The following is a 72,089-nucleotide window of genomic DNA, read 5'->3' as shown; positions in this document are numbered from 1 at the left end:
GTTTGAGGTGACATACCTGCGCAACTGCTCCACAGCACAAAACACAATCGGCAATGGCCAGCGGTGCACTGAGTCACGGGCACCTGGAGTGCTAAGCAGGCCGATGATGGCATCCATGACAGGCCTGAGCAACTCCGTAAGTCTGTCAGGACCACCACTTCGACTCTGGCAGATGGTGTTTGGAAGTGGTCCTCGTCATGGTGGCGTGTGCCTCCTGCAGTGATGCGTCGTCCGGGCCGATCTGGACTTGCTTTGGTGTGTAAGCCCTGGTGGGATGCATTTGGGACCGGAGGCTGCGTACAGCACAAGTAATGGCATTGATGACCCCAAGGCCTACGCCTCCGGGCCCAGCCAGTGTCTCCGGACAGGACCAGCACAGTTAGTGGCCCCAGATGCACTGCAGCCGGCACAGGCACCAAGCCACGGGACGGTGACTTGCGGTGCAGTCAGATGGGCCATGCGACTTGAGTAGGTCTCCATCAATGTCCGAGGTGTATGTTTCGGTTGACAGTGGAAGGTGTCCTGCAGGGCAAGATGCCGAAAGGTTTGATTTTATCCGGAGGCAGCAAATGGAGGAGTGCAATGCGACAGCCTTGTTGCCACCACCAATTTGGTATCCGCTACATGAGGATGAAAACTGCTCCCTAGTCCATAGTCTCAGAAGCCACCACAGTTCGACCAGAGAGTGCCCATGAATGTCGGGGAACAGACTTTGTGGCACCGGGGCTGAGTGGGGATGCAGTCTGCGATGATGCCGGTACACTGATATGAACTCTGCCATTGCTGAATCATGACTCTGACCTACTGGACCGCAGTGTAGGCCTGAGGCAGTGGTCAGCAGTGGCCCACAGCCACGTGTCATTGGCTCGCGATGCACAGCGCAAGTGAGACCAGGGCAGTTGTCGGTAGTGTACGAACACCTCCGTAGCGATCATCCTTTTCTCTCCGCCAAAATGCAAGACGTCAACCTCTTACGCCTCTCCTTGCGTGCAATGATATGTAATCTGCCTTTGCATACTCGATGTTCAGTTCCGAATCTGTGACCTACTCGAGCGCAGCCTAGGCAGAGAGCAGTGTAGGCCGGAGGCAGCGGTCAGCACGGGCCATTCACTGAGTGTTGCCGGCATAGGTTGGTGGCCCCACCGGCCTGTGTAGTTCAGGTTCAGTGGCACCACGTGTTCGGTCACCTCCGGCTTTCTTCCGGACTGAGCCACATCTTCCTCTTTCTTCTCTCCGTGTGACCACTGGTGTGGACTCTGCCATTCGTGAATCGCGACTAGGTGGTGGATGTGAGACCTACTGGTCCGCAGGGTAGTCCTGGTCCCTCATCCACGTGTCGCCAGCTGGCGTTGAACAGGGTTTGTGGCAGCACGTATCGACAGGGTTTGTGCCACCATGTGTCGCAAGATGTGCCTATTGAACTATGCCTCACGGATCGAAGGGGGTCTGGTTCTGTAGCCGCTGGTCTGGATTTGGGGTCGCTGCCATTCAGGAGCCAGGACACAGTTTCACATATGGGACCCACTGGGCCGCAGAGGACGCCGGTAGAATTATGTCAACGAGGAAGGAGTAATGTGGGCCAGCGTTGGGTGGACAGCAGTGGTCTGAAAGGCTTGCCGGGTCACGGGCCTCGGGTTGGAGCTTACACAGGCACGTGGTGGGCCCTCCTTGACACATGCCAGTGCTTGGATGCTGATCAGTGTGGCCTGGCCGCGTAGGGTTGGGCCTGACGGGTTTGTGGTCTAGCGGGCCGGGGTATGGCAGGTGCACAGGATGTCGGGCAACTCCGCTAATGAGGACACCATCGGCCTTGTGGCGAGGTGGGAGGCGCCGCCCTGGCAGTGACGTTGGGCTTTCCAGAAGAGGACCACGCCCAGGGCTACGTGCTTTTTATTCACACCCCTACGCTGGCCTGGCGTACGCTGGGCCATCCTACTCTGCTCGCGCTTATGGTGGGCGTAACTGGCAACATTTCTACGAGGACCCCCACGGGCTGGGGTGACATGGTTGCGTCCACTGTCCACTACACTCCATACACCAGAGGTGTATGTCACCGTGGATATGGCTGTGTTCTGCATACTGCGGTCTGTCCAGCACTTCGCCGACACTCTTGGCATTGTGTACTTTCCCAATCATGGTTCTACTGCGTCCTTCACACATGCCTGGTTGCCTCCTCTCCCCACATTCATCTATTGTGTGGCTGAGGTGCCATGCTGTTGGTTGGTCATCTTCACGGCTTGCCCAGGTTACCATTGTAAGTTATTTTATCTTGTCTGTTGGGTGGGCATGTTGGTGTGCATGTTGGTTGTGAACTTGTGACGTGTGCATTGCCAGAGTTGTGGATTGCATGGTTGTGGAGTTGAGGGGGGTAGGGTGTTAATTGGGAACTTGCCAAGGGGCTGTGCATTTCCCTTGGTGCCATCCTGGGAACGCTAGTTGCTGATGGACTGTCGGAGGGTCAAGGGATCATGCATACTGGCTGTGTATTTGGAGGCGACATTGGTGTAGGTCCCGTGGTGTTCTGATGCCTGCACATTGATGTGTGACATGTGCTTCCTGTTGCGCTGATTGTGTGCTGTGTCACCAGGGGGCACAGGTGGGACATGTGTGCAGTGAATTGCCCCCACACGTGCGTGCTTCCGGCTATTGCGTATGGTCCTTGCTTGGTCTCCAGCGGTTCCTGTGCATTATGTTGGCCGTATGGGGCCTGGGGTGCCAGGGTGATGGTCCTGTCCAGGACAGGTGTGGGGGACTTGGATGGGGCGGGCTGTGAGACTCCGCCGACTCTGGCAGGTGTTGGTTGGGGTGTGCCAGGGGCCAACAGGTGCAGCATGCAACAGCTTGGTGTGGGGTGGGATGTTGGTTGTCCGCTATGTTGGTGCCTTTGGCCTGTTGGGCGGTGATAGCCAGGATACGTAGGATGGTTGTCCCTTTCAGCCTGTAGTGGACAGTGACATTGTCCGTTGTTGTACCTGTGAGGCAGGTGCGTTTCCTGGGGGGCCGCTGTCTTTGTCTGTGCTGTCTCTGGGGTGGTCCGGGGGGAAGGGGGGGGGGGGGTGTTGTGGCCCTCTTGAGTGTCCGGGCTACATGTTCAGTTGCTCCTAGCATCTGTTGCCCTTCCGGTGACACCCTGGGCTGGGCTCCCTATTGTGGTGCAGGCTACCGTCGGACTTTAAACCAGGGCAGGTATACATTTCCTGCTGCTAACGCGCCTTATCGCGGGTTTTGTGTTCTTATCGCTGAATCTCTCTGGTCGTTAAGGTGTGATGTCACGAGTTTGTGCACGGGAACGTCTACTTTGCATCTCGTTAGCGATCGTTGCGGGGGTCCTCTGTGGCGATGTTTTTTGCGGCTGCTATCGCGAGAAACTGGTGCTGCGGTCTGTTTGCACCTGCTTGTGATTGGTGGGATACATTTATCACGGCTTTGGCTGCGATAAAGTGCCGTTAATTGGGCGGTAGCTCCTTGTGAATATGCCCCAATTTTTACTCCTTTTTATAAACCAAGGCACGTGCTGTTTGTTAAAACCCTTGCACATACTACTCGCATGCCTGCACATAGATGGAAATGCTACGGCGGAATGCTCTTGCTCATTGTAAGCACATACACATGTAAATAGGTACACGTCCTCTAAAACTACTATAAACATCCTGTATTCCTGTTTAACTGCCCTTGCACATTCCAGACAGATACTGTGCAAGAAACATCACATGGTGTTTACAAACATTCTTGTAAGTGCATGCACCTGCTGCATCATCCTAATTCGTGTACATAATCGTGTAGCATGAACTGTGAGACTAGTGCAGCCGATTGTTCCACAAAATAGCTTTTTAGTGTATTGCTGAAGCGGCCTGATGGAGTAGGTGAGGCGGGCTTTGGGAGTGGAGCCTGTGAACTGAAAAAGGTGAGGTCGCCTCAGAGGCGGGTGCATGGGAGGTCCTGTGCACCAGTGCCTCCCTGAGCCCAGATCACAAGAGGGCGGCTCAGCTGGTTGAAACACTAAGGCAGGAGTAGAGAGACCGGGGGACTAGAATTTCACGCCCTTGCAGTAACTAATTGGGCTTCCTGTGCTCCCGCACTGACACTATGGTCCAATATGCCGATGTCACTGAGGGGGGGGGGGGGGGGGGGGGGGGGTTGTCATCTGGCCAGGGCCAGATTGGCCATAGCGGGCACTGGGCGATTCCCCGGTAGGCCGCTAGGGTGGGGGCTGTTTTTAGGCCCCTGGGAGGCCGTTTTTGTTACCGGGGATCGGCAATCGCGGCCCCCGGTAACAAAATCGGCCGAAACCGGCCCTCGCAAACTGCTCGGCTGCTCTCCCCCCTCACCCCAGAGGGAGGCTGATCAGTTTGCCAGGGCCGGTTTCTGTTTCCAGTCCGGCCCTGCATCTGGCCTACAGCATATTAGGTTTTTAGCGGCAGCGCGATCAGCTAGCTGCTTTCAGGTCGGTTCCTGGACTCGAGTCTCATTTTCTGTTGTATATGAACCATGTAAAAAAAGATATGGCACTCCATTCCAGACACCGATGACCTGCAGGCAGCTGATTGATCTGAAAAGCTAATATGTGGACTGGATTAACACTCTGCTGCATTATCTCACAGTGACACTGTCCCTTACTTGTGAGGTGACGAGACGGAGCAGCCCTGCGGCCTGCAGATTACTGTGAATTCAAATGAAACCAGAACTTGCAGATAAACTGGGCTCAGATGGATGACGAGACAGAGCAGCCCTGCCTGCAGATTTTAACTGTGTTGGAATTACCTATGTGATCGCGGCGCTCTGTGACCACAAACTACTGCACTACTGCATTTCCCCCCCCCCACCTCTTCTCCCCCCCCCCTCCCCAGCAGTCTCACCCAGAGCTGAGCAGACGAAGATCTTAACAGTTAACTGTTTATTAACTGAGCCAGAGCTGCTGGCAAGTCTGCGGGGAGCAGCAGACCCGGCGCACAGAGGCGCCGACGGCGCACTTTTGAGTGGCATTAAAAATGTGTGACAATGCATTTCGGTGCGGTGATGCTGAACACCACACTGAAATGTGTTTGAGTCACACCTGATGCGTGATACTTGGCAGGTCTGAGTTCGGCGCGTTCAAGGACTGTGTAGATCCATCTAGCTGTGGACGCTGTAAGACGCCCCAGCTCTGCTAGAGCATCCTGGGATTAATATTCAAATGTGAGAAGATTTAGGCCAAATGATTGAATAGTGTCTGCAGCAGGAGCAATACAGATATTAAATACATATAATTATAATGTAGAACCCTCTGGAACACCACAGGCATCATCGCTAGGTGGAGAATTCACAGTGCAAATAATAAGAGAAAAGCTTTCAACTCATCCCAGTTATTAGGTCGTGCAGCATCACTGGGTTTATGGTAAATGATGCACTAGTAAATGAAGTAACGCATTTACAGCATTCTCTTCTGGTGGTAGATTAATATTGCATCTCCAGCTGCCACAAGCTGTGTTAAATATAATTCAATAGAAGTTGAAACCACAGAGTGACGGGGGGGAAAAATATTGATGCCATCTTAAATGCAGGTCGATTGCCCTTACAATTAGCGCAGATAAAAATATAGTCTATTCTAGATAATGTACCAGGAGGCGGAGAGAGAACTTTATTCTTTAGCATTAGGGTTGCATAAATTACAAGAATTGGTTGGATTCTTGAACTGACATTAGCTTTAAAAGCATTAGGTTGTTCAGGATAAAGTTGCAGATTTTCTATTGCTACAAGAATCAAAGATTTACTTAAAATTGCCTGCTACAGTTACGGCCAGCTAGCTTTTACTATGGTTAATATGGTTACACTGATGGGACCATAATAATTAAGACCTCCGCAGAGGTCCCGGTCACGATCGAGGAAGACTAGGTCTGGGGACTGCTCCAGGAGCCCAAAGTCCTCTTTGTCCCACTTGAGGTCTTTGGGACACTCGGAAGTGGCACAAGAAGAAGTCCAAACAGACTTCACCTTCACCTCGATTATCGTTCGTCAATGAAGGATGTAAGTAGCAGCAACGCTGTAGGCACAGTTCTGTGGAGCCGGAGCCAGGGTCAACTTTGCACCTCCCTCCCTTTCTGGGGGCCGGAGCAACCCCTGCTCAAATCAAAGAGTTTGACGAGGCCATGTGGCACATATGTGAGCGGGCTGACCTCTCTGGTGAGCCCTCGAGCCCAACGGGGTCGCAGTTGGCCCGTCTGATTCGACGCCGTTGGCTCCAGCCATGGCGCTGGTGGATCTGGGCCGATGCCCGTCGTGCCACCGCGACCACTTCTGGCGTCTGACCCAAAGTCATTGCCCGTCTGTGGCCCCAGCCCCATCCTTATCCCCGACGAAACTAAGCCGGAACGGTGTCGCTCGTCGCTGATTGAACCCAGGGGTTCTATGCTGTCGCCTGAACACTTTGAGGAGGTAATAGGCGGTAATAGGCTAGGGAGAGGAATGGGAGCAGTCTATGGACCCTTTGGAACACCAGGATGACTCTGCAGAGTCGTTGGACTTGTATGGGGAACTTGAGAAAGCCAGTGTACTGGACACTTCCCCAGATACTGGCATTCTCTCTCTGCCAAATGTGGGTACAGAGGAGGGGGAATCTTATGCCATGGTGGTCAAGAGGGCAGCCAAGCTCCTCAGACTGGAGTTGTTTACCGTGGAGGTCAGGACTAATCTCCTGACCAAAGTGCTTTAGCCTGGGGCTTCCGCCTTAGAACCCCTTTTACCCTTTAATGAAGCAATGATGTCCTTCTAGGCACATGGTCTAATCCTAGCAAAGGGGCTCCTGTGAATAGGACAGTTGCACACCGCCATCGCCCAGCTCCGGGCGACCCCAAGTTCCTCAGCCAACACCGCCAAAGTTTGGTGGTGCAGGCCTCTACATCCCAAGGCGCATTCCCTTCCGCCCCTCCGGATAGGGAATATAAGAGGTTGGGTTCATTTGGTAAGATACTCTTCTTCCAGCCTGGCATTGCGGTCGGTGAATACTGCATGCTTATTGGGTCATTTTTCCCACTCCCTTTGGGAGACGGTTGCAGAGGTGCTGCCACAAGTCCTGGAGGAGGCCCAAACTGTGCTCTCTCGGGCAGTTAAGGATGGGAATGATGCAGCAAAATTCACCATACGGTGTGGCCTTGATACGGCTAATATGCTGGGCAGGTTGATTTCTACAACAGTAGCCTTGAGGCCCCAAGCCTAGCGTAGGACAACCGGCTTCTGGGGTAATTTGATGGACCTGCCCTTTCATGGGACCTGCCTTTTTGGGGGCAAAAGCAGATTCAGCCCTAGTGAGGTTCAAGGACTTTTTGGCTACGGCCAAATCCTTGGGCCTCTCTTCTACTCATCCCTGCCAGTCTACCTTTTGCCCCTTTAGTGGCAACGGAAGGGGGTTTTCAGCCACGTCAGCCCTATCCCAGCCACCATCTTGTGCAGGCTTCACGCCATGCAGGGACGTGGACGCAGTTCATTCCGACCTAGGAATGGAAGTAAGAAGTTGTCGACCACCCTTCTCTCAGTACCCGCAGCCTCCAAGCACTCCTAGTCTAACTCTGCAAGACCACACCATTCTAGTTGGCGGGAGAATCCATTATCTCCCTAACTGGAGGTCCATAACATTGGACAAGTGGGTCTTGCAGATCATTCAGGAGGGTTAGTCTCTGCCTTTCCTTTCCTTCTCCCATTCTGCCAAATTAGGAACGTCTGACGGATGTTCATTTAAAATTGCTCCAGGAGGAAGTTACAGCTCTCGTGGCCAAGGGAGCTATGGAAAGGGTCCCAGTTTCAGAAGTAGGTAATGGCTGTTATTCCTGCTACTTTCTGATTTCCGAAGAAGAACATAGGGTTGCGGCCTATTTAAGATCTTTGGACTGTCAATCTCTTCCTCAAGAAGGAGAAGTTCAAGATGCTCACTCTAGCTCAGGTCTTTTCTGCCCTAGATCAAGAAGACTGGATGGTAGCGTTGGACCTGCAGGATGAGTATTTTCACACCCCCCATCCTGCCCTGGCCACAGGTGTTACCAGCAGTTCAAGGTAGCTGAGAGCACTTTTAGTTTTCCGTGGTCCCTTTCGGCCTTACCAGTGCTCCTCGGATGTTCACCCAGTTGATGGCGGTGGTCTGCGCAGTTTAGGGGTGTCAGTCTTCCCCTACCTTGATGACTGGCTGTTGAAGGTGTCCTCTCCCCAGGCTGTCATCTCCCACCTTCAGACTATGGCAAAACTCCTACAGCCACTGGGTTTCTCTGTAAACATGCCAAAGTCACACCTGACTCCGTCTCAGATGCTCTCTTTCATCGAAGCTGTTCTGGACACAGTGCAGTTTCAGGACTATCCTCCCGAGCAGTGAGTCCAGGATATTCTTATGATTCTGATGTCTGAGCCTCTATCCTGAATTATGGTGAGTCTGACTCTGAAGCTGTTGGGCCTCATGCATTCTGTTGATAAAGCATGCCAGGTGGCATATGCGGGCTCTGCAGTGTGACTTGAAGTTCCAGTGGGCACAACATCAGGAAAATCTCGCCGATGTGGTTCAGATCTCAGAAGGAACTGCAAAAGATCTGCAGCGGTGGTTGACAAACCACGATTGGGTAAATGGTAGACCCCTCTCCCTTCCCCAACCAGATCTCAGTCATGATAGATGCGTCATTTCTCGGATGGGACGGCCATCTGGGAGAGGTGTACATCAGGGGACACTGGTCTGCGGCGGAGTTGAGGCTCCACATAAATTTGTTGGAGCTCCAAGCGATTCAATTTGCATTGCAAGCATTCTTTCCCTCTGTCAAGGGGAAAGTTAGTGAAGGTGTTCACGTACAATACAACTGTCATGTGGTACTGCAACAAGAAGGGCGTGGTGGGGGTCATGAACCCTTTGCTGAGAGGCCCTGTATCTCTGACATGGCTGGAACAGCAGGGCATAACCCGAGTGGGTCAACAACTGGCAGGTTCTCTGAACAACAAAGTGGACGAACTCAGCCATTGATGCCTAGCGGATCATGTATGGTGTCTCCAGTTGGAGGTGGCGTAAGGTCTCTTTTAGCAGGAGGGAGAACCTTGGTTAGATTTGTTGTCCTCCAAAGAGAATGTGCAGTGTCAGCAGTACTGCGCGCTGGAGTTTCCAAGGCAGCAATTGCTAGGCGACGCTTTTCGTCCCAAGTGGAGCTCAGGCCTGCTGTACGTCTTTCCACCCATATCACTTTTGCCCAGGGTTCTGAAGAAGATCAGGAGCGACAGGGCCCAAGTTATTCTTGTGGCTCCGGACTGAGCGAGGGGAGTCTGGTATCCAGAGCTTCTGAAGATGCGCATCGATCCTCTGATCAGGCTGCCTCTTTGGATCTTCTGTCGCAGCAGCAGGGGAGGGTTCGCCACCCGAACCTGTTAACTCTGCACCTCCATGCTTAGAGATTGAGTGGCGGCAATTGATGGCTTTTGACCCTTTTGAAGTACGTAATGTTATTTTGGCGGCCAGGCGGCCCTCCACTAAAATGGTATATGCCTTCCGTTGGCAGAAAGTTTTATTATACTGTACACAAAGATCTTTTGACCCTCTTTCTGCGTCTCTTTCCTAGTTCTCTTATTCATTCTAACCCTTGCCCAGCAGTGCTCTGCTTTGGGAACTCTCAAGGGTTACCTTTCTGCTCTGTCTGCTTGTTTTGCGGCTGCTGGACAAGCCCTCTCTCTTTAAGTCTCCAATTGTACATAGGTTTTTAAAAGGGCTGGCTCAGATGTTTCCACCTTCACTCTTTCTTATTCCACAGTGGACCTTAATTTTGTCCTCCCGTTTCTAATGTGTCCTCCCTGTGAGCCTTTACATAGCTGTCCCCTCTGGATGCTGACCATCAATACAGCCTCTTTAGTGGGGATTACATCTGCCCAGAGGGTGAGTGAGTTGCAGGCGTTATCTTGCATGCTTCCCTACCTGATGTATATTGTAGACAAAGTGGAGCTTCACACCCAGGCATCTTTCTTTTTATCAGAGGTTGTGACCCCATTCCACCCGGGTCAATCCATCACGCTGCCCATCTTCTTCTAATCCCCCTAAAGAAGAGGAGCATCTCCACCAACTGGACCCAAAAAGTGCATTTTCATTCTACCTTGACCGTACAAAAGAGTTCCGGGTGGATGACCAATTCTTTGTGGAGTATGTGGGAACTAAGAAGGGAAGGGCAGTGCGGTAAAGGACCATCTCTCACAGTGTCGTTCTCTGCATTAAGATATGCTATGCCTTGGCTAAGAAGCAGCCCCCTGAGAGATTAAGGTCCCATTCCAACTGGGGAAGGCTGCAACTACTGCCTTGGCTGCGGGTGGGTGTTCCAGTCTTGAACTTCTGTCAGGCAGCAATGTGGGAATCTTTGCACACGTTTGCCAAGTACTACTGCCTGGACAGTCTGGGCAATAGAGACGGGCATTTGCCAGTTCGGTCCTTCAGGACATCCTAGTTTGATGTGTTGGTCCACACACACCGCCAGGATGGTATGGCTTGGGTATCTAATTCAAAGGTAAGGAATCTGCAGCTAGAAGTCACTATCAGATGAACAAGTTACTTACCTTCGGTAATGCAGTATCTGGTAGGGACTACATCTAGCTGCATATTCCTTACAGCTCCACCCATGCCTTCCTGCTTTGCGGACTAAAGTTGTAGGGCTAGGATTACTCTCCTTTTCAGGGCACTAGTTTTGCACAGGACTACATCAGTTACTTCATAGCTCTGCGCTTCTGGTGTGAGAAAAACTAAACGTACTGATGTACGAGGAGCCTGGGTGGTGCCTATATATGTACAGCAACGTCATTACCAGCGCTAACTATGTTGTCTGAGCCACATAGAGCAGAATGGAGCCACCTGACGGCACGCGCAAGGGGTATTGCTCAGTAAAGGTTTCGGGATACAGCCAGATGCCTCGGAAATTCAAAGGTAAGGAATCTGCAGCTTAGAGTCTCTACCAGATAATGCGTTACTGAAGGTAGGTAACTTGTTCGTCGGGAACATTGTGTTAGGGAAATTTTTGACTCCTGTCCTGAGAACCGAACCATGCGGTGAACTCTACCTCTCAAGGTTGGCGGAGCTCCCATGTCTCAAAAATCATTGCAGAACAGGCTCCGCTGAAAGCCAGCAACGGCTGATCTCTTGACACCTCTTTGTTGTACAGAAGGCCGACTCCTTATTCAGGCAGAAGTGAATGTGTCTGTATTGCTTTGCAGAAGAAGCAAAACTAGAGGCAGATTGACACAGCCACATTGGCGGTATCGGGAAAGGCCTTGAAATAGTGCTTGGCGGGAGGGGCTGTGTACATTTGGACAGCCTTAAAATATTCACATTTCAAAGCATTTGCCAACTAGACTGATACTTGCTAGATTCTGTCAGAAAGAAAATTCCATTGGCTCCTAAAATTACTGTGGAACAGCACTTTTGAGTCATGTAGCAGGCGTATTACATACATAGGTAAAATAGTTAATCAGATGACTGCAGAAAGAATTGTAAAGCTCTAGTTTTACGTAACTGATTTGGTCATTTGGTATTTTTGAGGAAAGGCAGCTAGAAATTAAGTAGGCTCATAATAAAATGGAAAGTCCTGAGCATATTCCCCCAACATAATATGAAACCTTATCCCAGGTCAATTACTGTTCATTTATGTCTGCATGAACGACTACTACCATCCAGGGTCCGAATGTGGATTCATTCATGACACTCTGGGCCAGGTTGCAAACAAAGACCTTTTTCTGAGGAGTGACTAGTGCTAAAAACTATTACATTCCAGAAAGCCCTTTGCTGGATTTGCTGATGTAGCCTCCATATTTGCTCATACCCCTCCTTCCATGGCTATCATAAGGTCAAGTACATAATGGTGTTGCATTATCATCATTCTCATGGCACACATTTCTTCCTTTATGGCATTTAAATCCATCTTTCACAGTGATGATAGCTTTCAGCAACTCCCATTGAGGTATCTGTAGCCATCGAGCAGTTTCCTTTGACTGAAAAAGGGCCAAATACTTCAAAGAACAACTGCATCATTAAACAACTGGTACTCTTGGGGAACATCATTCCAAGTGGTAGTGTGATGGTACTCTGCAGTTCTCCTTCTTCAGCGATGATGTAGCAAAGTCGATAGGTGTGATCATACAGGAAAATTCGATACCTGAATGCCGTTAATCATGGGCAAAAACTGGTCCAGTAACACTAAATCCTGACATACGAACGCAATCTGGGGCTGAAGGATTTACTAGAGAACTATTACACTCAGTGGGCAGGCATTACTCCTAAAAACCCTAAATCTAAGACCATTTGTATCCATTCTGCAGTAGTAGGACAACTTATTTTCTTCATGTGTGTTATCTCCACCTTAATGCTGTGTCTATCTGAAACGGTCTCCTGAAGAGTCATTTTGTAGAATCAACTTGACGTGTGTGTTCCATTTAGGCCTTAATCCTACACAAGTATCGATGCAAAAGACGTAGAGCTGTGCTTGGGAGAACTTCTTTAGTTGAATGTAGCCCATCTGATCCTGTAACATGAGGAATTAGAGAGCAAACGAAACATGATTCATTGGTACTTTCTGAACTTATGTTGATACCACATATTATCTGATAATATGGTATGAACACTATGTAACACCTTACCATGAGTAGAAAGTTTTCTTCATAGGTGTGAGGTTAAAGCTAGAAGATATGTTGCTATGAAAGAGCACCAATAGAAAAGATAAAATTAAGAGACAAATTAAATGGAACACAAAAATGCACAACTTTCGTTCTGTTATTCCCCAAAATTGTCCAAAGGCTGAGGTGGAAGGGGTATTTTTACGATTACCCTGTCCCCATCCCCCCCCCCCCTGTTTGATACTTGACATGATGCTGGATTCAGATGAAGATCAGTGAGGTGGATCCAAGCTTTCCTGCCATCTACTTCGAGGGTAGTGGGAGTTACCATTGCCACTGTAAACGGTCCTTCAAATCTGGAGTGTCTCCAATTTCCGACAAATGTGCAGACAAAAACAGTGTCGCCTATGTGCCCAACTGGGAGGTTGATCTCCATGGTGGTGTACTTCTCCTTACCTTTGGTTTAAAGTTTAGAAATTAACTTTACAACCTTGATTAATTGAAAGAGGTAGGCAGAATTTAATCCTTTAACATTTCTGCTGTGCTTTCTCCCTGAACATTGCTTCCAGTGGCAGGTATTTGTACATTCATGGGTGTCCCTGTCACCATCTGATGGGTTATCAGGTGATGATCGAAACTTGGCGTATTCCTAAGGGAAAAGAGTGCCAATGGTAGGCAATAAAACCACTTCTTATGCAACATGGTGCATGGCTTGCTGAGTTTACAATTCATCAAGCCATTTAGGTGCTCAACGATGCCATTGCTTTGGAGATGGTGAACCGAGAATAGTTTGTTTTATTCCTAACATTGTCGTAAGATGTGTGAAGATTGCATTAATAAAATAAGTGCAGTTGTCAGATTTGATCCCTTCTGGAACTCCCCAGCTTGGAATCGCCTCGAATCAGAAAGGTAGCGGCTCACTTAGCATCACAATGAATGCACGGTCCTGCTTCAATTCTTCGGGAAAAAGGACCAACTCTAACAATAAGATGCCAATAGTTGTTGCACCTATCTTCTATGTATATGAAGTCCATATGGAGAGCTTTAAAAGGACTTTGTGTGCCTGGAATGGTAGAACTTATCACTTTCAATGTGGCATTGGGAGAGAATTGTTAGCAGACAGTGCAGTTATGAAGATACATACTAAGCATATCATCCAAATTGAGAACAAACCAGTCTTCTTGTATTTGCATAGACAAGTAATCTCTTGAAATGTGGGTTGGTAAATGCAACTCAAGAGCTATCATAAGTAAAGCCCGAGGAGTCACTGGTTTACCTGTAGATATTTATTTATCTATATATTAAGTCATCCCTTGGCTGAGAGCATCCTGTAGACTCCCATAACTAATTCTCATGTGGTGGAGCAGCCTCCTGCAACTTTTGAAGATCTAAACACACTGCCTCAACATATTGAGGCATGTACATTATCTATGGTAGAGTTAGATTTAGATGGCGAGGCACACGCAGCCACCAAAAAGGCCCATGTTGTGAAACTGATGACACAGACGGGGGTGTGCACCTAGCCACATCTTTATTTGCCCTATCTGCGAGTGCATTACCCCAAGACACAAAATCCTGCTCATTTGTATGTGCTGCACATTTCACAACTGCCTCTGGTAGTGCAAGGTCCTCTATTAATGCCTTAAGGAGATTCTTATGCATAACAAGGCTTCCTTCTGACTTAAGGAAACCTCTCCTGCTCCATCTCATAATACTGGAATGTACAGTGGTAGTCACATAAGCTGAATCTGAATGAATTGTAATGTTTTTCCCAGCTCCTTGCTTGAGAGAGCTGCTACCAAGTCTATCAATTCTGCTGCTTGTGCAGAATAGCGTGCTGGTAGGGCTAACTGCTCTGTGGAGTTTATCTGAAGTGGCATGCTGTTGTGCTTGAACTACTGCTGCAGCTGTATGTCTTACTCCTGTATCCTGGTCAATATTAGTAGAACCATCAACAAAATAGGCAATGCTACCTGGTATAGGGTCTTCTGTTGCTTGATGAGATTCATTAGGAAGATAAGCTATGCAAAAAATATCACAGGATTTACCGTATGACACTTCGCAAACTTCAAAGAGAGTAGTGACAGTATTACCTCATATCCTGACACACTCCGTGTAGTCAGAGTAGTCTTTGCGTTCTGAAGGATAGCAAACACTGTATGCTTTGCATAGAGCGTCAGATGTGCCCCCATGACAATTGGGGTACACTTCTGCCCTGCAAAGGCTGCAGTGGCGAGAACTTGCTCACAAGAGTAATCTCTTAACAGGGTAAATCGGGGTGTTACAAGGCGATACTCCAGAGTAAATTACTCCTTGCTCCAGCAACATCTGTATAGTAGGGGTGATGCCCTTCTCTGCATCTTTAGAAAGAGGATACTGCCTCACTCTAGGTAGAATAGCACTTTCGTTCAGTGTAATTCTTAATGACATAGTTGTGCGACTAAGGCATACATCATGGGACCCTTAGTACACAAGGTGTCTGGTACTTGGGGAAAGATCTGCATCTTTAACAGAATCAATAGCTCTACCTGGTGTTACCGTCCTTACAACCAATATTGTCCTCAACAGTATGTCATCCTGAAAGACTTCAACTGTGTTCTTAGAATCATCATCAAACAGTTGATCATATAATATCTCTAACATTCTACCTGGCTCAATGAATATAACACATGCCCATAAAACATGGTTACGATCCCTGGCAATCGGAGCGCAATAGTTTGGTGTTAATGCTAAGACCTCTTTTTGCCATATTAATTCTGTGTCAGGCATTTAAGAATCTTGCCCTTGTTGCTGTAAAAGGAATTCTTTGGGTAACTGGACCTCGCTTCACAGTAACTGGTTTATCTGCAATGATTGTATACACTGCTGTGGTAAATGCTTCCAGATCAGCAAGTAGTACTCTGATTTGATCTCCAGTAGAGGAATCTACTATTACAGCTGTGATCCTGGAAGGTGAAATTCCAAGGGTAGAACAAATCATAGTACCTTCAGCCTCAAAATAAATAAACATTTTTAACTTGGCCAAAACATCTCTCCCCAACAGACTAGCTGGGCCAACTGGAGAAAGCAGAAAACAGCCTTCATTGTCCCCCTCTCCTATTTCCATCTCCACTGGTTTAGTAAATAGAACCCTCATTACTTCCCCAGAGAATCCTTGTATGTCTATTGATCTATTGGAGATGGGAAGACTTCCCTCCGTAATACGAGATCGGGTTCCTCCTGTGATCTTTTGCCAGCTGGGTACCTCTTGATCCTTCCTGTTCGGACAGCTATCCTAGTGCTGGAACGCTCCAGCTGAAGTAATTTTATGCACTTTAGAAATGTTTTAACATAACATATGAGAATGCATACTCCTGGTTATTGATAGCTATCATCACAGTGGGTTTCTCATCTGGCCTGTGCGTCACTGGCAATACTTTGCACAAGGAAATATAGCTCACTTAATCTTCCTGAGAGCCCTAAGGCACCTTGAGACCCTTAGGGGGGGATTAATTTGCACCTTACAAATACCGGGTTATACTTGATCCAACCTTTTAGAGGCCTATCCTGCCTCTTCCTCCTCACCCTCCTCTGCTACGTTCTTGTACCCTTACACTAGCCTGCTGTTGCGGGTACTGTCGTTGGGTAGTCCCTAGTACTGATCCCATAGACTTTGCAGTCATCTGAGTGGTGTCTGCTACTACAGCTCCATCTTCTGTTCCTTTCTTTGGCAACTTTTGCTGTACTAACTTAGCTGCTGCTTTCTCTGTCTTCCTGCTTGTTTCTCTTTCTCCTACTTCTTACAAAAATGGAGTATATGGGCCTGTATCTCTGTCCAGGGCTTGGCTTCCAGTGCCAATATATTATCAAGGTTGTCCTATATACCAGAGGTAACCCTTTCTTCACTGCATTGTAAAATAAAAGGGTATTTCCTCCTGTTACTTCCCAACCGTGACCTATTTCTTGGGTCCACTTTCTTTCATCCTACTAAGAACCTGAGTTAGGGCCTCATTTAGCTGCATTGATCGAGCCAGGAGGGCCCCAATATCTGGTCTGTCTGTATACATTTGCGTCAGCTGATCCCAAACTACTGTCATAACCAAGTTAAACGGAGAACCATCATATCCAGTCTCAGTGAGAGTAACACTACTCACTCCAGCTCTCTGAAAAACAGTGTCCGTTTCATCTTCAAAAAGAGATAAGCAAATTCTTTGTCTCCTACTGCCAAGGCGATACCTGCAGTTTGCTTCTTAAAAGCTCTGATCCATTTCCCCTGCTTCCTCTGTAAGCGGCAGTAACAATTTCTTGAGATTCTCCTTGTCCGTTTGTGGCCAAGAAGCATAATGGGGTGCCCCAGGTACCTTGTGTCTCAGGGGCACCTGATGCATGGGACTGGCAGAATTTTAGGCATTGTGCTGTCTGGCATATTTTTTGCCACATGTGCAAACATGTCCGCATGTAGGGATAATGTCAGCCTTGATCACCCTCCCCATTGATGCAGTGTGAAGCTGGGCAAAAACTATTTTCATTAAACTTGGATCATTTTCATCATATCTCGATCTATTTCCTCTCTGGGCCCTTGACAAACACTAAACTGCCATTGGTCCTCCAGTGGATCTTTTATGTGAGCTGGATATTTAGAGAACATGTGGCAAAACCTTATGAGGACCTGGAATAAGAAGAGGCCGAATTTATACTGACTACAAACATCTTTTGTAGACCCCAAATGATAAAACTTGCGACAAGGAAATTCACATCAAGAATGACCCAAATACGATAAAGTTTGCTCATGTAAAACACTTATCTAAGCCTCAATTTGAATGGTCAAGAAACACAAATCACATTTAAGTTTCTTTCATAGCTATCCCTTAGTACAATCAGTCACATAATGCCATACAGATTCAATAAAATAGACATATGCTGATTTCCTAGGGAGGGAGAGAGGGAGAGCGAGAACGTCAAATTCAGCATTTAGGTTATACAAAGCAAATATGCAGAGTTGAAATGTAAGAAGTCACAGGAATGAGTCCATAACTCTCCAGCTGAAGAGTTATACCTGCGCACTTCACCAGCCGGCAAAGTACAGATTGAGTTAGTTCAGAAAATTCAGTTCATATGGGTTTGGCATAGGAAAAATAAATCGGAGTTCAGTCCGACAGGTTGCCAGGCAGGGAAATTGAAAAAGATAACCAGCCCGACTCCTCCTCCAAGGGGGCAATTATACTTTCAAAAGTTCTCAGTTTACACCCACAAAGTATCCTTTCCCATCATTCGATATGGTTTCCATTGGTTGTCCACAGTGGGCTGCTCATGGTGTGATCAATACATCCCTAAGAAATCCAGAACCATGAAGTATTCCTTTTGCCAAATCATCAATTTCAAAAACTTAATTATTTTAATCTTCTCCTCGGAAGTAAGAAAATTCACTTGTGCACTGTCTGTCCGTTCCCAGACTCTCTCTTGGTTTGCAATTGTATTGATACATTTCTGTCAAAAGCGCTGCTGAATCAGAAAAGAACCTATTGTTCTCATGCGTAAAAAGAAACTTCATGAAAAGTTCCCATAGAGTCTGAAATGACTACTTCACCTAGATTCTGATTTTCGAAAGGAGGAAAAGAATGCATTTGAGACCTACATGAAACTTGCTGAATCATTATCACATTAAGGTTAATAAACACACATTAATATGAATAATTCAATTTTCTTAATTCACTCATTAGTCTTTTCTTAAGTTACATGACAATACTATGTTCCTCTAAAAAATATCTTGCATGTTTTTATTTTTCAAAACAGATTAATATGCGTGTCACTTTTGTTCTTCACGGTTGTATCACATATTGTTATGATAAAACTGCGAATCTTCAAATTATCAAGCCTCTTTAAACCTAAACATTAAAATCGTTTCAAGTGTTTCTTTTTAAGTTCAAGAAAAGGTTTATTGAAAAGATTATTATGATCATAAAAACAATACTTCATATATGCAGTTATTTACATGAAGGTGTAATAAAGAACAATAACGATATATAATATCCATTAAAATAGTAAAAGGATAATGTGGAAGATTATCGTAGGCGCAGAACGTGGACACTTTTAAAGACCCTGATTTTAACGTGGTTGGAGCCGAAGGAAATTGCCGGCGGAACAAACCCTTGAAGGCTGCTCTTGACTACTCGCTGGGACTGCGAGGCCCAGGGTGCCTTGCCTCGCCATCATAGGACGCACCTGGTGCCTCTTCCCGGCCCCTCCTCCCATCAAGCTTTCTCTTCAAAAACGCTTCGCGGCCCCCGCTTCGCGGGAGCCGCTCGTAGGCGCAGAACGTGGACACTTTTAAAGACCCTGATTTTAACGTGGTTGGAGCCGAAGGAAATTGCCGGCGGAACAAACCCTTGAAGGCTGCTCTTGACTACTCGCTGGGACTGCGAGGCCCAGGGTGCCTTGCCTCGCCATCATAGGACGCACCTGGTGCCTCTTCCCGGCCCCTCCTCCCATCAAGCTTTCTCTTCAAAAACGCCTCGCGGCCCCCGCTTCGCGGGAGCAGCTCGTAGGCGCAGAACGTGGACACTTTTAAAGACCTTGATTTTAACGTGGTTGGAGCCGAAGGAAATTGCCGGCGGAACAAACCCTTGAAGGCTGCTCTTGACTACTCGCTGGGACTGCGAGGCCCAGGGTGCCTTGCCTCGCCATCATAGGACGCACCTGGTGCCTCTTCCCGGCCCCTCCTCCCATCAAGCTTTCTCTTCAAAAACGCCTCGCGGCCCCCGCTTCGCGGGAGCCGCTCGTAGGCGCAGAACGTGGACACTTTTAAAGACCCTGATTTTAACGTGGTTGGAGCCGAAGGAAATTGCCGGCGGAAAAAACCCTTGAAGGCTGCTCTTGACTACTCGCTGGGACTGCGAGGCCCAGGGTGCCTTGCCTCGCCATCATAGGACGCACCTGGTGCCTCTTCCCGGCCCCTCCTCCCATCAAGCTTTCTCTTCAAAAACGCCTCGCGGCCCCCGCTTCGCGGGTGCCGCTCGTAGGCGCAGAACGTGGACACTTTTAAAGACCTTGATTTTAACGTGGTTGGAGCCGAAGGAAATTGCCGGCGGAACAAACCCTTGAAGGCTGCTCTTGACTACTCGCTGGGACTGCGAGGCCCAGGGTGCCTTGCCTCGCCATCATAGGACGCACCTGGTGCCTCTTCCCGGCCCCTCCTCCTCCCGCTATTTGACTTCCGCCCCTCCTCGCGTGAGCGGGACGCGAGCGGGGCGCAGACTGGGGCGAAGCCTGGGCAAAGGGTGGGCCGTCTGAGGCCGTCCGAGGACGATCGTGGACGGGACGGGCCACCCCCCTAACCTTCCTTCAATGGTGAGAGCATCTATCACACACTGAGCTAAACTGTTTGAAACGTTCGCCTGTTGTGGACACTGACTTACTGTGGTATCTTTGTTGTTGTAGCTCTACCGCATTATAACATCATGTCACAAAGTGCTGATAAGTCGCGTACTCTAACCGTAAACACCTCTAAAGGCCCAGTATCTGGAACTATTGACCAATTTTTCAAGCGTGTGACTACTGTCTTGGAGAAGGAGATAGCGGACACGGAAAAACGACTATCTTTAGACCTCTTAACAGGCAAGCGTTCCTCACTGGGCACAATTGGTAAAATCCTATCTCCAGAGGTGGTGAATGTGGGTACCGGAATTTCTAGATCCTATTCAACGCCTGGAATAACAAAAAGCACGTCTCATGTTAATTCCCTTGGCGAGGTCCCCCTGCCCGATGATAATATTACCACACTTACCTTATCGGGGCTCTCAGATTCACCCAATTTAGCTATCTCCTCCCCCCCCAGTGGCAAATAGACAACCAACAAGAAAGAGACGAGGCATACTTACTAGACCACTCTTGACGAAAAAGAAAAAAGCTAAATCGCTCACACAAAAACAGAATCACGTAGGTTCCGTAGCAACAAACACTCCTCTTCCATGCACAAACACTCCAGGATTGTTATCCAGCCCGGATATCTTGAGCGACCTACTTGTTAAACTAGAGACAATGGTCAAATCCCTTCTACTTCCTCTTCTTGAAAGGTCCAGATTAATAACCCTCCACCTAGAGGACTTAAGTAAACAAGTGGGAATGAATAATCTAGTTATATCTGAATTCACCAATACCCAGATTAAAAATAACATGAAGGAACACGTTCCTCCTCCCATGGTAGCGCGACCTCTTACGGATGATCACTTGACAAATTCGCGCACCATCTCGGGGGTAAACTCTGCGGATATACCATCTAATAATACCGCAGATCAAGGTAGGACACAGCACGTAACAAATAGTAGAGACACGGAAGGGGTCAATAAGGTGGGCAATAGACAGAAATTTGCCACTCATCGGGACACCGAAGAACAAAAAAGTAAAAATAGAACTCATTCTTCGGTAACACCTATCACGAAGAAAAAGGATATAACAGATCAAGAGAAGCGTGATTGGTTAACCCAGCCACAATTTATCCCAGTAAGCAGAAGGGTGGACCTACCCCCCGAATCAGCCCCATATACAGTTATCATGACGGGGGTCCCAGAATTAACATCAGGTGCAAGGGAGGACTTCCATGCGTTAAAAAACAAAACCATGCATTGGTTGAACCAAAATAGACCCCTCCCTGCACACATAAATGGGGAAATTCTTATGGTGAGACGTACATGTTGGGTAGGTACTAGACCGAAAGATAAGAAGGGGGACGTGATAATTATAAATTTTAGAGATCACAGAGCGGTCAGATGTATAGGTGATTGGTTCGAGGCTAGAGGGGAGGTCGCAATTGCTACACACCTGGTTGACTACTTCTACCCTAGAGAACTGATCGCTTACTCCACTCCAGATGTTAAACAAGATCTTCTTATGAATTGGGGCAAAATGGATCGTCGTTTCTCTCTCCAAGCTGTACATAACCAAGCTTTTTATCCGCAGTTGAATAGTAGACCTATGAGTAATAACTACCAACCATTTCAAGCTCTAAACCAGGCTCCAAGGAATAATAATTCTCAGACATATCAGAGATTTAATATTCCTACCTCTAATCCTTATGCCGCTCTGTGCGGTTTGGAAGATGTAGATTGACTTAACATCAAAGAGACCCAAACTAGAAAATTCATTGCATCTCACCATTCGTCTTCCAACAATTCGGACCATGTATCTGAACCCGTGGAAACTAGTTCTAAAGAAACTAGGACCCCCCCTTCTGTACCAATCCCCCTACAGCATAGGGATTCTGATTCATTTCCAACGAGGTCACATCAATTATCACCCAAACAGGCGGGGGTTACAGATCTAAGAGTGGTAGAAATTTCGCCTGTAGAGAAAGTACTTAATATTTGTAAAAGCTCAGACCCAAGAAACGCTTGCATCAATGTACAGTTTATGTCATGGAACATTGCGGGTTTACGAGACAAAGTATTGGATGGGACTCTCATGAAGTTTGTCGAAGATCACTATGTAATCTGTCTCCAAGAGACATGGTCTACCAACGAACAACATCTGTTGGGATATAAAACTTATTTTTCATCGGCTATTGCAGGCTTACATGGCAGGGCGAAGGGGGGTTTGACGATATTTATAAAAAATACCATACCTGGGTTAAAAGTCACTCCCCTGAGATTACACACTAACCATCAGATCCTAAAACTTTCGTTTGAGGGGAAGGGGGTTATTTTTCTAGTAAATTCCTATGACAACCTTCCAGAATCAGAGAGACCAGAACTACTTGAGGCCATCCGTAACAAACTTTCTACATTGATTAGTAGAATACAAGGGACAGATGTCCCTAGTATTGTGTGGGGCGGTGATTTTAATCATCACCCCTGTAACGTGTCAAACTGTTGCTCTTGTGGTGATGGGGAAGAATCTGATAATTACGAGACTCATTTCAGTCATACAAAGTTAGGAGAATTACTTAACGAAATGATGTCGGAACTAGGTCTAATGATCCTAAATAATTCTAATACTTTATCAGGACAATTGCAGGCTACATATCTGGGGAGAGGGTGGGAGACAACAATTGATTATATTTTGATCACAGCTACGCTGGGCAGTAGAGCACAGAATTTTAGATTAATAATTAATGCATTAAGTGACCATGCAGCGTTGGTTTTTAACCTAATCCTTGATGTGGGGAAATTTAAACCATACTCGCTGATGTCTGCTCTTGCCCAAAACAATATTTGCTTGGCAAAACAAAATGGTTATGCCATAAGTTGGGGCAAGATTGAACCAGAAACAATAACTAAGAAGGTGGTCCAAGCGGTTTACCCGGCGATTATGAAATGTCTAGACAGCAATACCAACCAAAAAGAACTGTTGATTAATTTTAGCTTAATCCTGAAGAAAGTAAATAATTTTTTAACTTGTACTAATAAAGGGAAAAAAGGTGATAAAAGAGGGTGGTTTAGTCACGAATGCACCGCAGCTCATAAACTTTTGAAAAAAGCACTGTCAAAATCTGTAAGAGACCAAGACGAAATTCGCCGGCTAAGGAGCTCTTACCGTCTAGCTTGCAGATTAAGGAAGCGGAAAATAAAAGAATCCCTATGGGATCAACTGCACGAGAGCTCTCAGTCTAAAAATGGAGAGCTGTTCTGGAGGATAGTGAAGACTCCCTTCCTGTCCGACTCTAGTGATCAGCCTTCAATCGAAGTAGCGATTGATGGCCCGACATGGGTAAACCATTTTGCTAAAGTGTTCAGTAAAACTCAAACAGCCGATTTAGATGAGAAGAAGGAGGATAGTCCTCAAGACATCCTATTTCCGATCCCCCTAAGCTTTGAATTACACGAAATAATTAAGGCAGTGAAAGCCAGTAAAGGAGGAAAAGCCCCCGGTCCAGATGGTGTCCCAGTTGACTTTTTTAAATTTAAACTTGACCTATGGGCACCAATTCTAAAAAGGGTGTTTGATGCTACAATGAGGCATGGGCTATTTGAAACTTGGACTCAATCAATTATGATTCCGATTTTTAAGAAGGGAAATAGAGATGAGGTCTCCTGTTATCGGCCAATATCATTACTGGATTCCCTCGGTAAAGTGCTGGGTAGAGTGGTCTTACAGCGACTTCAAGACTGGGCAGAAGACCACAATATACTATCAAATATTCAGTTTGGCTTCCGAGAAGGATTCGGAACTATAGAACAGGCACTGAACTTAAGCCTATTGATGGGGAAATACGTAACAGCAAAAGAAGGCAGATTGTATATGGTATATGTCGATCTTTCCGCGGCCTTCGATTGCGTCTCCCACTCAAAGCTCTGGTCTGTCCTAACTGACATGGAAATAGATCCAGCCCTTGTAACCCTCCTTCGGGCATTATATTCTAATCCCTCGTCGAGGGTCCGTTTTGGTACACAGGGCGAAGTATCTGAGTCCTTTCGGGTGGAACGCGGTGTGAGGCAGGGGTGTGTCCTGGCCCCCTTCCTCTTCTCTCTGTATACCAACGGTCTGGAGGTTGCAATGTTGAGGGGGGCCCAGGACCTCCCTCGAGTAAAAGACCGCCTAATTCCAGCGCTTCTCTACGCGGATGACGCAGTAATTTTAGCGCGCACCCCGCGAGAGTTGCAGAAATCCCTTGATAGGTATGCTCAGTTTATGGATACTCTGGACCTAAAAATAAACATCAAAAAAACGTATGTAATGGTGGCGGGAAAGGACAGGAAAAGGGGAAAGTCCATATTCCTAAACAAAGAGATGTTGGAATCCACTAACCAATACTCATACCTTGGAGTATTGATTGATGAAAAACTTAATTGGAAAGCGGCCATTAATGCTAGAAAACATTATCTTTTGCGTGCAATAATGGCACTTATAAAATTTTCCCAGAAATTAGGGAAAAGACCACCCGTAGAACTTCTTCGCATTTATGCAGCAAAATGCCACTCTATCGCACTCTATGGGGCAGGTTTGTGGGGCCATAAAAGCACGAGCGTACTCCAAATCGCAGAGAATGTTTTCATGAGATTTCTCCTGATGACCCCCAAACGTGTGTCTACGTTTTCTTGTCATGCCGAACTTGGTATGGCCCACATCGAAGACTTGGCTAAAGTCCAACCTCTTCTATTGTGGCGCCGTATTTGGATGTCATCAAAAAATCTACTCACAAAGGAGATTATAGCAGATTGCATGACGCTGGAGCACGCAGGAAAAATAGAATGGCTACTGTACATAAAAAAGTTTTTTAATGACCTAGATTTGATTAAATATTATGTTAATCCCGAATTAATGTCCGAGATTTCGAAGAAAGATCTAAAAATAAGAGCCCTTTCTCATCTGGAAGAATTACGGATCATAAAAGAGTCAAGTAAACCATCGGTCCAACATTCTTTGATGGTTGAGACTTCTCTCACCATTGAACCATACCTGACCTATGTTGAGTCCCAATTTGAGCGCCTCTTGCTGACGCGTTTCAGATTGAATGTCTTCCATAGGCTTTTAGCCTTCCCAAAACGTAATTCCTGGGAACGAACTTTAGTGATGTGCCCTTGCGATGATATTTCAACACAAACAACTATGCACACTGTTTTGTTTTGTAAATTTTATGTTGTCCATCGCAATTTATGGTTGACCCCGTTGTTAAGAACGCTTGGTTTTAGAAGATGTCGTCCTGCTATGCTGCACCTACAATTTCTGAATACTACACTGATCACAAAAAGTGTAGCTATGTTTTTAAAGTGCATTTATAATCATAGATCTAATTTGGGTTGAAAGTATTTATGTTAACCTAAACAATTTCACATTTTGTGTATACTGAGGATGATATGTTTTTTGTAAAAGCTTTTATGGTTATAACTGTTTTTATATAACCGAATAAAGATTATTATATATATATGAATACAAGCAGAGGTTCACAGAAATCGTAAATAACAGTACATGTCAAATACACAATTAAATTAAAAAAAAAAATATATATAATAGAAATTGATAAATTAAACATAATTATAAATAAACAATAGGAGGTCAAGGAGGCTTGGTCACTTCTTGTTGTGAGGGAGCAGGTAAAGGAGTTTTCTTCACGGTATCGTCTAGAAATTGTGTGAGTGGGCCCCAAAGGTGAGAACGTTTGGTAGCAAGAGAGATAGGATGAACGAGTGCTGTATCGAGGCGATGATTGTGACATACAGCATACCACCAAGCTAAATAGGACAATTTAGAGGAATTTTTCCAGTTTTTTTTATATTTGCTGAAAAGCTACAGCTATTAACAAATCAATAAGTGGTAACTCGGATTGACTTGTTTTCCAGTCCGCTGTTAAACTACCTAGGAAAATGTTTGTAGGGGAGAGTTGAATCGTGGTGTGAAATATAGTGTTGATTTGGTGCCAGACCTGTTTCCAGAATATAAAAACATGTGAAAAGCATATGATGGAGATCAGCGTGAACCTGGGAACATGTCCAGCAAGTGTTGAGATTTGTGTTGTGTATTTTATCTAGGTATGTGGGGGTAAGAAACAATCTGTTGTAAATAAAGAAGAGTGTTTGTGTTGTGCTGGCCGCTCTGGATGATTTCCTAAGTTTCGTCCAAATTCTGTTCCAAAAAGAGATCGGCCAATTTGTTCCCAGAACGGATTCCCACAAGAGCTCCACTTTGGTTTTGTCTCGCCTCTCAGGAGGTACCATTAAACGGGAATAAATGGTGGAGGCTTTGGGGTTTATGTGCAAAGTTATGCCATGGGAAAAGGGGGTGGGAGGGTGAGGAAGGTGAAGATTTGAGTTTAGCATAAGTATCAAGTATTACTTTCTGCAAGGTCAAAAATTTAGGTTTAAAGGAAGAAGGCAAATGATAAAGAGTTTGTAATTGCGTAAATTGAATGGGTGCGCCCTGATCTAAAAATTGATGAACCCAGAGTAGACCTTTATTTCTCCAAGCCTTCCAAAATATAGGTTTCCTATTGAGAAGGATTTGTTTATTGTGCCAAATTGTGGAATTGAGAAAAGTGTCTAAATTATGTATTACTAAGTGGGGTGCAGTGGATAGTAGTTTACAGGATTGCTTAATTATGGGAGTAGAGAGCTTTTGTGGTTTGCGAGTAAAGGAGAGATATTCCTGAAATGAGAAGGGAGCTAAAAACGAGGTCTCAAGATCCACCCAGAAAGGTTTATCTTCAGATTGGTTAGTGATCCAATTTGATAGTTGTCGTAACTGAAAGGCTTTGTGATAATTGGAGAAATGGGGGAAATTGACACCGCCTTCAGATTTTGGTCTTGTTAATTTCTGTAACGCCATTCTTGGTATTTTAGCATTCCATAAAAAAGAAGTCAAAATAGAATTAATCTTTTGAAAGAATTTAGATGGAATGGAAAGTGGAATGTTAGAAAGGATATACAAAACTATCGGAGTCAACATCATTTTGATTGTGTCCAGACGACCCCACTAAGAGATTAAGGGGATGCCATCTTGCGACTAAAGTTTTAAGTTTGGCAGAACATTTGTCTATGTTTAAAGAGATAGATGTCTTTTTATAGAGGAAGAGAACCAGATACTAAGATATTTTATATGTTTAGGGCTCCAAGTAAAGTTGGAGATCTTAAAATCATCCTTAAAGGTGTATTTGGTTAAGGGTAATATCTCGCATTTTCCTCTATTCAATTTATAGCCAGATACCAGTCCATAGGCCTCCACCTCTCCCATGAAAGCTGTAAGTGAAGATTGTGGTTTGGAGAGAAACTAAAATATCGTCAGCATATGCTGCCAGCTTAATTTGTTGAGGATCCGAGACAAAACCTGTGATTGAGTTATTCTGGCGTATTCTTGAGAGAAAGGGTTCTAAGGCCAAATTGAAAAGAAAAGGGGCATCCTTGGCGTACTCCTCGTTTAAGATTAAAGTAGGGGGAGATTAGTCCATTGGTAGATATGGCGGCCTTGGGCTAAAGTAGGGCGATTTAAAGAAATAATTTTCGGTCCAAACCCAAACCATTTGAGAGCGTGGAAGATAAAAGGCCAGTAAACCCTATCAAAGGCCTTTTCTGCATCTAACGCAATTGCCGCCAAGGAGTCCGGATAATGTGACGATTTAGATAAAATGTCAAAGAATAAGCGTGTATTGTCAGTGATGTTGCGACCCTTGACAAACCGGACTGTTCTTTTCCAAGCAGCATGGGAAGATGTGGTTCTAATCTTAGGGCTAGAGCTTTCGAGATAATGTTATAATCTACGTTAACTAAGGATATAGGTCTATAATTCTTACAGTAACGTAAATCCTTATCAGCCTTTGGTATCAGACAGATCAAGGCTTCGGAAAAAGAGCCAGTGGAATTACGGGACGCGATAAAGGAAGAAAGAAGAGTGTGTAAGTGTGGTAGTAATAGATTAACGAAATGTAAATAAAATTCCACTGTGAAGCCGTCTGCGCCTGGGGCCTTGTCTTTTTAAAGAGTTTTTAAAGCATTTAACAATTCTGTTTGTGTAAGTTCAGCTTCCAAAGAGGCTAAATCTAATTGGGGATTAATATGTTTTTGAATTGTGGAGAAAAATTGGGATATGTCTGTATCTGAGGGTGTGTTTTCTGGTGTGTAAAGGGATTGATAGAAATGTACAAATTCTTGGAGTATTTTGGTGTCTTTGAATTTCGGTGCTTGGCCATCCTATATAATGGAATCAATATGAAGTTTCTGTTTAATCTTTAGATAATTGGCTAGAAGTTTGCCTGATTTATTTTGGCCACCATAATACTTTGCTGAGGATTTCAGTAAGTATAGGGAGGCCTGTTCAGTAGTGGATTTGTTAAAAGCGATTTTTGCAGTGATGAGATCTTTAAGGGAGTCCTTCGATTTGGAGGTGTGGAAGGAGTGCTCAAATTTTTAAATCTTAGCAAGAAGTGTGTTATGTAATATGCGGGAAACTTTACGTTTATTTGACACAAATCTAATGATGAAATCCCGAGCGGTGGCCTTAAAGGCATCCCACACTGTATGAAAGGAGACATCATTTGTTAAATTAATGTGAAAAAACTCTTGAGCGAAGGAGGTAAAAGATTAATTGAAATTAGGGTCAAGGAGTAAGGAATTATTGAAACGCCATTTTTTTGGCAATGTGGATTGATTTAAAATGTCGAATTGAAACAGGTGCATGATCTGAAATGAGTATAGGGCCTATGTCAGCAGAACGTAAGGATTGGGAAATGTTGCATGAAATACAAATATGGTCTATTCGAGATTGTGTTTGATGTGGAGAGGAAAAAAAGGAGTATTCTCTTGTGGATGGGTTGCACAGGCGCCATGAGTCTAATAAGTTTCTTTGTTGAATAGTTTGTGTGAAAACTTTGTGTGGCGTGTTTGGGATAAAGGGGGATTTCGAATTTCTATCAATAAACGGGTCCATCACTTGGTTGCAGTCTCCTGCAAGAATAAAGTTTTCTGATGGGTATTTGAGCAATAATTGAGATATACGAGACCAAAACGTGGCATCACCGCTAGTAGGGGCATAAATGTTAAGCAAAGACAGAGGGGTCTTCCCCAGCAGGAGGTTAGTGAGAATCCACCTACCCTCTGTCGGATTCTTGAGATACAAGCTTGGCATTAAGTGCTTTGTGGCAAAGAGTTCTAACCCCATTCCTTTTGCCATCTCCTGGTGAGAAAAAGATTTCACCAACCCAATTTCTTTTGAGTTTTAGTGATTCGCCTTCGGTGAGATGCGATTCTTGCAGTAACGCAATATTAACATCTAATTTGGAGAGGTGAGATAAGACTCTCTGTCGCTTAATGGGGGAGTACAAGCCTCTGACGTTCCATGTGACCATTTTCAAAAACATTTGTGAGATGAAAGTAATAAAAACATAAGTGAACCAATAAAATCTTGTAAATTGTGAACAATAGTACATGTGAATAATTCAACAATAAGAACTATAATAAACATTGAAGTAAACCTTATATTAGGTACGAAGATATTAAAAGTTAAAACCAATTGAGAGAAGCTGAAAAGGTGGGAAAGATGAAGAAAAGGAAGAAGCAAGATTGGAAAAAGAGGCAAATGATAGAAACATGTATGATAAGAAGAAAGAAGAGGGGAAAAAAGGAGAAAGGGTGAGAGCTGTAAAGAAGAATATAAGAAAAAGGATCATATCCATAAAGAAGTCAAAACAATGGAAGGATGGGGGGGGAGACCACTTGGAACAATGACGTACCCAGACTCCATCAGGTAAGGCGGGGAAGACTTTGGGATGTAAACAACATTCAAAACTAAAAGGTCAAGCACATGAGGTTAGGTCCTATGTAAAAAGAAACAACAAATGGTTAATATAAACAGGATGGAATATGTCACAACACATCATGACATCAGACATTATGAGGTCATAATGTGAAATGGAAAAAAATAATGAGCAAGCAGACCATTATACCATGACAAAATCCATTCTAGAATTCTGTAAGTAAAACGTACTGAAAAGCTAAACCTTATTCCAATATAGAACAGAAGAAGAGCTATTTATAGATTAATGAGATCAAACAATCCATTATACCATGGCAAAAGGTATACTAAACTTCTATAGTTAAAACAGCACACTGAGGATTCAATCCCTATTCAAATATATTCCAGAAGAAAAACTATTTAAAGCGAGTGCTGGAAATGTCCATCTTTTCTGGGCATTGTGCATTGAGGAAACTCTTCAGCTTTGTTGGGTCCTCATAAGTCGTGGTGTTATTGTTGAGAGTGACTTTAAACAAGCAAGGATGAAGCAATCCGAAACGAGCTCCAATTGAACGCAACGCTGGACGCATATTGAGGAATTCTTTGCGCCTATCTGCTGTGGATTTGGATAGTCTTGCGAGAAGAACAGTTGATGACCTGAAAATGAAATGCGCTTCAGGAGCCTAACTGCGGAAAGCACTTTGAGGAGGTCCGTATATTCAAGGAAATACAATACAACTCCTCTTGGTCTTTTCGTGCTTGAGGATGTTGAATGCAGTGGGCCCAGTCTATGAGCACGTTGTATATTGAGAGTAGTGCCCTCCGATAGATTTAGTACGGTCGGTAGAAATTTTTTAAAGAAGGAGATGGGATCTGATCCCCCCGTGCCTTCCGATAATCCATAAATGCGGAGGTTGTTGCGTCTGTTTCTATTTTCAAGGCTTTCAACCTGTTTTTGCAAGGATGTAATCTGGGAATGAAAGATGTCTACTTTGTTGTAACATGCACTGAGAGTTTCAACATTATGTTGTACCTTGGTGACTCTTTCTTCCAATTTTTCCCATCCATCGGTTAAGATTTGTATTTTAGAATTTGTCTCTTCAACAAATGGCCGCAGAGCTCGAATTTCCTCCAGAAGGAGATCCATGGAGACGACGAAGAAGGCTTCGGTGGAGAGGGTGGATTTTGTTTAAAACGTTTAGTTTTTATTTTAGTAAGAGAGGAGGAGCCATTAGTCGTATTCGAAGAAGCAGCTGTTTGGGGCGTCGATGTTTGGGAGTCCTCCATTTTAATGAAGTTCACACGTGGCTTTGAATGGACAATAAATCTACGATGAAGATATTTGCAATGAAGATACCTTTTTTTAACCTACCCATGCAATGGGGAGAGTTACAACCTATACAGAAAAGGTTATGCAAAACTGCAAGGTACAACTTACGTGCGCAATTCCACCTAATAATAGTGGGCAAGGCACACTGTAACAGAATTTGCGTGCATTTGGCGCATGACAGAATATCAAAATATTCATTTATCAATAAGCATGAAGTGAAATATAAAAGTGATATCTGTATGCTTAAATGGAATAGAATATATGTATGAAATGTAAGTCACCACAATGCATTACAAGAGTGTGGCTATGCCCAAGCAAACCATACCACATGCTTGGCTTAATACCATATCCAATAAAGCCACTTTAAATAAAGAATCTCGTGGTACAATCATATAACATTGTAGGTTCTGAGAGGAACACAGCTAAGAAATGCAGATATTTGCACATACACATATTAGCAATACAGGAACAAGGTTGCTGAAATGCCCATCCAAAGCCTGTTAATACAAGCGCAAGGGAGTAATGTCCAAATTCACTTTTATACATGACTTCTAGTGTGAAACATCCATAATCAGTGAACCGGGTCAGTAAAGGAATAAAACAATGCTCCTTTCTGAAGAAATTCAGAGTGCGATGGAAATAATCTCCTCATTGTGATTATGTTTCACAGAAGGGTTATTGCAAGGCAAAGTGAGGCAATAAATCACTGCAGAGTTTAACTTTAGAGTTCTTCTCATGTTAGTTTAATTTGTTAACCTCCATAAATCTATGCTGCCACTGAAAATGTAAACTGAAAGGAAACCGGGGCCAGCTGTGCGTGCACTGGTAGTTAAGCAGCTGTCACAGATACCTCAGCTGTGAGCAGAAAGGTTAATAAAAGGTCAAAGCTTGCCAGAAAGAAGACGAAAATATTCCATTTAGAGGCTCTTACATTCCGACCATAAATTATGCAGTTTTGCAGACCTTCAAGACTCGGTGAAGCCAGAAAATCCCTCAAAGCCCTGTCACCTCAAGCAAGTCACAGGAATGCCGCCATCTTCCTCGGGCTCAAGCCACGCCCCCCTTAAGTGTTTCTTTACGGAAGCATTAGTTTCATTTATCACATTTAGAAATCATCGGCACATTTTCCTAGTTAATCATGTTTGAATTCTTAAACGCGTGTTTTCATTGAATGTGCAAATAAAGTTATTTGTTTTTTCACCTTTTCATAACCTCTTTGCATGCTTTTACGAGGCAGTAGAAAATCTGATGTTTTTTCATTTCCAACCATTTTGCACTTTTTTTAATCAAGATTATTCTCATAAATCTCATATAATGGTGAGAATTGATCGAGGCAATCGTTATTAAACATTTACGCTCCATCACCATAAAGAATGCAATCCTCCGCATTTGCCATATCACGTGAATCAAAAGACGCTTCTTGTGGCCATGAACTCATCTGTGGAGCTAACCCTTTAGTCTAGTCTGCCAAATTATCCACATACGGTACAACACTGTACCAACTATTTTCTCCTTCAGCAACTATCTCTCTAGGGGTGAGATCCGTGCTGCTCAAAACTGTTGAACACTCATCTGCTGCACTGGCCTGTCATGTAGTGTCAATCCTCTGATAGTCTCACAAGATCCCATCTTGGGGCTGGCTGGCCATGTGCTCCCTGAAATCGCAACCGCTCTAGTTCTGTTGCTCGGGTTTCCTAGTTTTAGAGAACATGCCCTGCTTTCCTCTCTAGTATTAGTGCGATTAGGCAATCCCATTGCACCCTTTGTATAATCAAAATTAATGGGGGCCTTTTTGAGTGCTAATGTTATAAGTGGAATGTCTAGCTTTTGGGGATCTAAGTATTTCACCCATGTTCTCTACACGCCTATGTATAGAGTTTTCTTGCCGTCCTCCCAAACGTCCCTGAATTAGTCCTGAAAGATCACAATATCCTTCTCTTCCTACTTGTCTCGCGTCTCTCCTATCCTCACTTCATGACAACCATTCCTGAACACTCTCTGGTGAAACTATTCCTTTCCCCTTCAATTTCTACCACCATGGTAGAAGTTGATCGTCAGTCCTATCTCTTTCTTGGGATTCTGGCCATCGTGCCACACTTTCAGCCATGTCCACATCATTATTCCATCTAGCATCATCTAGATCTCTTCACTGTGGCGTAGAATTTCGTTCTCTAACTACCCTTCCTGTTGTTTCTCTGTAACAACTGTGTTGTCAATCAATCCGTGCTTGCTAAGCGTGGCTACACACCTGCGAGGGTCTCAAGGCGCGGGTGGAGGGGGGTTGTGGCTGATGAAACGTGATTGATCATCACTGTCCCCTGGACTCTGCTCTTCACCTCTCTTCTCCTGGGGAGAGGCTGAATCTAAATGTTGTGTAAATGGTGCGTCTAGTTAGTGTTCCCTGTAGGCTGTGTGCCAGCACTCTAACTTCCAGAGCACACCGTCTCTATTGTGACACACGCACACCTCACATCATGCAAGAGGCCGTTTGCAGCTGCTATTTTTTAGAAACGCGAGCAGCATGGTCACTTGCGTTTTGGAAAAGCCCTCTATGGAGAGCAGCTGTGGCAGCAATCTCGTGTGGAAGAGCAGGCTACCAGCAGTATAGCATTCCTCTTCCGCGGTAGTGTGCTTTCCAACCCCAGCGCAGGAAACAACGACATCACCCCATCGCAAGACCTCTGCAACTCCCTCGCTTCATACTTCCACAACAAGATCGCGGACATACACAGCAGCTTCAACAACCAACCAACGCACACCATGACCGAACAACCGCCCCCCACCACCACCCTCCACGCCTGGACCCCGATCACCGAAGACACCATCCGCACGATGAACTCCATCCACTCCGGATCACCGACCGACCCCTGCCCTCACCACGTCTTCAACAAGGCCGACGCTGTCATCGCACCCCACCTGCGAGACATCATCAACACATCCTTCGACACCGCCACCTTCCCTGAGAGCTGGAAGCACGCCGAACTCAGCGCTCTACTCAAGAAACCCACAGCGGACCCCACCGAACTCAAGAACTACCGCCCCATCTCGCTCCTCCCGTTTCCAGCCAAAGTCATCGAGAAGACCGTCAACAAGCAGATGGCCGCCTTCCTCGAGACGAACGGATCCCTCGACCCCTCACAGTCCGGCTTCCGAGCCAACCACAGCACCGAGACCGCCCTCATCGCCGCCACAGATGACATCCGAGCCCTGATGGACAAGGGAGAAACAGCGGCCCTCATCCTCCTAGACCTCTCCGCGGCATTCGACACGGTCTGCCACCGCACCCTAGTACGGCGCCTCAGCAACATCGGCATCCAGGACAAGGCGCTGGAATGGATCATCTCCTTCCTCGACGGAAGAACACAGAGAGTCCGCCTTCCACCGTACAAGTCAGAGGCCTCCGAAGTCATCTGCGGCGTCCCCCAAGGATCATCTCTGAGCCCCACCCTCTTCAACGTCTACATGAGCCCCCTCGCGGCCATCGTACGCAAACACAACCTCAGCATAATCTCCTACGCCGACGACACCCAGCTGATCCTCTCCCTGACCAACGACCCCGCCGCCGCCAGAGCCAACCTGCACGAAGGGATGAAAGAGGTAGCCGAGTGGATGACAACCAGCCGCCTGAAACTGAACTCGGACAAGACGGAGGTCCTCATCCTGGGCTCCTCACCCTCCGCCTGGGACGACTCCTGGTGGCCTCCTGCCCTGGGCACCGCACCCAAACCGACAGACCATGCACGAAACCTGGGCTTCATCCTGGACTCCTCCCTCTCCATGACCAGGCAAGTCAACAACGTCTCCTCGGCGTGCTTCAACATCCTACGCATGCTACGGAAGATCTTCTGGTGGATCCCCACCGAGACCAGGAAGACCGTCACCAGCCGACTGGACTACGGCAACGCCCTCTACGCCGGTACCACCGCCAAGCTCCAGAAGAGACTCCAGCGGATCCAGAACGCCTCAGCCAGACTCCTCCTCGACATCCCACGAACCAGCCACATCTCCGGACATCTGAGAGACCTTCACTGGCTCCCCGTCAACAAAAGAATCACCTTCCGCCTCCTCACCCACGCACACAAGGCCCTACACGACCAAGGCCCGAGCTACCTCAACAGCCGAGTCAACTTCTACGCTCCCAAACGCCACCTCCGATCAGCCAACGACGCCCTCGCCGCCGTCCCCCCGCATCCGAAGAGCGACTACACGAGGAAGGTCCTTCTCCCACCTGGCCGCCAAGACCTGGAACTCCCGACCGACCTGCGCCTGACCCAAGACCACCTCTCCTTCAGGAAGAAGCTGAAGACCTGGCTGTTCGAGCAGTAGCGGCACCCCCCCCCCCCCCCCCCCCCATCCCCCCAGCGCCTTGAGACCCTACGGGTATGTAGCGCGCTTTATAAGTGTCACTGATTGATTGATTGATAGTGTATGGGACTCCAGAGGGTCAAAGATTGCAGAGCAAGTGGCTCAGACACATGCCACTTGCTGCATCAGCTATGGAGATAGGAGGCAGCAGATACATATTGACAGCTGAGGCGTCTCTAAAGAATACATCTTTTAGGTCAGTGCACTAATTCGTGTCAGAGAGCATGACTTGTGTCCTTACTTCAGGGTGCGCTCAAAATACAACCACTCATTTGTTTGACCCAGAATAAGTTTTACATCTTGTGGCCTAAAGCTTCCCGATGATATTTATTTAATGGTTCAATACTCAGCACAGATTTTGTTTAGGAGAGCTGGAAGCTGATGTTGCAGGGGGCGCTTCTACAGGGGAGGGTTCTACTGTTCTTGGGCCACCCATTCCAGTCCTGGGGGTTGATCAATAAAAAGATGAAGGCCAGCCTGCCCACTCTCCCAGGCCCGGCTGTTTTGGTCATTTCAGATCTTGTAGGAGCCGAGTGCTGAAATGGTCGCAGGTAAACCATGCAACAAGCATCGCATTAAATACGATTAAAGTAGTTTCAAATTAAAAAAAGTAGCTTTCTCTAACATGCAGAAGCTTTGAAATTAATAGGTCACATTCTATCACTGCACTGTTTGGTACATATTAAAAGTGAGAGTTTTTAAGCATGATCTTGAAACCATTCAGGCACAGCTCTTATAATGCCATCTGCGAGGCAAGTAAGTTGGCATGTGCACTCTGTATCTGGCCCAAATTCTTATAGATGAAACAACATTAGAGTCTATTTAATTGAACACAATATATTTATACGCCTCCTATTCTGAGCTCACGTAATTGAAGGTACTTTCATATGTGATAATGAAGAAAATACTGAAATAGAATATTTGCCTAAGGTCACACAATTTGGTTTGGTTTTCTGGTTTTACTTTCTGCAAATGGGTATCGATTGATCCTTTTTTTTTTTTTTTTTTTTTTTTCTTACTTCAAATGTTAAGCTTTGTCTGTTAACTCTTTGTGCATAATTTCCACATTGCTTATGAAGCACTGGAGAGACAGGCTTACTGTTTTCTCCCCTCTTGCCGTCTCATTTGTTCCAGTTTGTATTGAAAGGGAAAAGTTAAATATCTCAGATTCTCAGCATTATTGTTACATTCCTGTGGCCTTGTACCAACAAAATAAATTTGACGCACAGTGCCAGTGGTGTAGCTAGTATAGTATGGGCTATAGTGCAAGGAAAAAAATGGGCCCCCTGACTGCAGTTTGAACTGTGAAATACAGCAATATTCAGTGTTCAATGGGCCCCTCGGGTGTCTAGGCCCCACTGTCACTGCACCTGCTGCCTCAATCGGAGCTATGCATCAGTAATTATAGCATTTTCTATTGGAGGTACCTGCTGGCTGTTTTCATGTACTGTGCATGAGCTGATGCTATTACTACCATTTATGCAGCAGGTGCAGTAGCACCAGGACCTATTGAAGCATGTAAATTGTATGAGTGGACCTAACTCCTGTAATTTCCTGTAGCAGAATGACTGCAACATTACACCGGATGAAGCAGAATTTGGAAGTGTAACCCATTGTTTACCATTATTGTCTTCGCACAAAAATGCACCCTTCTGTTCGTGAGTGGACCAGAGGATGCTGTTTGAGCTAAGAAATCACGCTAAATGCAACAGAGCACGAATGGCGGGTCAGCAGCCGCACATGTTCACTAAACGGGCTCTTGAGGTAGGACTTTTCTCCCAATGTACACCCAGCGTTTAGTGCTACATTCTTGGTACAAAATGTTCCCTTGCATCGAAAACGGTTCCATATATGCCCATTGTAACTGTGGGACAATATGTGGAAGAGTTCCACAACTGAATACAAAGTAAGACTTCAGCAAAGGGAAATAAAATGCAGTGCTTGCAGCAGGTGAGAGGGTAAGTGGTGTGGGGTGGACGTTGAAGTAGAGGAGTTGAAAGTATTTGCAGGCGAGGTTGAAATGATGGGAAGAAAAGATAATGTGTGAGATATGAACATAGAGGACTTCAGAAAGTTGTGGGGAGAAAAAGGGTTCAAGTCTCTTACAGAATGAGACCCTACAGAGAGAATCGATGTGAAGGGTAGACATTTTCTGTTCACACCATCACAACAAACTGTTATTAATGTATCTCATACAGCTAAAAAGCATTGGCAAAGCCAGAAGAACTGGCTTGTTTTGAGCGTATGTTCATTGTTGTGTTATGTCTGGTTGTAATAACAGAAAACTCTGAAATGCGCCCAAACATTGGTTGGACTTGCTGCTGCAGGAATCGTATGCTTCTGGTTCGCATGTTGTCAGCTAGGACCCTCAGAGGATTCTAATTTATACTCCTTTACCATGCCCTTTTAGAGATCCCTCACTAATTTCAGTCCTCTTTAGCACTGCTGCATATGTACAATACTGTAGGAACTCCCTCTGAACTGACACTGCAGGGGATGGTTACCCACATATTGTCTGTAGCCTCCCCAAAATCCCACAATTAAAATGTGTGTACTTCTTCTCAACTCCTCCACACATGCATGCAGGGTCAGGGACATGGGTTCAAACCCTCCCTCTAAACTGACAGAGGGAAAGTTCATTTGTGGTACGCCACATACTCTATTATTATGGTTTGGTCTCAAGAGCCAGGTATAATTTCAGCCTCTCTGGTATCTAGAGGGATTTTTCAATATGAAGAATGGCTCTTGGGTTTACAATCTGATGCCGAATTTTCGGAGTAATGTCACAGTAGGGTGTCAGGGTTTAGGGTTGTGGAAGTCTGCTGCCCATTTCTTACAGGGTTGTCAAAGTCTGTCACCCCAATTTTTCAGTGCTATCCTCTATTGTACCACAAATCAATTGAAATGCAACTATTATACAACACAACTTTTTTTTTTTTTTTTTTTTTTTTTTTTTTTTTATTAGAAAACACATATCCTGTTTTTGCAGGTCAAGGCTGTATCATTTCAGGTGAGATCTTCTAGACCATTGTATCCGGCTCAGTTCTTCGGTTTAATTTCTTAGCTACACAGCTCTAACACTCGTGCAAATGAATGCCAGGGAAAAGCTGCATCACATAAGTTTTAGCACACAATGCAGGTATATAAACCTGTTTATCATAATTAATGATGTGGGCGCATTCCTGTTTGGCCAAAACTGGAACCCCAGATGACTATTGAATGAATGGTCAGTTTCTTGTCAGACACAGCCTTGGCTGTAGTACGCAGAGACCATAAACTTCTGCCACAGAGGAAATAAAATAGAGGGAACATTGCCTCTAGTTGTCCTGAAAACTGAGTCACCCACCCTTACTTGCTGTCTGGGAGTTCTCTGGTGTCTTGACCTAAACTGGAACACCAGGTAACTATTGAATGAATGGGCAGTTTCTTGTTGGCCTTGGCTGTAGTACACAGAGACCTTACACTTCTGCACACACAGGAAAAAAATTAGAGGCACAGGGATGTGGAAGTCTTATAGCCTGATACCCAGCACATCTTGTTTGGGGTCAAAGGCACACGTTTTCATGTGTATTTTGTCCTTGAGACACATAGGCGCAGCCCCCTACAGCACAAACCCTTTGGCTGCCAGTTTACAGTACCATATTATGGATCAGGGAAGGGCATTGTCTGCAGTTAAGGTAATATTTGTGTCCATGTGTGTTAATGCTGTTCAAACTTGTATTTATGGTTTATTAATGCAAAGTATTTTTATTAGGGTGAGAGCTCTAAGTAAATGTTGTAAGCTCCGAATGCACTACTGACAGTGGTTCCAGTATAAAAATGAAGGCAAACTTTTTCAAAATTGAGCAGTATGAGGCTATGTATAATGCTCTCCAATTAGATGCAAATATTTGCAGCAGCTTGAAAGTACGATTGATTCTTTGCTTTCAAAATAAAATGTTCACATAAACATGCAAGTAGGAAAAGAACATTTAGCTAAACGAATTTAAAAATTTTAGGTACTATTTCTTTGCTGCATCATTTAGTAAAATGTATTTGCCATTTTCTTTGTAAAACCTTATTGGTGTGGGAGCTGCTGGACACTCACAATTATAACAAACATTGGCAAAAGCAAAAATGTGTTTTTGGTCTCAAAAAGCACACATTGCCACAGTAGTTCCTGGCACTGAACAAAACTACTTTGTGTGCCGACATGCTCCTGGTGAAAGAGCAGAAAGCTGTCACTTACAGTAATGCCAGCTGATAGAGAGAGAATTTTAATAACACAAAAGGTCATGGTTAACTCCAGACCTAACTAAGAGCCCAATTATTAAAGAAAATCTCAAAACGTGTACCCATGATATGTCCTTGATTCAAGTGCAGATATACAGCTTTTGTGGATTTGCGAGAATTCACAGAAGTAAGCCAAGAAATAGTACTCCTGGAACTTATTTGTGAACTGCTTTTTAGCATGAGCAAATATGCATGTATAGAGTTGCTCAGGCGAAAATCTAAGTGTTTGCAAGTTCACTTTCCATCCAACCATATTTGTCCCAACCCTGGAAGAAGTTTTACGTCTGACACTGTCAGAATTAAATTTCCAACCTTTCTCAGTATGGGAAAAGGTTTGAAAAGAGTTGGTGAAAACCCTTAAAACAGGCAAGTTAGTAGGTTTGCATGAACCCCAAAGGGTATTCTAACCCTGGAACTATTGCTTTCCGCTACCTTCTGACCCAGTATGTAGATCTGAGGAAGCGTGGCAACATAAGGTAATTACTAGTATTCAAACCCTACTATGGTATGAACCCTGGCATAATCATAGAAGGTATTATCAGAGCTCTTATATAATGGGATTGCTGCCATAACTTGTCGCCGCACTACAGGGCACAAAAGGTACAAGTGGGTTTTGTTACAGGACAAGTAGATTTATGAAGTAACCTTTCCCAAGAACAAGTAGATCTTTTATTAAATTCCACACCCCTGGAGTGAATATTGCCTCTAGTTGTCCTGAAAACAGAGTCACCATCCCGTACTTGCTGTTGCGGGAGTGCTCGTGTGTCTTGGCTTTGTGATTTGCGGGACGACATTAGGGAGTCCTCTTGGGAATTGTGAATGGGACTCCACTTCAGGGTTCTCCAATCCCACTGCGGCTTCCTGTAGCTGCATCCGGGGATAAATGCCAGATACCTTGAGAGAAATACTCATAATGTCATATGGAGTTGGGGGAGCGGACGGGGTATGAACTTTTAAGGAGCCCTTAGAATTCTCACAAACGACTAGCCATAGAGCTAAGGTGGCCTCTCGTTTCTGCAATTTGGCTCCTTAATATTTACTTCTAAGATGCGCAGTGATATGCTCTAATATTTTATCCAGGGATACGCATATTTCCGAGTGACTTTAGACCATTCTAGACAGTATTTTTGTCATTTTCTCTGATCTCATGTTAAGACCCTTTTGCATGTGCACTAGGGGGTGTCTCCATAATCTCTTGTATTTTTAACAACTCTTACAATTTAACTTTCATTTGTCTGGTCAATATTATTTTTTCTTTAACATTTTCACCCTAGTCCTCACAAACAGGAAAATCTGTCAATTTTGTCAAAACAATCCTATATTAAACATTATGAATCGAAATAATATGCAACATTCTAAAACAACATCACTCTGTGGCCACGTTTCCATTCACCTGCACACACATGCATTCACCATCAACATATTTAAAATATGAACACTTCTACTAATTCTAAATGTGAACCACCATTGTTCAAATTCTAAGCATTAAATGCAGTCTGCAACCATTGGCACTTCCCTCCATGCTTATAGAGAATAACCCTCAAACCATGCGTCTCATAGACCATAGAATGACTTCTGGACATTAGGCCCAGGACAGTAATTTGAGTGCTCAGATCGTACTTGGAGGTAAAGTTTAGAGACATCAGCCTTACAACCATCCCTCTATGTCCAATATTAGAACACATATTGGAAAACCAACTTTCAATCACTCACTTTGACCACTTCCAACTTTATATTGGGAAACACGTTAACAGACTATGCAGATCCTTAACTTAATATTGTGCAACACATGTACACAATCTTGCATGCGATAACCACCTCTGTGTTTACCATTGCTAAGGAGACAAGTCATATAATATATACAAAAACATGATACAAAGTCTGCGTTGTCCTCACCTTGAAGACTGCAGTCGCCAGGTCCTACTCTTACCTCCTTGAATAGGCAGAGCTTTAGAGAACATGGTGTCTGCTTACCTCATCAGAGATGCGCAATGATCTATGCAGCAGGTTGGCGGTATTCAGGTTGCAGCAGTCAGTGGAGTGTAAGAGGGACTCCTATGCTGGCTTGCAAACTATTGCAGAGTAGCCTAAACAATAAAGGAAAAGACAGACTCCTCTTGGCAATGTAAAAACATCTCTTTACTGTTAGAGAAAAGAGAGCGAGCAACCCCACGCAGGTAAATAGCCAGTCTCAATCAGCTGCTTCACAGACAGCTATTTTAATACATATTCAGATAACGCTTATTACAGAAAATTAAACATTAAGTTGCTTAGAAGTCACACATTGGTTACAGAAAATCTTTTGTTCCTAAACCTTTAACCCAATTCTCTACACATCTTTTATTGCAGTTTAACAATGCTTAACGAACGAACTGCTCTCTACTCTTGAATGCATGTGTATTTGCATGCGTGCTTAAGCATGCTGCTGTCTAGACCTCTTATCAGATTCCTTGTGTTCTTGGCTAATTCAGTCTCCTGCTCCATTCTTTAATCATATTACATTTTTTGAGAACACAGAAAATGTGCCTGTGTGCTAAGGCCATAAATTCCTTCAGGCTTGTCAAACACAAGTTTTCTTTAAACTACGACCTTGCAGGTCATTCATTCTGTTCTCAAGTAAACTCTTCACCTCTTTCTCATCTGCACGTGTTTTTAGGCCTGCACTGCTCTTTCACAACGTATAGCTGTGTCACACTTTCTGCTGTTGTGCCGTGTTCTCAAATTTTATTTTCTCCATAACTTCACATGGCAAGGTGCCAGAGCAGTCTTGGAAGTGAATGGGTTACAGCTCCTATCTTCTTCCCATCCAGTGTCACTTGCTCAGTGAGTTTAATGTTTCTTAAGCAGGGTTAACTAGGTAGCTACTAAAAATATAGGGGGGAAAATGCTTCAAGTTACTTGTTCTTCTGTATATGTGGTGTTGCCTGTTTTTGGGGAGGTGGGGGTTACTCTGTGGCACTGTTACATTGAAACTCATAAAAGCTCTGGGTACAGTGATCAACGCTTGGATGTGGGGAAGTTCTTGTCCACTATTTCATTTGTAAGATTTGCATGCGGCTTGGGGTCTCTAGTGGACTTATCCACACTGAATATGCTTTCAATGTAGCTCAGTGATTTAATATTCAAACCACATGAATCTGTGTTTGTAATCCACATGTATGTTTTTCTTTTATGAGGGAATGCTCTACCTTGAATCCTATGGTAGAAAAAAATGAGTATCATTGATTAATGGCGGTCCATTTCCTAGATCTTCCCATGTTTAGGTTTTATAGAAAACATAGTTTGAGTATTCTTTTCTATAAAATGTGAGGTGCCACTGTGTATGAGTAGCCTTTCTGAAGTAATAATCTGCATCGTGATCATTTTGTTTGTTACACCCACAGGTTTTTGGGAGTCCAGTCAAAAGGCCTACTTTGCCCAGCAGTGAAGATCTCCCCGCCCCATCATCAGATAAGTACAACTCCGTTTCCAACTTTTCCTAACTGAATCCCTGATACACCTGCTCTATTTAGTTCCACAAGTTATAGCTTTTCTTCCTTTGTGTCCTCTAGGTAAGAATTGACCAATCTCCACTGAGAGTCTTCTTGGAAAATCTGTTCAGGTATGTCTAAAATACCCTTTTTAGATTAAGAATTGTATGTTTTTCTTACACCAATAAAATGAGCTATGGAGTGAGCCTCAGGTGGCGTTTTTTCTATTCAAAGGTACTGAATGTGAACCAGGCAAGAGGAATCTGTTCAGCCCCAAATTTTCAGCGGTGTGCTTGTAATAGGAAAAGTAACCCCTTGGTACCTTCTTAAAGCTCATCCATGCAGTCAAACTCCAGTAGGTTCTGGTTTCTCAGATGAGGCCTGGAAGGCCAGATATTTAGGATTTTAAAATGATTTGTTTAACAACTATGAAGCTAAATGCAGTCCATTACATAGGTCGAGCTTGTCCTGAAAATCAGACTGTTCGATGCTCCTAGACCTTTGTGGAAATTTCTGGTTTGCAGCGTACTTGAAGGGTTGAACCTGCACCTTTCAGAATCCAACACTAATTGGGCTGGAGAAGTTGATAACATGAGAGGAGGCCCTCTGTAATATGGATATCTGCTGTTTTCAAGGCCACATAATGGAAGAGATGCAGCTTTAGGAAAACAAGTTGTTTTTCCTGTAGCACACATATTTACAAAATTAACAAAGAAAATTGCAATCATGCGTATGTTACTAATGGTGACCATGCAGCAACACCTGTTGGCCTTCTCATGAGTAGACTGGTTTATGGTTCAGAGTCTCAGTAGTCTGTAACCTTACCAGGGTAAAACCCAGGCCCCTCACTTTTCGTGTCCAGAGTCCTTGTGTGCATTTCATGAGAAAAGCAGGCATTGGGCTAGGAGGCGTAAGATCGACTGGTGATCACCAGTTCTGTTTTATGAGGTTCACTGGTCAACTTCCAACCGGTGATTGATAAGACCTCTGCGTAGGTTAACGTGATGCAACTTAGTGACTTGTTCTTTCGTGATGCCCTCTGCACCGTTGTAAGGTCTTAAATCTGCTACTCTTCAAATCCAGGGCCCTTGGAAAAGTTATTTATTGTTTTTTATTGAGCAGTTGAATACACACATTGCTTAAATGATTAAACGCAGTCCGCTAATTCTAAATCGTATGTTAGAATTCCCCATCCAAAATAGTATAAAAACAAAACGGTCTTCTAGCCTCAATTTTAATTTGGTCACATCAATATAGCAATTTTTATAACCAACAATTAATGTCTTAAATAGTTGAAAACTTTGGTCCATGTTGAAATAACTCCTATCCCTTCTCAACTGTATCCCAAGAGTTCCTACTTGACCCCATGGCAGAACTAAGTGTTTCTGAATCTATTTAAATTATATATTCACTGAAAAAAAACAAAGGTTACAGGGACATTATAGTTAAAAAATAAAACTAAGAAAACCTGAGAAATTCATTGTAAAAAAAAAAAAAAAGGTTGCAGGGACGTTATGGTTGGATTCAGATGTTACACATACAAACCATAGAACTTTAGCAGATTTTGGGGCATATTAACAAGGCAGCGATATGAAATTATCGCCGCTTTTGCGTCCATTTTCGGGCGAAAAGCGGCGATAATTCCATCGCCTAATCAGCAAAGACACGCTATCGCATGTCTTGCTGACTTAGCGCCTGTTTCCAGCACGCCTAACTTTGCATCGCTAATGAGATGCAAAGTAGGCGTGGCTGTGAAACCAACCAGGGAAAATATCGCGAAGGCAGCTTCGCGATATTAACAAGGAAGGGTAGGGTTTTATGTTTTTTTTTTTTTTTTTTTTTTAATCGCGTTAAGTATGCCTTAACGCAGGAATTTAACGTCTGTTAAATTCCTGACTAAGGCATACTTAACATGGGGTGGATTGTGTGGCTAAGACCACAGGCCCCTATCATCTAGGATATCGCAGTTTTCCACCATGGAGAACTGCGATATCCACACTATCTCTGGAATTTTTATCGCCTCGGCGATGCGCGTTAATAACGCGCTAACAGAGTGATAAATTCCAGAGAACGCTGGCGATAAATATGCAAGCACTAAGCACGCATTGCGATATTTATCGCCGGCCCTTGTTAATATGCCCCATAGTTATTTCAAGTAACTATAACTCGTGCCATAAGGCAACTATAACTCAGGCCTCCGCCATGCACAGGTTTCTCATCAATTTCACTGCAAATTTTGCCGCGATATTATCATTGATGTCAGAGAAGATGTCATGACTAATGTCCTGGTAACCTTTCCTTCTTTCTGTGAATTTCTAGTTTTTCTTTATGTAAACCATTATTTAATTACCGTACGTTAATCCAACCCAACTCCCCCTCCCCCCTCCCCCCCCCCCCCCCTCCACCCCGAAAAATGATGAGAAACGCTAAAAAGAGGCCATGGTACGATTCCAGAAGTTCATTTTATTATGGCCTCTGATATCCACGAAGTGAGGCCATCTGTGGCTGACCGAGGACTATTGATCTTAATGCAAACTTGTTCTGGGACTTGTAAGGTGGTCCCTAAACCTGCAGTGAGCTCCTCCACCAAAAGCTGTCCTCCCTTCAAAGGCTGAGTTTCATGCATTCCCTTTCATAGATAAGATAAGTATCCATGTCAACTCTCCTAGCATGTTGGAGATTACATTTTGTGCAAGAGCATGGTTGTTGTAGGTCTTTAACTCTTACGACAACATTATTCCATATACACTGACACCTTCCATTGTATGGTCTGTCAGAATTTAGTGTCAAGCAGGGTATTGTGCTACCTTACTTTTTCTCCAGTCTACCCTCTGACGCAGAAGGAACTCATTGCACTGTGGATGCTAACCAGTACTAAACTTGTTAGACCCACCATGTTGCTTGTCACCCAGGGTTCTTTTTTCATTAGTAAATGGTCTTTTAAATCTCACTACATTGTTAATGGTATCCACATTTTAAAACTCTACACTGCGGCTGATCTCTCCACTTTCAAAGTCTTCCAGAAGTACTAAACAAGGGCAGCGCATCGCATCGCATCACCTATGAAATCCTGCCATTTGCTTGGCAGGTACGAAGACTACCTTACATATGTTGATAAATCATGATACTTTAAAAAACTATTTGCAAGTTGATTGTCCATTTAGCTTAGCTTGTGATAGTGGTAATAAAATTGCCTGTCCTACCGCCCATCTCTCTCCACGAAATGGTGCTTTTCAATCTTTAAAACCTGGGGACATGAGAAGTAGTTGCTAGTACAGTGGCCCAGCATGTTTTTGTAGATTCCCGGGGCATCTACTGCTGAACAATTACAAGTTTTCTGTGTAGTGTAGATGGGTATGATTGGTATCACTGTTCCCCCATATTGCAGTGTGCAGAATGTCCCATCTAACCAGTCTAGAATTGCAGATATAGGGACGTCTAAAGAATCATCAAAACATCTTCATTACTCTACCTTTCCTCCTTGGGGAGAAGCAGCACCTTTCAGTTTTGGCTGTAAGGAGGAGAGAAAATATGAAATACCTCCTTGGACACCCTGAATTGAAAATCCACCCGCTGTTTAACATCCTTATATTACAATAGAGCTTTCCAAATTGGTTCATTCACCTCAATCTCCAATAAAGGAGCAGCATAAAACTTCTGCTCCCAAATGTTTCAAAGCAAAAGACATTAAATTGAGAAACCGGATCGGTTTGACAGGGATAGATCCTTCAGTCCTCCCCAGATGAAGAGTCTGGGAAAGAGCAACAAACGCACACCAAACACACCCCACACACCACACCCCACACACCCCTATCTTACAGACTCTGATCCTACACTCCATAGATCCCTACCACTCAAACGTTGCGAATTCGAATGACCCCTCTGATCTACTTTACTTACGGTTTGAAAAAATATACGTCTCCTGAAACCATGATGATTCCCTGATGGAGTCATAGGGTGACGCCCCTTTGATAAAACATGAATTATCTAGAGCAAGATAAGGTGAGGACTATGAAATAATGAAGTCCTGAATTTGATAGACTAGGATGAACAATTGGTGTCTCACTTGGAGTGCTTGTGAAGACGATTTATAAGCATTTGGACTCACCTACCTACCTTGGAGAGCATGGGTGGGACTGCTCTTCCCATTAACTGACCACCCTATTTGAAACTTATTCGCCACAACTATGTGGCAGAGCCTCTACTTCAGAATGGCAGGTAAGCCTCTTGTAACAAATTGGAAGTGCCGACCCTTGGGTGGCTGTGAATGAGACGGAAGGGACGGAGTACTTCAGAGTGAGGCCCTACAAGGGGTAAAAGCCTTTGCAGTCCAGAAGCGCATAGATCTCCCCAGATCTCTCGGAAGTCTATGCTTCCATCGCCATCTGCCCAATGCATCCCCACACCTCATTCTGGCGTAAATACAGAGAACAATGGGTACAGAGGGTTCTTCACATTGGTAACTTTCATAGACCAAAGTGCTTCTCGTCAGACGGCAAGAGATGCTACTGAAATATTTCAAGTATGATGAATTGAGATGTGGACAAACCTCACTGTATTCACAAGAACTGAGGGCGTTCAACTTTAAAGACTCTCAGCAGAAATTATATTATTGTAGACAATTTACTAAAGGAAGCTGTAAAAGCACTTCTGCTTACCTTACAGGGTTCATTTCTATTTTTGACGATAGACCCCGTAAACGTCTATTGGTGGACGACTAGCTGGATCAAGTGATGACAACAACCAGTGTAACCCACCCACCAATCTGCCCCACCCCTTATTAGCCTGTATGGGCCCAGATGATTAGAGCAGGAATTCCACACAGACGGGTAGAGCTTTTCACTCTACCATAGCGAAAGTGAACTTCTAGGTCTTAACTAGTGAAATCCAACTCTTCCACAAGATGTCCCCAATCCACAGGAAATTCCAAAATCTGTGACTGTTAGGAATAGAGGGAAGGTGTTGTGGGTGGCGTGGTCGTCCCCAAAACCCTGATATCTCACTGAAGGGCATTACGAGCATCTGGGCCTTGGCTTGTGGCTGGAAGGAAATGGGAAAAGAAAAGAGGGGTATTGGGAACCAAGAGGTAAGGGGTAGAAACTGGGTGGGAGGGCTGACAATGAGGAATTGGGGCATGGGAGAGAGTTCAGAATCATGGTCAAGTGGTGGAAAGACTAAAGCAGTCCAGGAACAGCCTCCTCCCATCTGGACACTCTCTACAGAGGGATCAGTCGCGTCGTCTGCCTCTAATCCATGCTTTTACCAGTCTGACCACAGCAGAAAGGCTGTTGGGTGCAGTACAAATAACTCGATTGCAATAGAAAGTGGGTGATCCGTACACCTTCGAGAGAGAGAGAGAAAGTTACCCCCTCTCCCTCTCTTTCTCTCTTTCTCTCTTCTCTCTTTCTCTCTTTCTCTCTTTCTCTCTTTCTCTCTTTCTCTCTCTCCCTCTTTCTCTCTCTCCCTCTTTCTCTCTCTCTCTCTCTCTCTCTCTCTCTCTCTCTCTCTCTCTCTCTCTCTCTCTCTCTCTCTCTCTCTCTCTCTCTCTCTCTCTCTCTCTCTCTCTCTCTCTCTCTCTCTCTCTCTCTCTTTCTCTCTTTCTCTCTTTCTCTCTTTCTCTCTTTCTCTCTTTCTCTCTTTCTCTCTTTCTCTCTTTCTCTCTCTCTCTCTCTCTCTCTCTCTCTCTCTCTCTCTTTCTCTCTTTCTCTCTCTCTCTCTTTCTCTCTCTCTCTCTTTCTCTCTCTCTCTCTTTCTCTCTCTCTCTCTTTCTCTCTTTCTCTCTTTCTCTCTTTCTCTCTTTCTCTCTTTCTCTCTTTTTCTCTCTTTTTCTCTCTTTCTCTCTTTCTCTCTTTCTCTCTTTCTCTCTTTCTCTCTTTCTCTCTTTCTCTCTCTCTCTCTCTCTCTCTCTCTCTCTCTCTCTCTCTCTCTCCCTCTCTCTCTCTTTCTCCCTCTCTTTCTGTTTTTGGGGAGCTGTCAACTTTGGAACTGGGGAGCCAAGTTCTAGTCTTGGCACCCGCTCAACATCCTGTGATTCTGGGCAAATCACTTTAATCTCTCAGTGACTATAAAATGAATGTGACCTTGTGTAATGTAACTGGTGCTCATGTAAAGCGCTACGATGCTTAGGGAGAGTTCACACTATGTAAAACTGCAGCGATAAGGTTAATAAATAGGGTGGAACATCATCAAACTAGTCCTGGAAGAGAATGTGCATCACATCACACGACGTCATCACATCTTAACACAATTACACAACATTTGAGAAAGTATAGCAAAGTATAGCATCAAATTCTACATCTGAATCCTCACAAGAGGTTGAAAAGTGCTAAGTGCCAGTACAATGCAGCGTTCTTTCCTTGCTGTGCTGTGATGTTTCACTTGCTGCGTGTGTTGTATGTTGTTTCAGTGTCAGTGATGGGTCAGAGCAGCCTTCAACGACTGCTGTTGGAATTGCAAGCACACTGCATGTGAAGGCTGTTGTAGTAATCAGTCCGTCATTGAAGGTTTTTGGGTCTATATTTTCAGAGTTGTTTGGCTGTCTTTGCTGCGTTGGTGATCCACCACCATACTATTCGTTGTCTGCCATTCCACTTTATTTGCTTTGTTTTATGCATAGCTTGGGGTCTGCTCTTGCAGTGTATTTGCTTTGTTTTATGCATTGCCTGGGTTCTGCCATTGCAGTGTATTTGTTTGGTTTATGCATTGCTTGGTTTCTGCCATTGCAGTGTATTTGCTTGGGTTTATGCATTGCTTAGTTTCTGCTATTGCAGTGTATTTGCTTTGTTTTATGCATTGCTTGGGTTCTGCCATTGCAGTGTATTTGCTTTATTTTATGCATTGCTTGGGTTCTGCCATTGCAGTGTTTTTGCTTTATTTTATGCATAGCTTTGGTTCTGCCATTGCAGTGTATTTGCTTTGTTTTATGCATTGCTTGGGTTCTGCCATTGCAGTGTATTTGCTTTATTTTATGCATAGCTTTGGTTCTGCCATTGCAGTGTATTTGCTTGGGTTTATGCATTGCTTGGGTTCTGCCATTGCAGTTTTTGCGTTCAGTGTTTGAAGTGTCGGTGATGTGTCTGATGCGGTTTTAGGTTCTGCCACAGCAATGTTTGCAATATGTTATTACAGTGCCTGTGATCTGCGCTTGCAGTGTTTCTGATCCTGTGGTCATTATCTGGTATTGCGCAGTTCTTAATGCTGCATTGCAAAGTTTGTGATCTAAAATTTCTGTATTCATGATCTGCTGTCTTGTTTTGTCTGCTTTTGCAGTGTTCTTGTACTGTCCCTGCAGTATCTGTGTTCGATGATTGCAGCAGTCGCGATGTGACTTTGCAGATTTCTTTATCTGGCTTTGCAGGTGTTTTTTTTTTTTTTTTTACTTGACACTGGAGTATTTGTGATTTGTCTTTGGAATGTTAATGATCAAGCATTGTGTTGTGATTTTAGAATGTTTTTGGTTTATCACTGCAGTGGTCTTGGTAGAGTTATTTCACTGTTCATATTGTGTCATTGTTCTGTATCATTGTAATGTTAATGATCAGGCTGTCCAGTGTTCACGATAGTCCTTTGCAGTGTTCGTGATCTGCCAGGGTAGTGCTTTTGGTTTGTTTTTGCAGTATTGGTGCTTTACATTGCAGCGTTCATGTTCTGTAATTGCTCTGTTCGTGCTTTGTCAATGCAGTGTTCCCAATGTGCCACTGCAATGTTCATCTGTAGAAAAGGAATTGAATGGAAAAGGACACATCTCTGGCTGATCTGGGTCTGGCCGCACCTAAATGTTGAACATAGCCACACTAATAAAAGAGAGGGGCACTCTAATGGGGAAGCAGAGGTTTTAATTTTTAGGTCTGCCCTATCAGACAGCAGAAGCCGTCCGGTTGCAAAATACCTATTGTGGGCTTACCAAGAACGCACAGTAGGCTTAAATCCCCCCCCATTAATTACCATTGGTTGACTTTATTGACACCGTACTTTCCCTGCTTTTTAATTAGTGGTTTTTCTTGTCAGTCTTGGTCCATCTGGTCTTTGTCCCTCCCCTGGAGCATAGCCTCTTCACCATCCTTTTGGTTGGCTGACTTGTGTTCTTTAACCGCTTACTTTTAGGTACCTACTTTTTAGATCAGGATTGACCGCACATCTGTCGCCAGATGTAATGTGAAAAATACTAAAAAGACCTTTTTAGCGGCACTACAGAGAGGATGGCTTTGGCTCCGGCCACATGTTAGGCAGGAGTACTTGTTATGATTGGGCAGAAGTTGTGTGCTTCCAGAGAAGAAAGGGCTTCCTCTCCACGCAACTGTGATTATTTTATTTACCCAGCTGCCAGAGATGAACTTTAAGGAGCACACACCTGACATTATAACACTGTTAAAGTGTCATAGATAACTAAATAATTTACAGTGTTTATTTTTCTCTGGTAGCAGTACAGATGGTAATGGGGCATTCATGAGTAATGTACTGCAGTCGTAGGACCCTTCCCTTCCATTATTCACTTTAGACTTCTGAGTGCAGTTTTGCGTATGAGAGCAGTTTGAAGTCCAGGGCAGCACAAATCTACACCGATTTTTAGGTTTTGCTTGGTAGCATAAAGTACGGTGACAATTACACTATCAACAAAAAAAAAGCATTCAGACTACTACTGAAAGAGGTGCTTAAGCTCCACCCACCTGCTGGTTGCTCTGAGGGTGGGATCTGATTGAGCCAAATTTGTGTCCACTAAAAAGACTGTTTGTATTGCACTTTTTCGCTTGTAGCAAAGCTTATGCCTAATACATCAGAAGTGACTTTTTCTGGGGTAAGCCAATCAGTGGCGTAACAAAAGCCCTAGCAGCCCCTGCAGTGCGGGGGGGGGGGGGAGTGCAGCAGTGCGGAGGGCCCCGCAGCTCTAGGGGGTCCCCTCAAGGCAGTACCCTGGCATGAGAGCTCCTGAGTAAGTCTGAAAGGGGGGGCCCCCTCCTTGCGCTTTGCAGGGGCCCCCCCCCTCAGGTTTCGTTACGCCACTGCACCAAGGGCTGTAATATAGGCTGCGCGCTGTGGCGGCAAGCAGCATGCTGCACCTGGTACACAGCCGCCTTAGAAGCACAGGTACCTTGCCAGCCTGGAAGAGAGGAGCAGCTGCCTCTGTAACCCGCAGCGCAGAACCTAGTAGTACCCAGCACTGCCCTATCGCCTGTCTCACTACCCAAGTACCACGAGCGGTCCTTCGAGGCCCTGTTCAAGCCGCAAGTACACAAATGCCGCTCTCTCGCACTGAACCGCTGCCTTCAAAGCATGCTGCTCGGGTTGGCGTTCTAGTAGTATTCAAACATGAACTGTGAACACTGTTGAGATGCAGCAGGGTTCTCATAACTCTGTGCCAGGTGTAGGGGCAACTGCCTCTGGACCCTGCACCAAGACCTGAAATGCGCTACCAGGCTTTGGTGCAGGGTAAACTAGGCGGCTATGCTCCCCTCCTTCTTTGCTCCAGGAGTACGGCTGGGCTCTCTCTACCTATCCCTGCAGCAGACAGGTCGGTGCATCTAGGCAAAAAAAAAGCTGTTGGACCACCATATATACACCAGGAGCACGGTGACCGCTGTGTACACACCCAGCAGTACTTGGGAAGCTCACGTAATCCTTCGGAAGCTGGATTCTTTAACAAGCGTTGGACATGCACCCCTGAGAAAGTACCGACTGGTGAGACTCCAACATTGCAACACACCCGTCTATCTACTGGTCTTGGTTCCCACTACAGATAACAACTCATCTACTACGCCTGCAGCCTTAAAACGGCCTTGGAAAATATCCACGCAAATCACCCCACTTGAAGAACTTGCCTCAATACTTCAGCATTTGATCTTAACGTGAGAGAGCTGGTAATCTCAGTACCAAACAGGTAGAGCGGGAGTTTCCGGTTACTCGGCCCAGCAGCATCCCATATTTTAAAACAGATTTTCCAACAAGAGATTTATTTACTGAGTGTGAGGCGGCATCAATAGTCAAAATTAAGCGAGACTCTAGTCGCTGGGTATTTGCTTACACGTGTAACCAGTCAACATCTGGACCGCCAGAAGCAAACGTGCGGTCATACAGCTGGTGGTTTAGACCAGTAATGCTGACCCTTGGGGAAAAAAATGTGCAAACTATTGACCACATTCCCAAAAGCCCCCTTATCAATTTAAATATAACATCTGAAGTTACCAGAGTGCATATGGTGTCTAAGCTTTGACCTGTCCAGGACCAAAGGGTCACTCAGCTGTATTCAATTTATTGTATACTCAAAGAATTAACAAGCACCATACCGCAGCCACCCCCCCCTCTCCAATGCACATTATCACACAGCAGGGCTCCAATGGTTCCAGGTCCCGGCTAAAAGCCACCCTGCTGAGCTTGTCCATGCGGTTAAACCGGTCTACGGTTGTATGGAAATATTCAGCTGCAGCTCGTTTTTGTCAGATCTGACAAAAGACACATGATCACGCCAAGAATATTTTTAGCACAGAAACTGAAGTCTTTGCACAGTCAGGTGTACTGTTTTAGCACAGGTTATTCAGCGTGAGCCATCAGCTACAGTTAAAAATATCCGTGAAGACGACATTGTTTACCGGTCTATCAGCATCGTTAAACGCGCGCCTTGCGCTGGCAGAAGGGGAGAGAGGAGGGGGGCCTGCACCGGTTTCCCTTGCGGGAGCGAGCAGGAACCATCTGTAAGCTCGCTTCCGCAAGGGAATCTCCAAACGTGCACGCGTTGCCATTCTAAGCAATGCAACGCGTGCACGGTTTTGACTGCAAAAGCAAATCCATTTCAAAAGGTCTTTTTCATATGCAGGGCAAGCGCGCTGCATAGGCAAGACCTAAAAAAACCTGAATAAATAAGTTCTGGGGCCCAAAATTTCTTTGGAGACTGTTGTAGGCACTGACGAATGTAGGGGTCGCACAATACCCAGGCTGCATAGTATGGATTTTGTGGACAAGCTACACTAGAGAGTTAAAGATAATAAAAAGAAGGCTTTACAAGACAATGACGGGAAGCTGGTAGGCTCAAAGTAATGTCACTTGAGGACAACTGCAGGCCACTTCAAGGGGTGTGGTGGCTCCAGGGAAAACTGTGGAATCACTGGAGGGAGGTGGGGGCCACATACTTGATCACATTCCCTCAGCTGAGACAGTCGTCATGTTTGCGATGTTCACATATACCAGGTCATGAAGGGCTATTGGGGCAGTACTAATTGATATTTCTGACCTCACCGGTAAGAGTTAAACATAATGTCAGAGGTTCCAGTCTAGATATTATGAGAGGCTGGACCAAGACGCATAATATTCCCCAGGCCTGCCTATATGCTACATAGCTTACAAGTGACTCAATTCAAAAAGGTAGGACTATAAAATACTATTAAGTGCTCTTTCCATTAATGTCCAGGAAGTGACATCACACATTTCTGACACTGTTGGCAGCTGGCTCAATTTTCTATATTGAAAAACAAGAGTCTGCTGCATGTTAATGAACGGTGAAACAACCAGTAAAATTAGCAAATACTAAAAGTTCAAAAGGTCAGCAATGCAGGGGGTGTGGCTTCGCAGGGCTGCGAAATGGCCGTGCATTAGTTCGGCTCCGCCGGCCGAGTATAATTAATCCGTTATAAATTCTTCCATACTGCACCAGTCGAGAACCAGTTGCTAGTAGACTTGCCTGCTGGAGTGGTTGGAGTGCTGGGACCCTGTAAAGGCAAGCAGTATTGCGGGTAATCGAAGAAGTAGGTGCGGCCCTTCCGCATCCGGGACGGCGAAGCCGAGACCTCGAGTAGCCGCCGCCCTGAGGAGCCGGAACCGATGTTGTGGAGGTGCCGGGGTGCGGTAAGAACCGGCCCATGGGGTAGAGGAAAGCGCTGGCTGCGTATGCAGAACCCCGTCGTAAGACAACCGATTGACCCCGGAAGACCCGCCGTGACACAGGAACAAAGCACCGAGCGTGGACAGCTGCACCAGTCCGCGCAGCGTTGCCTGATAAAAGCCCCGGGAATAGTGGCGGTGAGTGATGGAGCAACATGCTGCATGCACGGTACAGAAGCTGACCTGAAATGAAGTGTGGTCCCTGGGGGGTGCAGAGGGCGCCGTGTTACCGCTGCTGAGAAGGAACGAAGTGCTGAGCACTTATGGCTGACGACGCCATCTTGCTGCAGGACCTCCGGGGGCAGTGAATATTGGTTGTTTCTGCACGCGGACCCCTGCAGATGAAGGGTAAAACGTGCCTAAAGAGTGGTGGTTGCTACTTTGGCGAAGGAGAACTGCGGTCTACTGGGAGCTCACTGTGGCGCTACAATTATACTAATTGGATCGGTAGGGATCGGCGCGCCGACCAGAGACCTCGTGACCGGCCATAAGAAGCCTGGCTGTTGCGGACCGTGCTGGTGGAGAGGACACAGAGATCCTACCATCCCGCGTAGTACAAGTGTGTTGGTGCTGTAACGAAGTAAATAATCACTACAGCTGAGCTGTCGGCCCTGTGCTACTGGGCGAAGGGAAGCCTGTGTTGGTTGATAGCTGAATCGGATCACACAGGTCCCCCCTGGAATACTCGGGCAGGAAGTGCAAAGCCTGACAAATACGCCACACATCTCGGACAAGTTGACTGTCGTGGTGTGCGCCAGTGGAGGGTAGTGCCCGTAGGTGGACGGTGCCATCGCGCTGTCTGAGCATAGTGGAAACCGGACAGGAGTCGTAATTTTGGAGGCCGTTCGAAACCAGTACGTCTGCGCTTGCGGAGTAGCTGGCCGGCTTGACTCGGACAGGCCCAATCAATCCGGGGTAGATTGCAGATCGTGCCGACTGGGGCAGACAGTAACCAGTATCGGACAGATCGGTGAGATACGCAGTAGCGCGTAATCCTGCGCCAGGCGACGGATAGCAGAACGGAAGGCGGGCCTGCCACGAACCCTCATTGTTGCGAGTCGCCAAGCGCTAGCCAGGATGGGTAAACCGGACACACGCCAACCAAGAATAACTTATGAGAAAAAATCCAACAAGGCACCTGACTGCGAAACTAGCCAGCAGAATCAAACGGAGGATGCGACCTTGGCGCTGCTGCCGATAGAGGACATTCGCTCAATGTTCAAAGATCTGAAATCAAGTAGCCAGGGACTGGACTCTAAGATGGGACTCCCTGGTGGACAGGCTGGACAGGATATCGCAAAGGGTAGACAAACAGGAAGGCAGAATGACAGCGCTGGAAACCAGGGTTGCTGAGACCGAAGAGGGACATACGGAACTGGACGAGAAAATGCGTGAGATGGACTGGGTGTTGCACGCAATCGCGCTAAAGAACGAGTATGATACTTAGAATGGCACGAGAAAAAGGAGACATACAATACAATGGTAACAATGTAGCGCTCTACCCTGACTTCACGTTAAACGTCCAGGCGGCCCGCAGAGAGTTCCTGCCAGCCAAGAAGATTTTTCAACAGATGGGCACCAGATACTCATTGATCTATCCAGCCAAATTGAGAGTCCAGGGTCCCGGAAGGCCTACATTTTTTACAGATGCGAAGGCGGCTTTAGCGTACGCAAAGAAGATTGCCAAGGAGCAGAAACAGGGCAGTAGCACGACGGACCCTACCGAGGCAAACAATCTAAGTGACAATGACTAGGGACCCCGGCAGATTGCCATGGCTGTGCAGATAAGTATACAATCAAAAGCTTTTACACATATAGGAGGAGAGACGGAGGAAAATCCCTCCACATATAAAACTACGATGTTGGCACATGTTAAATTGTTTGTAGACTTTTGTTTTGTCTGGCGCACAGTCGGATTTTGATGTAGACATATAAGCACTCTGTTTTGGGGCACTTAGCACTACACTCGGCCACCCTGCCGTGAGCGCAGGGGTGTAAAGCCGGCGGACCCACGTTCCCCATGGGATGATTCCCTTAGGGTTCTTAACTCGGAGCTCTTATTTACAGTTGAAGGGTTTAGGTGGGAGGGTATCACAACCTGTTTGGGGGGGTTGGTGTGGGTGGGTGGGGAGGGGATGTTTGAAATGCATATTCTGAAACACCTGCCACAAGGAAAATGTGCACCTCGATGTGTGTTGTGGTTGACACGTGGGATTGCTTACCTGCTACTTGTTACAAATGAAGTTGTGAAATCTGATACTTGGGCCAAAACTTTGAGGTTTTCTGTTGTAGAGGGAGCTACGTCATCCGCAATGTGTCCATCTACTCAATATCTATATTCGACATGTCACACCTAAAATGTCTCACAAGGAATGTAAGAGGTCTGAACGACCATAGGAAGGTGAGACTGGTACACTCATACCTTGCTAGACATGGAGTGGACATATGTCTACTGCAGGAAACACACCTAACCGGGGATATGGTACGCTTGCTTAGACATAACAGATGGGGTGAGGTGGTGGACTGCGGGTACTGCAACTACTCACGGGGAGTGGCTATACTTCTACGTAGGGGACTGCAGTGGCGCACGCACAGCACATAGTTAGATAGCGACGACGATATACATTACTGCAAGGCACCCTATATAATACGCCCATGGTGATCATAAACACATATGGCCCGAACACGGATGCTCCGGCCTTCTTTCAACATATTAGTCACATGGTGCAGTCCTTGGCCCCTGCTGCGGTGTTCTGGGGTGGAGATTTCAATGTGGTCCTCTCGGAGGATGTAGATCGGCGGGGATCATCACAGGAACACCATCTGAGAGCAGCTGAACTAGAGTTGGTGGACTCCTGGAGAATGCTACACCCAACACTTGGAGAAGGCACATGTGTGTCACACCACCGTAGTGCATGGTCGAGGCTTGACTACTGGCTATTATCCAGAGACATGCACACATGGGTCACTGAAGCGATGCACCACCTGCGCACTCTTTCGGACCATGCACCTGCACAACTGACACTTAAAGTACCAGATCCCTATACAACCCCATTCAGTTGGAGATTTCCCTCCGGAGCGCTGCTGGACCAGGTATTCCGCGAAGATTTATGAGGAAAAATAGAGTAGTATTTTATATTTAATGAGGGAACAGTGGAATCCCCGGGCATGCTATGGGAGGCATTTAAAGCTGTAATACGAGGTGACTGCATAGCGCTAAAGAAAGGGGTACTTAGAGATATACGTAACACACTACAAACACTGGAGAGGGAGATAGGTGAGCATGAACGTGCCAGGGAGCGTGCCCCATCCCAGGGTATTGCGGCGCAGATCAGAACTAAAATGCCGGAATTCCAAGCGGAAAGGGAAACAGCATATTTATACAAGCATGCTAAGGCGCGACGATATGGAGAAGGGGATAGAGCCGGGAAAACGTTAGCAGGCCTATTGAGAGCACCCAAGGGAGCTGTCTATACAACTGAACTGTCTACAGAAGACGGTGTAAGGGTCAGAACACCGCCAAAAATCCTTACCACAATGACCAGATACTATGAGAAGCTCTACACTTCCCTGTCCAATTCATCACAGTCTGACATAGCAGACTACTTAGACACTATGGCGCTGGCGTGGTTTAGTGACAGTGCTAGACAATACATGGAGCTCCCCATCACGGTTGAAGATATTGAACAAGTGATTGGAAGTATGCCGGCGGGAAAGGCTCCGGGAGCGTACGGGCTGACTGCAGCCTTTTATAAGGAATATTCCGATTTTAATAGCCCCACGCCTCCTGCAGGTATATATGGAGGCGGTGGAAACGGGGTTCCTCCCTCCCACCCTACGTGAGGCCACCATTATCGCCCTGCTGAAGCCAGAAAAAGATCCTACTGCACCGGATTCATTCCGGCTCCTTTCCCTAATAAATTTAGATGCAAAAATATACGCCAAACTCATTGTAAACCGGCTGCAACCTATGCTGCCGGAGATAGCGCTGCCGGACCAATCTGGTTTTGTACCGGGTCGCTCAACAGCCCATAACTTGCACACATTGTTTGGTCTGCTACATTATTTAGCTCCACATGTTCAAGCAATAGCCTCGTTGTTAGACGCCACGAAGGCATTTGATTCGCTGGAGTGGCGATTCCTGTTTACACTGCTACCCCGCTTAGGGTTTAGCCCCATATTCACCTGACAAATACAGTTGCTATATGCAGGCCCTGTGGCACGAATCAAGATTAATGGACAAATGTCGGAGCCTTTTGCCATAACAAGGGGAACAAGACGGGGATGCCCACTGTCGCCCTAGTTGTTTGCCATCGCCACTGAGCCATTGGCAGCCCGGCTGCGCCAGCACCATATGCAGCGGAGCATAGGATTTACGTCTCGGGGACTGTTGATTTCTATGTATGCAGACGATATGATAATATATCTAACTAACCTGAAAGAAAACTTCGTAGCTGTAATGAGAGGGATTGTCCGCTATGGTGGGCTCACAGGAATCCAGGTAAACTGGTCCAAATCGGTGATCTTTCCACTCACAATTGACACCACCCCAGTGGACGTAGAATTCCCTATTCAGTGGGCAGATGGTGAAGTTAAATATTTGTGAATATGGGTGGGCAGATCACGCCAGGAAATATGGCTTGCGAACTATGGGAAAGTTATGGACTGGATAGAGAGCAAGATAAAGCGATGGAGACAACTTCCACTATCACTGATGGGCCGCATATCCATCATCAAGATGGTAATCCAGCCCAAACTATTATATTTGTTTGTAAACATTCCGATGCCGTTGAATACACACTTTTTCCGGAAACTGAGATCCAATATGATAGATCTGGTGTGGGCGGGCAAGCAGCCTAGGGCTGCCTGGAAGCTGCTGACCCTGCCATTTGCGCAGGGAGGACTGGGAGCTCCCAATTTCGAACTCTATGCATACAGCGCAGTACTTGCACTTCTGGCAGCACCGAACGCCATTTCAGCCACACGTGGCGGTAGAAATAGATAAAATAGCCCCCATGCCTCTAAACACTGCATTTCAGCCACACGTGGCGGTAGAAATAGATAAAATAGCCCCCATGCCTCTAAACACTGCAATCTACCAGCCTTACAAGAGACCCCACTCAGAAATTGACACGGTAGAAACCATGAGGTGGGCATGGACAGGAATTGCGCATAGGGCCAAGCTTGAGGAACTCTACGCCCCATCCATGCCAATAGGGGGTAACCCGTTACTGACTCCATTAATGGACTAAGCAATTGCATTAAGAGCAAAGGCACATGCATTGGAAAGGGGCAGCAATCTATTCCCGGGAGACACGTTTCTGTCGATACAACAAATGTGTAACCCCGATACACCCACGGCATCTGACATGTTGTACTATCAGATTAGGGCTGCATGCCGCGCTAGATACTCGTCATTTCCACAAGCGCCTCCTGCACTGCCTGCACTAGAGAATATATTGGTTAACCCCTCACCCCACAAATTGATTACGCGAATCTACAGCATAACACAAAAAGTCACGTATAACCATATACACCACAAGAGCAGATTGGGAGAATGACTCCAATATCACCATCACAGAAAAACAATGGAAATATTGCTGTTCACAATTAGAAAACCTCTCCCCTAACTATAGACTATGACTAATTCATTTTAACTTTCTACATAGATTGTACCGGACGCCCTCCCAACTGCATCAAATGGGCATCGACCCGGACACGAAATGCTGGAGATGTGGGGCCCAAGAGGCCACATTCTCCCACCTGGCATGGTACTGCAGACCTGTTGAGGGCATTTGGATGGCAGTCTTTGGGCATATCAGGCAAATAACTAACACTGAGGTAAGGGCATCCCTACTGACGGCACTCCTGGGCTATGTGGCAGAAGTCCCGAAAACTTGCGTCCATGCTGCTCTTGTTAGCTAAAAGGCAGGTTGCGCTTAATTGGAAGAAGCGACAAGCCCCTACAATAGCAGCATGGTTGGATAATGTAATATACTGCAGGAACCAGCTGTCCATTTATTGGGAATGAATGCCTAGCAGATCCAGACCTTTGGATATTTGGCTACCATTTGCCACCTGGCTGGACGCGGGTGGATCCGACCTATGCAGGAACTAAGCATATATGTTGTGGTCGAGCGGCTGGGGGTAATAATCACTAACCATTTCGGACTGGGATCTAGGGTAAAGGGAACAAGAGGTGTAACTCCAGGACAAGTGACATGAAAGGGTATGAAAGATCGTACCAACTACATCACTCACATACATCACACGACATACAGGGTGGCACTACCGTCCATTCGAATAGGGTAGGTGGGAGGGGGCGGGGGGGGGTTACTGGTAAGTTAAATCGGGTTTTATTGTAAATAAACTCCTGACATATTCTGTGACCGGCTTATCAAAAGACAATGGGATGCTACTACACAAAATGTTTGACTTCGCTGCCGGCCCGCTGGGTTGTAGGCATGTAAGCCGTGTCCTGTTAGTCAAGGAATATTACAATTGGTGCTGCCGGCCTCCGGGTTGTGTGCATACAGCGGTGTCGTGAAAGCTTGTTTAAATTTAAAAAAAAAAGGTCAGCAATGCAACTGCTTAAAACCAGGAGGGCTGAAAGCAGTCTACGGGGACACAAAAAGCCACACAGAGGCAGCAACTGCTTAACTTAACTACCCTCAAACATCAGGCCCCATGAGCGCTTGTAGTACCCGACATCGCCACTGTCCTGTCCAAGGATGATCCAATAAAGCAGGGAAGAAGGACAACAATAACATGAATTCTGACACCAAATGGTAAAGGACAGCCCGGGTGTGAATTCATTTAAATTAAAAAGGCAGAGCAGAACAGTCTCTAACATCGGTTTTATATTACTTTTCCACGTGTATCTACTGCAGTAGGCCCGAGTTTCACGTGAACTTGAGGCACAGGCTGTACAAGCTCCCAGCATACACACCCCAAAAACATCACACCAAGAGAAGCCGCCCTGAAAGATTTCCTCAAGCTTTATTTAGCCCGGTTACTCATCCGCCACCTGAATGACCTCGCCCAGCCACAGTAATCCACCACTAATGGGGAATATATTCCAGGCACGCATGTGGAAGGATCGCCACATTTCAGGAAGAAAACCGGTGTCAATTGAGGTCTGTGTTGGCAGGGAGGACACAGCACCTGTACACACGTCTCCGTGAGGTAAAGTTTGCTGCTGATGTGTGTGGCCACCTGTAGGTAAAGTGTTTAAATTCAAGGAAGGCCAGCACGACTTTCCAACCTCCTGAAGTCAGTAAATTGCGTGCCATGGAATTGGTTACCGGTGATGCTTATTAATTACAGCGCCTAGAAAAGGCAAACGTGTGGTATGAAACGACATGTAAAACAACGCAATTCCTTTGTGCTCTTTTAGCACAATTCTAGAAACAAGACGCTATCCAAACGCTGTCGGTCAAAAGACAAAGCAGCCAGCAGCATACTACCCCGAGGTACACTAGGCTGTAGACAAAACTAAACTGGTGTGGGATTACACAACACCGCCGCCCCCCAAATGTGCAATCCTAAAAGCACATAATGCAAATCAAGGCATCTCTAGCCTCCGTGACATTTCTAACGTACCAAAGCGAGCACGTAAACGTGTGTCTGCTCCAGGGATGTGGTGAAATCAGCCCACCGTACGGACAAAAAAAAGCACACACGTGTGCACATCCCTACGCTAATTAAAGTAAACAAAGATGGCGTTGGGCTGTCCACATGTGCGTGCATTTTTTGGTCCGTATGCGATGGCGAGAGCAGCCATATTTGTCTATCTGGACGCGCGTGCATTCAGCTTTGGCTGAATTGATCCCAAAAGGCCCTCGCATGGCGAGACCAGCGCATGCTTGCTGCTAACACCAGGCAAGACCTAAAAATATAGGCTTGGGCGAAATTAAGTTGAGCCTGGCGTAATCTTGTGTAATATCTGGTCATTTATATGTTCCTAGTTTCCCAAAACGCCTGAGATTACGCCATTATATCACGATCTGTAATTGAAATTTAGCTCAAGTAAAAATCCTATTGCGAGAACGTAGGGGCAGCATGGATGAAGTGAACGTGAACAGCCGTTTTCTAATGTCAAGTGCGATTTTCTCCTTTTTTTGCGTGAAAGGCATCTTTTAGTATGCATTTCACACACTAAAAACTTACAAAATACCGGATTGACTTTATTTTTTTTTTTTTACAATTTCACATACTTTCCACAAAGGAAATAATGGGAATTTTACACAGGCCTAATTTATCCCTCTTTCACAATCCTGCTATGCAAATACATACACTGTGGATAAAGTCCAGTGTTGCCCTGGACTCCATGATTCTGTCACCTTAGCTCTTTGCATGGGGGGGGTGGGGGGTGAGTTGTTGTTTCAATCCACTGCATTCACTTTCAAAGTGTGACGTCTGCTCCTCCCCCGAGCGTGAAGACCCGAGTCTGGAGCCTTTCTCAGGGAGATGCAATGCTGCATATTGACGTCAGAGCACTGCACACACTCAGTGACTCGACAGAACGTTTAGAGAAGTATGAAAGAGTTTGTTCACTCGGGGTTAAAGGATACTGGCTTCAGATGTCAGTCCTTGGGGCATCCTGTAGCATTGTCCTATTTCCATCTGTCTTTGATTTGAGTACAGGGACTCGGCGACAGTGGAGACCTTACTGTGCCTATAAATGTGTCCATTGTGTGCACGCTCACTACAGCGAGCAGTGCACCCCCTGTGCCGGGATAAAGTGCTGTGAAGTAAGAGCTCACCTGCGTATCCTTCTCCTGAATCAGGCGAGGGGTTCTTCTGTCCTTTTTATATACCTGGCCATATTTGTTCCTGAGATACTCTGCCCTCAGCCATAAGGGGCTGTGCCCTGATTCCTAAGGAAGAAGCAGCGGGGGCGAGCAGTGGTGGATTAACAATGGGGCGATGTCTGTGGTGGGCATCCTAACTGGAGGGTCAAGTTTGCTTGTGGAATTTCACAAAGTTTTTTTTATGAACCAGATTTGTCCACCAGATTTACACCAACCCCAAACTAACAGACTTGTTACAGTGATGTCTCAAGCTGCCTGGCAAATCAGGCACCCACTGCGGCATTTGATACAGAACACCTACGTGTGTCAAAGACTGTGAAACTACACCCGCAGAGGAGGATGTGTAGTGTGGGGGTGTACAGAGTGGGAGAGGGGTAACCTGTCAGAGGACCAGGTGAGCTGGAGGCAGCCATCACCACGCAGGATCTAAATGCAGTCGTGTTTTTAAAGGGTTTCCCTCCTGTGGTGGGCACCGTAGATGAAATGTACAGAAAGGGTATTCTACACAGTTGGGAGATGCACAGCTCCCCTCAGCCTTCGTGGCATGGGTGGGCACCATCCTCATCACAAACTGTACTTCTATTCTGCTGAAAGCTATGGATGACATCATTGCTCCAACTGATACTGTCCCCGCCCCTTTAAATGCACAGATACAACACCGATCCACCAGTCTCTTTACCTAGAACAATGTCCCAACACCGATGCATGAACCCAGGAAGGAATCCTGAGTGGGACAATGTACTCTTCGGTTACAAACATCCCCAAGATGCAGAGTGTCATAGCCTAAACCCCAGTTTGCCTTGCCATGTCCTACCTGCAACAACTTAACCATTCTGTGTGAGTGCGGGTGGTCAGTGTGTGGCCAGATTCCATGGTATAAGGGGGCATCCACGGAGGAGGGAGTGACACGGTCAACAAAGGAACTACATAGTTCCTTCCTGGAGTAGTGTGTGGACAACTCTAGATTTAGGGGGAGTCCCAGCAGTGCCAGTCCTCCTCCTGCTGCACAAGCCTATGTGTGGGTCCTTGGCATGTTGGTCCCATTGATTCTGGTACTTTAGTGTTCAGACTGTTGGGATCTTTACTTGGCCAACTTGAGATTTTAATTTTGTTTGAAGAGTCTGCTCTGAACACCCTGTATATGATGATGAAGAAGTGCTTAACTTTGAAGCTTGCAGGTGGAGGCAACCAGTGAAGATGCAGAAGGATGGGCAGGATGTGGGCAAATTGTGTGTGTAAGTTTATGGACTGTGCAGTTACACACCTTGTGCCTCAAATAACACCTGTACACTGGTGTCATAAATAATTGCAGGTGCAGCACATTGGTGTCTCCCTTGAGGACGGTGTGACCTCCACACAGCAGATGCTACAGTTCATGGTAAGTGAAGGCGCTGAGGTAGGAGGGAGTTCATTTATAGCACATGTGGTATTTTATGGGACCAGTTAACACATATGTGACCTACAACGAAGGATCATGTGTTTGCATACAATCGGAATGCACTGAAAGTGAGCAAACTGCCTCCACGAAGTAACAGACGGATGACGCATATTGACCTCTTTACTGTGGTATATGCCAATAGGCTTTTAGGTGAATTATTAGTGAGTCAACAGATTGACTGAAATAGCCACTTGGTGTGTGTCTGCCTGCTATTGTTCTTCTGGGCTAGCGTGGTTTTTGGGACAGAGAGGTAGACCCAGATCCCTGTGAACATCTACCTTTGAGCATGCTGGTTTATTCCATCTGGTTTTACCACTGTCAGTATTCGCAGAATCATCAAGACATAGTCCTAGACACAGAGTCTTGGCGACATTGTCTCGGTGTAGCTCCTGACCACAGCTTCTGTAATGACTACCTGTACTGGCAGTGATTGCCTGGTGACCCTTCCGTGAGTGGCTGTCATTCCAGCAGGGGACGCGTGCTGCTGCATCAGGTTGTTTAGGCTCATCTTGAGAGGTCACCAAACTCACGTTTTCAGGCAAATACACCTTTTTCTTTAACGTCTGATTCTCATAGACTCCTGCGTACTGCTCTATTACCAGCACCCGGAGCTCATTTGCACTCGAATGACTTGCAGTCCGTGCACTACAAGAGTAGGTGGCGATCCTCATAAGAGATCTGAAAGTTATGTGAAAGGTGTTCATATCCCCCAGTGCAATGGGCTGTAACCATCAGAAGCAATAAATAATTACATCCTCAGATTTGCAGTTTCAGAATACTGTAAAGAATGCCCTTATTATTGGCCCTACTCAGTGGAAATCATTGCATTGACCTTGGAAGGATGAAAACTATGAGGGTCCACCAGGATCTGAACGTGTCTACAAGCTGCAGAGACCTCGGGTGTAGGATCGTGGCTGATCTACCTGCTGACTCTGCCAAGATTAGAATTCAAATTAGTGATCACAAAATCAAGCAGGAGTTGTGCTTGAAGATAAAAGAACCCCCCTGGACTCATGCACCAGAGCCCATCCCTTCATCTTCAATTACAAGTCTAGACCATTGATTTACATCCAACCAGGAAGTCGAGACACTCTGGGATTTGGTAAAAACATATCACCCTTGTTATCTCTCCAAATACACAGGTTTAGTACTAGCAGTACTCCTAGAGGCCACACCTCATAAGAGCGGCCACGTGAGGCCACAGGCTCTTTAATGTAAGTAATGAGTGTAGCTTCACGTGCTCCCCTCTGCAGAAGCTGAGTACCATGGTCTAGTCACCTCTATTTCAGTTACTCCTTCACAAGTAGTCCGCTCACTAGGTCGGATCTAGGAATGGGTTAAGAGTTATTTTTCGACCTATGGTGCAAGTAAATCACGAAGTAAATCTGCCTTCTCCATCTTAGGCTTCTGCACCAGCTGACTGAAAAATATTTAGATGATAACAGGGAACTAGGACTAGCTGCGTTAGCCCTAATTCAGGATGATTGCATTTCGAATGGCTGCCCTCCAGGCCTTAGCACCCCTCTAATAGCAAAGAGATTCGGATTGGTTGAATCGCAGCCAGTCAACATTACTGAAACAACTTAATGTTTGAACAGGTGTGATTTGCTGCAATTCAACCAATCCCAATGGGTACCCGAATTAAGTATTTTCTTAGTGGCTACAGGACAGCCAGTCAGAATAACCATGGGTAATCATACAGATTTTGGGTCCAGTGAAGCACTGGCGGTCTGGAATGAAGCAGATTTCCTCCAAATGATGTCCCTTGTACACGTCTACTAAAACTAAGCTAGATGATGCTGGATTTGCATTTTGGGAAATAAAGTTGCCCACCCCTAGGCTAATCATACATGGATTCCTGTTACTCTGTGTCTCTGTAAATTGTGTTTGACTGACGTCTACTTTTTACTGGCATGCCCACTCACTACGACTACTTGCATGAAGTGAGCGGAAGAGAGTACAAGGCAGCACTTAGTTCCCGTCTTCAAATTCAGGCCCAGAGTTCAGCTGTCTGTGTTATTTGGAGAACAGTGAGGGTCCTAATGGGGGCCAGAGGTGTTGATGGCTTGGCTGTCTTGGCCCTGGTCAGGGCTCTCTCGTTGATATAAGTCCTTGCCTTCCTAGTGTCTGTATGGTAGTCCACATTCACTGGCTCTGTAGGGCTCTCAAGCACAAAATGGATGCTGTCTCTTCATTGCCTAGCCATACCTCTAGCCAAAATGCTCCCCCTTTGAGTTTTTGGCTTGTGGCTAATGGCTAGTCTGTGGGGGCTCCTCGCCTTTGTAAGGCACGGTAGGCATCAGTGACTGACAGAAAACGTTGCTATTGGCAGTCTCGCCCCATCCTCTCACCACCACGGCCAGAGGGCAATTCTTTCTGCCATGTCTTGTCTGGACAGATGCCTTCGCGGTGCGTTCTCTGATTTCTATTTATCAACTCGCCGCTGGTCAGAGAAGTCTCCTCCAGAGAACTCCATGGGTTGAAGTGCTTTTAATCGTTGGTGGCTCATACTCTAGGGTCTATTCTCCTCCAGTCCAGATCTTGACCATGCTCTGCTCGTGGGTTGTCCATCACCCCCACTTCATGACATTCATCCCTCTCCTCTTCTCCCTGATTGGCCAGATCGGAGCATGACATCATTCCAACATGGATGGTTCTCCGTTACAGATCCCTGTGTTTTTGGATTCAAAGACAAATCCTCCAATTCGACCCTTGAGTCGCAGCCAGCCAACTCCGTCTGAATGAAAGACAGTGTCCGACTATTGAAGCCTCGAATTCATCCAAGCCTCTCCATGGCCTCACATTTGTGTTCGCCATTTAATAAGCTTCGTAGACTCTGATCAAAGGGCGAACAACAAAAATACTCTCCAGGCCTCAAATCCTTCCATCCTCCACTGCAGAAAAAAATGCTTCATTGTGTTTGGAGCGCAGATAAACCCCACGTGGCTGCAGAAGGTCGGTTTATGCCATAAATATTGACATATGTTCCTTCATCCAGGGGCTGCCTGAGGGAAGGAGCCACGTGGCCACCAGCCAGGACGCATCCTGTTGGAAGCCGGTCCCAGGCTTGACGTGGCTCCTGATTGGTGGAGCAGCTGCATCCGCCAGCTGTGCACACGTGGAGGCTGCGGTGATTGGCTGAGGCGCTCCATTTGTATGTCATGTTTGATAATCTTCAGTGGACGCTGCTGTGTGAATAATCCGGCTGTAAACATCGCTCTATGTACAGAGCTCTAGGACCGGGTTGATACTGACAACCTGAGGTTTAGTTACGACAGCGTGAAATCTAACTAAGCAATAATGTGCTGGTCAACCAAATTATTTACCTTTTATCTAGATCTTTTAGCATAAACTGTTTCCAAGAAAGAAAAAGAATTTCAGATGTTATAATTTACATAACAGTTAACATTTCTTCTTGAAGCTGTCAGGGTAATGACCGTGAAAGGTACATAAGGGTGTGACTTGCATGCATTAGAGACTGAGTACGAAGGACTTTGCTGTGAAACTGTGAGCACCAGACCCATTTAGGATGTTATTGGGAGATGAGTGGCTCACCCAGCCCATGTTTAGGTTTCGCCTGACCCAGCGCATGCGCTGATCTGGTGAGACTTTTTGAGAGGGCTCCAAAAAGTGCTACCAGGCCAGCCTAGAGCCACAGTGCATGTGCGTGCACGCGCGCCGTGCTTGACCGCCATTACTTTCACTTTGATGTTTGATCGCAATCACTTTCACTTTCGCAGCCGCTTGTCTTTTTTCTATGTAAGGGGTTGGTTGGTCCTATCGGTTCTTTCTTTCAGGACCGCACTAATGTAATTTAGGCTAACTCGGGCAGCTTGTCTACTTTGACGTTTTTTTTTTTCCAGGTTCAACATCTGCCCATGAATGCACTTTGCCAAAAGCCTGTTCAAAATACATTGAGAGGCACAGAATCAATGAATCAAAACCACTAGACCAATCAGATTCCTTCCAGTAACCTATTACGTATGGGGAAATCAGAAACTGCTGTGCATTTCATTTAAGCATTATTATCAATGACGGGGACCTCTCACTCCCTCTTATCGAGCACATATAAAAATGAAGTCCTTTCTGATGATACTACTTCACTAAAATAACATGGCACCTAATGCATGCACTTTTTCAGAAGATTGAAACAACATTAATTTCATTCATAGATGAGTTATACTCAGGTGAACGCATTTTTAATAAACATGAGACCAAAATTAAAATTTGACTCCTTTAGAATATGCAGTCAACTTTAAAAAAAAAAAATCAAACAAATCCCAGGGCATGTTATTTTGCTGATCTCCAGCACGAAAACAAACCAAGCCACAGGGATTCTGCCTTTCAGTAACTAAGCATAGTCACATATGTGTTCAACTATCGCAGTCTGTGTCATGTGAATTCACATTCCTATATTTTAATTTCCCTCACCCCCGCATCATGGATCATAACAAATTCCTAATCGACAACTAACTCAAGAATCGTTTTAGGCAGAATTATTTGTGTTCAAAGTAAAAATACATATTATGTATTTACAAAAGAGACTATCTGTTGATGTCTTTGCCCAAGATTTAAAAAAAATGGAAATCTTTCAACAAGCACTTTCAGGACGCTTTTTATATGTAACAACAACATGCACAAAATGACCATGTTTACATTTAGGAATACATTGGTTATATTTATAAGTTTCTATCAATTGATTTGGTAACTGTCAAGCTGGCGGCCTGTTCTTTCCACAGTACATTAATAAGCCCCCCTCTCCAATATCATGACGTTAATCCTTTTTTATTATGTTTATTTTTTATTTACTTACTCTTGATCTGGATTGTGGATTTCTGTTTTGTCTACCTTCAAGTCGGCCCCAGAGATCTGCGCTCGAAGAGCAAGAGTCACTCGCCCAGCACAGTAGGCCCATCTTTGAATCCCTATTGGTCACTCGGGACCCAGGAGCGAGCACCAGCAAAAGGCGGGACTAGTCAGAAGTCCAGAAACCTCAGAATTCTAACCCCGGCTGTCCCTTGAGCCTTTTAGATGTATCCTCTTGACACACCCCCTTCAGCACAGGTTGGTATATGGAAAGGGGTATTTCTTTGGCCAGCAAGGAGCAGAGTTGAGCCATGAACCTGTCCACACACAACGGGGACCTGCCTATTTGTCTCTTGCTAGCGTTTCACTTTCACCACAAGGTACCATTCAGTGCATACTTGCAACAATTGTGATAAGGGTCTGTAACATAAAGGCACTGTCCTCTGAGGCAAGATTACAGGCTCAGCCACCATGGCTAGGCCATGATTTTAAATCCATTTCAAGGAAGCAAGGCTTTTATTACAACGGATCACGCTGATAGGGCCGATGCTCATTCCTTGTGCATCTCAGAGGGACAGATTTGAAACTTGTAGAGTCGCGGCCCGGGCTAGGCCTAATCTATAGAGACTCCGAGCCGACACACAAGTTAAGGTAGTGGCCAGCTCTAAAACTGAGCCACACCCAGAGCCCTGGGATTTTTATTAGTGCCTTCACGTGGTCTCGGCGTCCGCCGAGCCCACCCTTTGTTGTGCTTTCCAGGGGGGGGGGGATGAGCTGCCGGACCACCCCTTTCACTGCGGGAGACGTGGACTGTTCCACTGTCTCTCGCGACATTACAAAACTCTCAAATACACATTCACAATTGTAGTCTGAACATTGTCTGCAGACAGCCTTCCCTGCTGTCTAAAATAGAGACTTTTAAAAGTTGCAAGTTGAGCTGAATGGAAGTGTGTTTGACTTTGCTGACTCATCTGAAAAGCACTGTAATTTGACAAACATAAGATGCTAACTCTTGTCCATACAGACAAAAAATAAAACCAGTAATTCCTTACAATGCGATGTTGTGTTGCTAATTAAATCTGTTGCTACGACCGCACTCATTATTTAGCAACGATTACTTCCTCAGATACATATGCTATGTAAATCTTTCCTGCACTCAATAGGTTTCAGACCTCTTTGTTTGGACTCCATTTTGCAAGACCTGTAAAAGAAACATATCCACCTGGCCACTTGGACCTCTGTTGGATACTCTAATTGGATTATAGCTATCCACTACTTAACAGTAGCCGATCACTACATCCTTCCCTACAGTGCCACCAGTGTGGCCTGTCAGTGTTTGTAGTGGTGCTATCAAAGCTGAAATACAACAAAACCTTTAAAATAAACTAACTTGCCACACTCTTTGGACAAACCTCTGATGTGAAAACATTGTCAAGGGGACTCCTTCCCTCCGGGGCGATAGAGCTGCTACATCCTAATGGCATACCAGTGCAATTGCTAAATTTGAGATCTGTCTGGAATTAAAGTACTATTTGTAGATTTATTAAACTCATCTATGTTGAACAAAACGTGTCTCGGTGAGAACTAAACGCTTACATTAATCAACGTGTTATCAAAAATGTGAGTACAAATATATCAATGCCTTACAACATGGAACCACAGCCATAGGTCCATAGACCTAAACATCATTCAATGACTGTTCGGTCCCCCATGTGGGAAGATGCTACGGATAATAAGCAGGATTGTCTGTCCGCATGCTTATCTATTCCTCCAAATGTTACTGAAGAAATGCCCATGTGAAAGTGCTTCTTTTGAATAATTGTTCTCCCATAATTTTAATGGACTTGAACATTCATCAGCTTTTGATACCCCTACTCACCCATCCGTGCTGCCAACAATACATGCCTTCTCCAGGTAGCCTACCTTTTCCCAGAACGTGTCTGTTCTCAGTCCCTGACAGTCACAGCATGAGTAGAGCTGGGCTTTCCACGCCTTTCTACTGGATTTATCTTTCTTTA

Source organism: Triturus cristatus, chromosome 7 (genome assembly GCF_964204655.1).
Source record: "Triturus cristatus chromosome 7, aTriCri1.1, whole genome shotgun sequence".
Taxonomy (NCBI): domain Eukaryota; kingdom Metazoa; phylum Chordata; class Amphibia; order Caudata; family Salamandridae; genus Triturus; species Triturus cristatus.
This window is presented reverse-complemented; position numbering follows the sequence as displayed.